Source organism: Calonectris borealis, chromosome 7 (assembly GCF_964195595.1).
Source record: "Calonectris borealis chromosome 7, bCalBor7.hap1.2, whole genome shotgun sequence".
NCBI lineage: Eukaryota > Metazoa > Chordata > Aves > Procellariiformes > Procellariidae > Calonectris > Calonectris borealis.
Window position 1 is genome coordinate 25,360,920 of NC_134318.1, and position 72,089 is coordinate 25,433,008.

General features: G+C 38.7%; 1 protein-coding gene across 1 annotated transcript; it reads left to right on the forward strand.

The window, feature by feature from the left end:
• The first annotated feature begins 10,648 nt into the window (after nucleotides 1-10,648).
• Nucleotides 10,649-52,184, forward strand: HECTD2 (HECT domain E3 ubiquitin protein ligase 2). The gene is made up of 21 exons (XM_075154691.1): nucleotides 10,649-11,005; nucleotides 16,289-16,418; nucleotides 22,676-22,814; nucleotides 25,248-25,350; nucleotides 26,288-26,377; nucleotides 26,977-27,041; nucleotides 28,104-28,149; nucleotides 29,264-29,373; nucleotides 30,765-30,913; nucleotides 32,469-32,592; nucleotides 35,002-35,098; nucleotides 36,010-36,117; nucleotides 37,988-38,120; nucleotides 41,799-41,887; nucleotides 43,014-43,172; nucleotides 43,635-43,709; nucleotides 44,705-44,792; nucleotides 45,050-45,156; nucleotides 46,324-46,439; nucleotides 47,068-47,211; nucleotides 49,603-52,184. Exons 1-21 carry the CDS (start codon nucleotides 10,787-10,789, stop codon nucleotides 49,721-49,723), a joined length of 2,412 nt encoding a protein of 803 aa, XP_075010792.1. The 5' UTR covers nucleotides 10,649-10,786; the 3' UTR covers nucleotides 49,724-52,184.
• Nucleotides 52,185-72,089: the final 19,905 nt, after the last annotated feature.

Consider the following 72,089-nt stretch of genomic DNA (forward strand, 5'->3'; position numbering starts at 1 on the left):
TCGTTATCTATTATTTTGATACAGCTGAACATTATATGGAGTAAATTTTAGAGGAGAAATTACTGATGAAAAACCTCTGAAAAGAGGTATAGCCAACGAATGTTGAAATTCTACTATTCCTCGGAGGAAAAAAAAAGATTGAGTAGTGAATGTATTGTATTATGTATGAGCAAATGCTTCAAGCTTATAATCTTGTGACTGGTCTTTATTCATATTTGGGTCTAGTTGGATTCAGTGGAATGAAAGATCTAAACTTAAAAATATTAGTCTGTAACCATTGTGGCAAATTCTCTTTGTTTTATGAACAGATGGAGCATGCCTCCCCAAGAGGGGTAGAACAAGTAGTCACGCACATTGACTTGTATTGGCATAAGTGCTTCTACCAAGAGTAAATTGCTCACTGGAAAAAATAGAGCTATGAACTTGAAGATCGTGTTAAATGAGTAAGTTCAGTTGAAACCTGATCACAATCTTTGCATCCTGTAAGTATGCTTAAAACTTAGAAAATTAACAAAACCCTACATATCATAATATGAGACACTTTATTTACATTTAAACATGCTTGCAAATGATTATGTGTATTTTGCCTCCATTTGTTACAAATGGAAACTTGTGCTGGAGACAGATCTCTGACTAGGCAGGACCTCCCTAGCTTTGTTATATCTCCCCCATCCTGTCTTTCTGGGTACTTACAAAAGAAAGAGAATGGGGTGTATGTCATGTTTACATTGATCTGCCATCTCCTGCAGCTGTTGGCAGGACATTCTGCATGAAAGGTCCTGTGTTTTATAATCTCTGGGTTTTATTTTGTAGTCTACCAGAACTCAGGTTTATTAACTTCAGGATATGGCAGAGGGCATTTCTTTGCCTGTGCAAAATGGAGCAAATGGATTCACATGTGGATATATATTTGGGTTGGTTTATTCTATGAGGAGCAGTTTTTTATCATTCAAACAGTGTTGTATGTCACTGAACATAAGTGATCTATACTATTATAAGTTTTCTGAATTGTGATGTCTTAGACTTTAATACGCATACTCAGTAGATATCATGGTGGGTTTAGAGCTATCCTCTGCAGTGATCGCTGCAGAGGAGGAGGTCGCTGTAATCACTGGGAGGAGTTTCTTCCTTGTCTAAATGGGAGTGTTAGGGACCCTCCACAGTGCTGAGGATTTTGTCTTCTCTTTCACTGTCATCATTTTGGGTAACGCATTCACTTCAGGTGTCTTCTCAATTTTTTTCTTTATGGTGATTCCATAAGGATAGTTCTGTTTCACCAAAAATGACTGTTACTTACGCCTGTTTCCAGGGCACATCATCCTTGGATTATTTCTCCAGTGCGATTACTTCTCTTCTTATTCCTCACTGTTCAGGACAGTAACACTGGAGAACGGAGGAGGGAGGGAGGCAATTCAGTAAGCTTTTGTATAGTTGAAAGAGCCAGAAAACTAAAGCATCTGCAACCACTGCATAAATAAGCTATTTGACACCTTTAAAAGCTTTAACGTACTCTATTTTTGGAATAAAACTAGCATCTGTGCTGACAGCTTACATGCCAAGTTTCAGCTTGATGCAAATTTGAAAAGTCCTGAATAAAAACTGCTAAAAATCAGGAGTGTATAAACACTACCTGATCCTAACTGACATTCAAAGTAGACAGTAGTTAAGCTGCAGTATTTATATAGTACACGAGTTCATACCCTGGAAAGATAGAAAGTAATCTCCTTCTTTAGAAGTGCTTTACCAAGTATATGATTGGGTCACCTGAAAGGTTATTATAAATAGAACTACTTGGCTGAATACAAATGACGTTATAACTTGGCACCACTGTCTTGAGAAGGAGCCCGTACTCCTGCAGTGCTCTCCAGCAAATTGGACACCTCTATACTCAATAACAGTAAATTCTGCAATATCACCTGAAAATGTGGGAGACTGTTCCCTTGTTTCCCTGCTGCCAGCTCAGCCCTTGGAGGGAGCAGGGCCATCCTTGCCAGGCTTCCCCTCCGCACCCTGCCGCAGCGGGCACCCCTGCTCGCCCCTAGCCAGGCTTTGCGGCACGGGGAGGATCTATACACATCTCCTTATTGCCTCTTCTGCTGGAGAGAGGGTTCACAGGAAGCTCTGCAAGACCTTTCCTCTGCCCTTTTCTTTTTCCAGAGAGATCAGGTGGAGCGGTGCGGGGTGGAAGACCAGGATAAGCCTATTTCGTCACTCAGATTGAAAAGGAAAGTGACGTCCTGCTTACACTACCAGCACCGGCCAACAAAGCCAGGAGCTGAAGCCAGTCTCAAGAAAAATGCTTCCAGATTTATTTTCAGTACACGGAGTTTTCAGTTTAAAGAACTGTAATAATTTATACAGGGATCTGGTACAGCTGTTAGTTTTAATATCTCTTATTTATGTATGAAAATGTTGTGTAACTACAGGATTCTCTACTGCCTTACTATGTGCCTCAGGGACTCCAGAGAGTGTGACCCTAATAGAGATTATGTAAAGGTGAAGATCTTTGTAAAAAATGTTGGAATATTTATTTTTTAAGGAGAATAAGTGCAGGAAAATTACAAAGGGGAAACATTTCTTAAAAGAGAATTATTCAGGAAGAAGTGAGATATAACAACCCTATTACCTAGACCAATGCTTTGCTTTTATAAAGTTTCTACCACTAGAGTCAAACACGGTGATGGGTTTTTTTATACAGGGATTCTGTGTGGGGCAAGGGCAGAAAATGTGATTATTAACCACTTGGTGAATATTTCCTCTGAAGATGACAAAAGCAAAACAGCATTATTTGTTCATTTATTAAGTAAATTCAGTCACCGTTACATTAATTGTGTTCGCATCAGTCCTTCAGTTCCACATACACCGAGGGGAGGTTTTTTGTTGGAAAAGGAGGTTTTACAAGAAGAGACATTGTTTAGGACTGAACCAGTTTCGGGTGAACATGAGTATTTCTGTGAAAGAAATACCCATAAAATACATCTAGATCTTATTTACTTATATTTGTGCATTTTTTTAAGAGGCCCTTGGGAATTATGCTAGTGCAACCTGCACTGGAGTGCCCTGTCTGCAGCCACGTGCCAGCCGTTCAGGGTGTGCACAGCACAGGGATGCCCTTGGCACCCATCCGATCCCATAAGCGCTTCTGGTCCTCTTGGAAAAATAATTGAGAGTCGTGTGTCCTGCTGCCTTTTGCTGGCACGCAGGGAGCTTCTGGTGTCAGAGTCCATGCTGACTGAGGATATCTTCTGAAGGCTGCTGTCTTCCCCCAAAGCTGCTGTAAAACCTCAGGTGTGCTCCTCAGAGGTATGGTGAACATAGCAGTACGTATGCGTGAGGGGTCTATCCTGACACTACAGCACAGTTTGGGGTCTTGTTGGGAGTTTTTCTCTCCCTTCTGTGATTTTGGTCTGTGGCTGCCATAGCACAGCACGGTGTTCCTTACCTCTACTCACTCTCACAGCTACTCTGGGCAGCTGTTGAAAGGCACCCAGTGGGTCTATAGCAGAGTCCAAGGGGAAATTTGCAACTGATAGCAATGTGGGAAATTTAAGAAAATCTTGTGAAAGTGGCAGTGTTGGGTTTGGAACTGAGGGTGTTTATGGGAGGCAGGGGAGAAAGCCCGGGGACACGTTTTGAAATGACTGACTTTCTCAAACAACCGCTACCCTGAGCAGGGAAGAAGGGAAAATAAAGCAGCCCTGGAAGAGGGAAGGCTGAGCCTGGGAAAGCCGGGAACCTGCCTGTTTGACACAGCACCCAACAGCTACCGCTCGGCCAGGTGCGGAGCTGGGGCACATCGGGGCCCATGCTACAGATCTGCAGGTGGATCCATGCCCGGCTCCAGCTGCACCTGAGGAACGGGATTTGGGGAGAACTGTCGTCAGGGCTCGCTCTGCTGCAGGAACTGCCCCGCCAGCACCCAGCAGAAGGAGAGGCTCCTCCTCCACTTTGGGTTCCCATGGGCTTGTAGCAACAGATTAAAAGCAGAGCTGGTTTATTTTACAGACCAGCCTGAAAAGCATGGCAGGAAAGGAGCAGATTCATCAGCAAGAACAGCACCATTCAGTGGGTGGGGGCAGTAATTGCCCCAGCCCTCTGATTTTAGTTACCATTGTATGTCTGCCAGAGGCCTTTCCTCCTTGGGAGGTTCAAGACCTCTGTAAGTTGTTCAGATATCTCTCCTATGTATAAAAGTTAGCCATCATCTTTTCAAGAAATAAGAAACACAATGAGTGTTAGCTAACCAAGGTATCGGAAGGAGCAAGCACTGTACCCGTCCCATTTAGACATTACAAAGGGAATATCACACAGTGCATTAAAGATGTGAAATTCTCAACAGCCTTCAAGCATCCAGCTCTTAAGCCTGCCAAAACTAATGTACGAGATAAAGTTAATCTATGCCATTTGTCCTATCAGTTTCCAGGATACTCATGTGAATTATTATATATGTGACCTGATCCCACATTTATTATTTATAAAGCTCGAAATCTAGGAATTCCTACGATGTCCGTCACGTCTGTGAGCTAATAAATGATTTCCAAACGCTAGGAACCAGGAGCGCAGCCGTGTGCGATGCTGTTTCAGCCGCGGCCGGGTCCCTCCGCGGCGCGACGCCGCGGCTGGAAACGCCGCCGTGCCGGCGCTGGAGGGAGCTGCAGCCCCGGTTACCGCCGCCTTTGCCGGCGCTGCTCCGGAAGGCTCAGTCCTCTTAGGCAAAGAGGATGAGCGTACTAAATTTACTTAAATTGCGTCCCTCGCTGTCACTTCAGTTCAAGAACGTTCTCTTTTTAAAGAAATCAGGCTAGTTAACTCTAAGTAAGCAAAGATTTGCAAAGCCATGCTAAACAGAAATCTTAACTCTAACAGTATTTTACAATTTTATAGGTCATATGATGACAAAGGTACAGAAGCATCTTTCTGAGTCAAACATTATATACTACCTCCTCATTTGAACCTCCTTTAGCATGGCATACTTGTTTCTTATTTCCAGTTTGAATAGAAATTGGATAAAATCCTGTGTCTAATATCTGCCTCGATCTCATTTTAAAATAATGCCCAGATCAGACATGAGAAAGATAGAGGGGTATCTCCTAGCCTTAACTTTTGTCCCTTGCTATACCTTGGGGAAGATCACGCTACTATTATATCTTGTAAGAGTTTAAGTGAAGTTAACTGAAGTTTAAAGATTGAATGACCAACACCAACCTTCTGGAGAGAAGAAATGGAAATCTTAGTAAAAGTTGCATGGTCACTAAGTTCATTCTCTTCATTTGGTGAATTTTTCTTTTGCCGTGTCTCTCTTCTAGTGTTTGCATACACTGGGTTATCACAAATAACCTCACTCTGGACATCACTAAAATAGCCATAGTGTTTCTAAAATAGAGGCTAATGATTTCTTTTAACCCAAAGGTTCTGTTCCATGGCAAGGGGTAATATAATATTCAGCTTATTCAGGCAGACAAAAAAAGAGTTAATCACTAACCTAAAAAATCAGCTGTTGCCTAGGCACCGGTGTCCATGAGCCTTCTACTGTTAGCTGGTACAGATGTTGTATTGCACCAGTCAGTGATGACAAGGAACCCAAAATGCAAATGTAATGATGCAGATAAGACAGAACTGCTGATTACCTCTTCCTTCTCTGTACTAGGAATGCCCAAGCAGGATGCATCCCATCTGATGATGTACCTTCAATCAAAAGTTTACCATTTGCCAAAAAGAAAGATATAACTGAGTACCTGCCAAGACAAAACAACGGCTGGGTAACTGCATCTAAGTGCCTCAGATGAATGAGTTGAGGAGTTCTTTGCACCACTTTTCTAAATGTTTATAAACTCTTTTAAAAATGGGGCTTTCCAAATACTGGAGGACAGCCAAAGGGTAAGTGAGAGCTATAGATGAGTTCATCTAATGTTAGTCATAGGGGAAATAACGTGGACTTAGCTCAGGAGAGTTTGAGTGCACTTTGCACATGTGCTCCTGGAAAAGAGGGAGCTTTTCTCTCTCGCAGATGAAGGCGTATGATCCAGGGACTGAAAGATAGAGTAAGACAAGGTCAAGTTTGACATAATTTCCTATTCCCAGCAAGAATAATAAACATAATTGGACTAGCTTGTCAGCAATGGCAGATGGATTCACAATCATTTGGATTCTTTAGGACAAAATTCCCCAAATTTATACCTTAGTCCAATTTCAGGGGAAACGGATGGCTGCCAATAGGGAAGGTCAGACGAGACTGGGGTCATCCCTTACAAGCCCTGAGGCTGTGCAGTCTCGGAACAGTCATGACTTGTGGGCAGACATGAACGTCCACCTTCCCTAATGGGTGATGTGGGCAGGTGGCACAGGAGGGTAGAGCAGCTCAGGAGGTAGCTGGCCGGGGAGTCCAGAAGCTATGCAGTCTCTGATTTTGATGATTCACGTGGCAAGTGTGGCGAGCTCTCCAACTGAGTTGGCAAAGTAACAGGCGTCTTGCCTGAGTTCTGCTAAAAGGTCACTGAAAAAGATGCTTCGTTGCAAAACATTTCCTTTTCAATGAATCAGGTCTTTCTGTTGAAACCGAAATGTTTTGCCGAAAACCTGTTGTGTTGGAAAACTCCCAACCATTTCTCTCTCCCCTACTCCCATAGAGAGGAAATGGGTTGTCTCCAGCCTTTGCTTCCCCTTTCGATGTTTCAGCCATCCTGTGCTTCCCCTTGTGCCCACTCAGGGTCCATATAACAAAGCACACATCTGTTAAACGGTCCAAATACTGGGAAGTGTACGAGATCTTCAAACAGTATGAAGAGAAAGAAACAGTACTACTCAATAAAAGAGAGAGACAGAGTATAGCCGTGCGATGAGAGTGTATCACCACCTGAACAGGAAATTCAGCCCACCTTTTCTAAAGGACACAGGTCACTTCAATTCCTGAAATGCCAGTTTGCACCAGGGATCTTTGATACTCTGATTGCGAACACTAGTAAAGCATTTGAGGGCCAGGGAAAAAAAACCATAATGGGCCAAAACCACCCCTAATGTTACTGAATTAAACCAGGGCTGATTTTGGCAACGGCTGCATTTTGATTTCTGACTGCAGAGGAACATGTGAGGTACACTCAATTATTTGTCATGAAAATACTAGCCAGGGAATTTAGCCCTTTCTATTTTTTTCATTTGTGCATCACTCCCAAATGCCAGTCTCTGTGAGCATATCTATTACTTGTAAGCATTTACTAATCATTTGTGAACAAATGTTAGCATTTGGTTTGTTTCCATCTGTCATTTCTAGTGGCGGTCTGTGCCTGGCCACGTCATTGCACAGAGATGTGCCGTTGACTTTTTCCCCTTCCTGAAAACTCAAACTCTTTGGATATAAGAAGAAATATATTTGTGAACAATTTTAAAATAAGCTGTCAAGAAGGTCTTCTTCTGGTTGAAAGGATCAACACCCTGCTAAGGCAGGATTGTTCTCCCATGAGTACAAGAAAATATGCTCAGGGTCACGTACTGCCTGTGTCCCCCCGCAGTCATTCAGGCCTGTTACTGCAGTGTACGTTTGCTTATCTGAGCCAGCAGCGTGGCATGCCAACGTGGGGTCCAGCGCAGGCTGCAAACTCATCCAGGAACCAGGGTGGATGTGTAGGCCCAGGCAGCATGTATTTGGCACGAGCAACGGGTTTTGATTGAACTTTACCTTCCCCCCACTCACCAAAAAATACTGTGAAGTAGCTGGCTCCATGTGATTTAAGATTTTTAAGCAGCTCAGAAGAGATTAAAAAAAATCAGGCAAAGGGTCCTTGGACGGATAAAGGAGGGAACATAATAACAGTTGAGGATGGAAAAGCAACCACCGAGGTAAGCAAAAGCATTATCAGCCTCAAAGAAAGGACTGGAAATATTATGAAAGGTGATGCAAACAAAAAGCCTGCAAACACTTTCAAAATAAAGGCGTTGAGTGTGCAGGGCCCTTTGCCAAGGCTCCCAGGCCATCTGGCCAGCAAATTTGTGAAGTCTTGTAAAATGGCAGTTGCATACCTCTGTTTAGTTTTACAAAATTGTGTACGTTGTATATCCCACAAATGTTGTCTGCCAGAAGACAGACTGTCGTTATCCTGTTTTCTGACTGCTCCATTGCTCGCTACGCTGGTTTATCACTTTGGCAACAAATGATTGTAGGGTTTACATGCATTGCCTCATTCCATGCAGCACTGCTACACCCAGCTAGCATCCATCCGTGCTAGCAAATTGAAAGCCAGTTTAGACATGTCTTTCCCAGCTGCAGTTACATCTTTGACTGCCTTGTGGATCTATGAATTACATTGAAATACTTTTAGTTACAAAGCCTAGGAGCAGATGTATGCTACCTTTGTCAGAAGTAAGAAAATGCGTTTGCTTCTTCTTCAGTATGTGGTCCTTTTACGCTCTTATAAAAATAGGAAGGAATTTTTTTAACAGTACTTTTGTGCCTATTTTCATAATTGTCATGGGTCAAAATATTCACCTGAATTAATTTAGTTCAACAGAACACTTCAGCTTCAAATAGCACAGGACAGTATAGAGAGTAAAAATTGATGTTTCTGATGTTGCATTAGCTTTTTGTGAAATAATCTTGGTAGAAGGCTATTTCAGTGCTTTTGAAGCTATCGAAAATCAGGCCTTTATAGCTCAATGGAATTGAAAAAAAAGCATCATGAATTCATTCGTATACTTGCCTTCCTACATTTCTATTTCCCTTTGCTTCATCTCTCTCTGCAGGCTCAAGCGAGCAGATCCTTCCCTGGTTCAAGTTGGCACAGCTCCACAAAACAGCTGTGCCAATTACTTCCAGTTGGGGACTGCCACTGGGTGTATAGCTGCTTGTACTGAAGTTGTTGCAATTACTATCATTATGTTCTGTCTTGGCACGGAAAGAAAAAAGATGAGTGAGTGTTTGGGGGGCTTTGTTTAAGTGCAGCAGGCCACTTATTCATGCAAACTGCTGAGAGCAACTGGGAAGTAAGCACAGTGAGGAGTGAACTTTTTGGAAAACCAGCTCTCATATTTAACTTGGTAAGGAGACAAAGCAATTTCTTAATGAAACCTTATAAACTCCAGGTCTGCCAGTTCCTTCGAAAAGGGAAAGTATTTTTCAATGTGTTAGATTAACGCTGAAGTACCTATTATGCCCTTGCTTTTATGCAGCTTACAGAGATCTTTACCACAGCTCCAACCTGCAGGAGCTACTTGTGTAATGCCAATGCTGAGAAAAACTACCACGTGCTTTACCTCCAACTGAAAAACAATTTTGAAGATTTGTTTCAAGTGGTCTGTAATGCTAGTCACACTCCTTTGATCCTGAAGCTGGGAGGGGAACTCTTCTCCAGCCACAAAATTAGAGTGGTCTGAAAGCAACTTGTTTCGTCTGGCAGCTAATGGTTTGAAGGGCTTAAATTTTATGTGGCTTAGTGTACAGAAACATGGCACCCCTCGCACGCGGAAGGACTCCCATACTTTTGCGTACCAAGCCAAGTGGTAGGTCAGTACCCCACAGACAAATGCTGAATTACATCTAGTCTAGATGTTGTAGTGCAATCAGTTCAACATAGCACGTCTTCTGAAGATGGTTTTTTTTATACATTATTACAGCAAAGCTTCAGCAAGCCCGGGCCACCGCACAGGGGCTCTCACAGCCGATGTTCCCTCAGGCTGTCCATACGAAGGGCCAAGACCTGCCATCGCACAGGCCCTGGCGCCGCTCTGGCCTTGCCAGTGAAAGAGAGACAGGACTAAGCTTTTACACTTCATTTCTGTATTTTCCTCGTTAGAGTGTGACTCGAAGCCGTGATGAAGGTACCGTGAGGTGACAGCGCGGCGTGACAGGAGCCACTACCAGCACAGTCCCTGCCAGCGGTGCAACACCCAACACCAGCCCGCTGCTACGGAGGAGCGGCAGTGCCGTGCCGGTACCCGCGCCGAGGTCCCTTCCCCGCAGTTTTATATTTATTACTCGTGCACTTCCCCGCGGCCATGCCCCCGGCCCGGCCTGCCCCGCGGCCCGGCGGGAGGCCGCGCCCCGCTCGTGGGGGACGCAGGGGCACGACTTCGCTGGGAGGCGGGAGATCCCGGCCGGCGGAAGCGCCGCTTCACGCTCAGGGCGCCCCGCCACCCCCGGGGCCCGGCGGTGCCCCCCACCCCGCCCCGGCGAACGAAGTCCCCGCGGGGGCGCGGCCGCTGCGCAGCGCTCGTCCGTGGCCAGCGCGGCTGCGCAGAGCGCGGGGGACAGCCCCGATTCCCGTACGGCCGGCGCCGCCCGGCCGGCACCGCGGCGGTTCCTGCGCTACGGAGTTTCCGTAGCCGTGTCCTCCGCTGCCCCCGCGCGGCGCCCCTGGTCGCCAAGCGCGTTTCTATGAGCCGCCTATAAACAACATGGCGGCCTCGGGCCCTCTTCCTGCCCGCGGTCTGTAGGTGGCGCGGTGGCCGAGGGGGCGCAAGGGCAGCGGGGTCCGGCGGCGCCGGCCGCCTCCGCTCCGCTGCGTCCCGCGCTCCCCCTCCTCGCCGGGGCCGCGGCGGGGGCGGCAGGGCCGCGCTCCGCCCCGCTGTGCGGGGGTGTCTGAGCGCCCGGGAGCAGCCCGGCTGCTGCATTGTCGCGGCGGCCCCGCGCCGAGCGGAGCGGAGCAGAGCGGCGGCGCTGGGGGTGTCCGCGGGGGCTCCTCGGAGGGGCTCGGGGGCGGCGGGAGGGAGGAGAAGAAGAGGGCGCGGGGGCTTGGTGCCGGCGGGAGCTGAGGGGCTGCCGTGAGGAGAGAGGCGCGGGGCGGCCGGGAGCGGGGCCATGTCGCTGCAGAGCCCGCCGGCGGCCACGGCTGCCGCCGACCTCCCCCCCGGCCCCGGGGGGCTCCTGCCGGGCGCGGAGCTGAACCAGGGGAGCGCGGCGTCCCCGTCAGCCGAGGAGGGCGGCGAGGATGAGGAAGAAGAGGAGGAAGAAGGGGAGAAAGAAAAGGAGCGAGAGAAACTGCCGCCCATCCCGTCGGCATCCAGCGCGGCTGCCGGGGTAGGTCTCCTGCGGTCCCCGCCGGGGCCCAGCGACCCGTCAGCGCCCGGGCTGCCGCCCGCCGGGCCCCGGCCTCGGGGAGCGGGACCGTCTTTGCGGTCCCCGCTGTCATTTGCTCTGTTTGCCGCTTTATTCGGGGGGTGGGGGAGCACCATGCCCATTTTCTTTCATGTTCTTTTCCGTTGAGAGGCTTTCATTCAAGTTTCTTAAAAATAACAAGTGCATCTGTAGCAGTGACATAATGAAGCTATAAATTCTCCATCTACTTATAGTTCTTTAACATTTTACAACGGTCTGCTCTTTTGGGTTAGTCATGACTGAGGGTTTGCAGCATTGTGAATGTTCGTTAAGGGTTTTCGGGGGTGGAGGGTTTCAGCTCTTAATACACCTAATTGCAAGAGAGCTAGCTGGAAAATACGTTTGTATTTTTAACTTTTTCTTAAAAGGTCTTTTGGGGTTTTTACGTTGTGTTGAAGCAAAGATGCCAAAACATTTCGGTAATTGATGAATGGGTTAACACAGGTGAAAAACTGTGAGAAGGATATTTGCCAGAATAATTTTATTTCAGAAATCTCGTTTGAGATTTTTAATTTTACTGGAGTTATGATTTTCTTTCTGCTGACCATACAGTATTATGAAACATAAAATTTTCCTGGCATGAGTTGAATATCTTACATAGCTCAATGCCATAACTTACTTCAGTCCAACAACAGAGCAAAAATTTTACCAATCCTGTAGGTAATGCAGTTACGAGATTTTAATTCAACAGTTCTGATGAGAGTCTGACTTAATAGAAATTATCATTTTACATAATCTGAGTTTAAAAGATTGAGCATCTAATGTTTATGTCTGTCGTGAAATAATTGTAATGTTAAATGAAGTAATCGTAGGCAAACTGCAAACTCCTTAGAGCAATTCTCCCAATTTTGTGTTTTGCCTACAATGTTCCAATCTTCTGAAAGACTTTCAAGCTTTGCAGATCTGTGTCAATGTAGAAGAATGTGTTTGTTCTTGTGATTCAAATACAGATTTGGTGGGAGAAGTCTGTGATGGACAAGTGCCCAGGAGTTATTTGTACCTTCGAAAATCTCCACTTCAGACTTTGAATGGCAAATGCCAGTCCCTTAGAATAAAGATACAAGTGCTGGTCTAAAACGTGTCAGGCTTAGCTCAGCTAAGGAAAAACATGTGCAACTGGGCAGCCATGTAGAATTCCCACTGCCTTAAAGAATCAGGAGAACTTATTTGTAGCTGGACATCCTTCATGTACCTTTGAACGGTTGCCCACAGGCATAAGTTGTCTAAGTTGACCTGCTACAGAGGACCTCAGATCTCGCTAGGTGTGATTGCTTGTCAAATGCGTGTGGGATTCTGAATTTACAAAGAGCAGCGTATGGAGTTTAATAGTATGTTACACAGAGAGAGTTTTGTGGACAGATGTAATAGATATTTCCATAGCCCTGGATTTCCCTGTCTGTAACAGGATGCAGTTTTTGATCCAAATAGGGAATGCAGGTATGCTTTTGCAAGACCTTTATGAGTTGCTGCGAAGAAGGTATTGGACTGTTGGTCTGCTAAGCCCTAGTTGTGACCAACCTACCCATCCAATTCCAGGGCTTTGTAAGTATGTTGTGAGATTCATCATATATAGCATGATTTTAATACAAGTTCTTTTATTAAAAGTTCTAACTGAACATCAAAAAATGTGTGTTACTTAATCAAATCCTCTCAAACACTTTTGAAGGGAGAAATATCTTCTCAGCTTCCTCCTCATTAAACTGGGGAAAAGTTTGTAATATGATGTGATGACAAAAGGCGGAAATTATTGTCTTAAAAAAAAAAATCTTTGCTTATTCATGGGGTTTTTTCCCATTAAAATTCCCTTCCTTTAAAAATACATGCCTGATACAGTGATACTCCAGATGACCTTAATTTTCCTATTCTCTCTGCCTATTATTTCTAAATTTATAGCCATCATATGATAACTATGGTGATACAGATACTATACCTTGTCTCTATATGAAGTGAGCCTCAGATATCCTTGTCCAGAACATCTCCCCAGATTTTGTGTAATTGACATTTTCTTCAATGCACTAAAGACCCACCATAGATTTGTGCAACTGATGTGGCATGACTAGACCTTCCTCGAAGGCAACGTAAAGGTGTGACACATCCTTTAAACAGTTTCCATTCTCCACAATAGCTGTGGAAAAGGTCAGAATTTTAGTAAGACAATAGATAACTGTGGTATCCTATTTCTCCTAAGGCCATGTGCATGAAAGATGTCTCATCTGGAGTTTAAGCTGGCTGCAAGTTGGAATAAAGGGATTATGTGACTATTGCTATTGTCATTCATATCATGGCTTTTCCTAGCCCAGGGCCATGTGGAATTGTGGAAGAATGGTTACTTTTTTGTTTGTTTGTTTTTATTTGTAAAGGAAGTTGTGGAGATTAAATTAGTCCATGAATAAATTAACATGATCCTGCAAGGAGTTCAGGCTTTTCTTATGGGCTAAATGGTGATTAGAAAAAATGCATAAGAGGTGATGGTTTGGAGGTCAGCATTCAGATTCTGAAAAGAAACTTGTGGGAAGCTAAATAACTTGCCCCCTAGTAAGCAGGAACAAGTAGAGGCTTTTGTAAAGCTAAACCAGTCCTATATTATACCTTTCAAGATATGAATGGAAGGGAAAATCTTACTTCTTGAGTTGTTGCATTGACAGCTGCCATTAGGTAATCTGAGTGTCCTCCATGTCTTCTTGCACAGGGAAGAAAGCTTTTACTCCTCACTGGCTGTTGCTTGCCACATACATGTGTGTTTTGATTGAGTTATGTTAGGGCTAAAGAGTAGGATTTTCAAGAAACTCTTCTAGATGGTCTTTTGCCTCTTCCCAGAAAGCACGCTGTATGTGCTCTTTGCAAACAGTTTGACTTATTTTCACCATCTAATTTAACTTCAATAATGAAAAACATAGATTTATAAAGTATAATGCTAGTACCTCTCCAGTCTTATGGAGGGCTTAATACTTTGGAAAACTTCCACCAAGAAGCCAGCAGAGTTGTGAATTATTAATATACTCTTAAAAAAGATGATTAAAGATTACTTTGATCCACTTACTCCCTCTAAGCATACTCATTCTTTATGTGGGTGTTCAGTTTTCTGATGGCAGTATGTGTGTAGAGTCTTAGGCTCTAGAGGCTCACTGACCTCCTACAAAATTTTGTAGGTATGACATGGTGCTGTACACTTGTCCTAGATTACTCTCCCAGGAGATGTCAGAGATGCTCATTAATGAGCATGTAGTTTCCCAGTATTCCTCCAGGGCTTTCCCGTAAAGCCTTTGTCCATATATTTGTTTAATATTGTTGGAATTGCACTTGGAGCAGGATGGTGGAGTTAAATAGCACGTGCAATTTTTGTTCTTTCTGATCACTGCTGAGGGAGGTGGCATTAAGAAGAACCTTTTTAACTCTTCAACTATACTATTTCAGTGGCATTGCTGGAGTAAAACTTAGAAAGCTGAGTCAGTCAAAAAGGCTGTCACAATAGTCTGTGTCATAAAAGCTCCTCTTCTCAATTATCTCTGATATCTATTCTCTATTAATCATAATTAGACTAGTCCAAGCTTCAGAGGTTTTCTACCTAGAGCATACATTTTGTGACACAGCAGATTAACCTCAGGTCTGGATTTGTTTAAAAGTCCTTTTTCAGTCAGTCGTGTCTTGCCATGTTTGTTCAGGGTCTGTTTTTCTCTAGTCATGTGCCAGATGATTTTTAAGAAGCGTCATAATGATATTTCAAAGGTTATAGAATGAAAAAGCTAATGTGAAAATTATAGTGGTAATTACATTTTATTTTTGAATGTTTGTTGCATACAAGGAATTTGGAGCTAGAAATTGAAACTTGGTATTTTTAAAGCCAGAAGTCCTGCTGATTGTTCAAATTTACAATTTGCTGAGTTATAAGCCATGGAAAAATGGCTGTTTGTGCCACAGTTATTTAAAATTCCTGGCAGTGTACCAGCTTGCGTACACTGCGGCATGGCAGGTTTATGGGCTGTGTTATTACCCTCCTGGTGGTATTTCAGGATGTTGTGGTGGAAGTGAAGTGCTTTCCTCAGAACTCTGGCTGCATCTCTTAGTCCAAATTTACTACTCTTAAGGGGAAAGGGAAATGTATGGGTTTAAAAAAATTGATAGGATATTATGTTAATTATTCTAGAATTTTTATTCTTGTTTGGGGAATTACAGTTTTGATTTGCATGAAAACTTTTTTTTTTTTTAACTGAGAGCGCAGATACCAGATATCAAGCAAATGCATCTTTAAGTTAATGCGAGGCTGAAAATCATGATGTGCAGGGAGGGTGTGTATATTTTTTTGAGTTGATCTACCTTTACCTGATACCAACTGATGACTTGGAGCTGAGATGGAAATTAAAATCTCCATCATGCAACTTCTGTCGTCTTGGGCAAACCCTTTAATCCACCCATGCTTTGCAAATCCTCCAGAGTAAATAACTATATCTCATAGCACTCAGCGTTGAACAGACCGATTGGCACAATCCTTTGGAAGTCTGTTGTGTGATTTCACTTCTGTTCACTGTTAAAACACATTAGCGCTCAACATTGCTTAGCAAAGGCTTGTGCAGACTCCTTGGTGGCAGCACATACAGGTACTCAAGCAGGTTTTTTTAACAAGGTGTTAACAAATGTTTGTTGGCTAGCCTTTCTTCAGTGGCAGCTGATGCTGACGATTTTGAATCATTGGGGTTTTTACCCAGGTAGCCAGTATTCAAATTTTATTAACAGGTTAGCTCACATAGAATTTTTGGCCCCACATTTGAAGTCTTGGGAAGTTTGTCTAAAATACTTCAGTATACTAGGGTTATTTGGAAAAAGGAATATGTGACACTTTCATCTGTTTAAACTGAGCTGGATGTAGTGAGGAATACAAAAGTAGTTAGAAATTAGGATACAGAAAGTCAGAATATTGTTGAAAGCATTCTAATCGTATAGTGTTTTCCTTGCAGTAATCCAAGGATATCTTCATATCCTGCAAATTAATATTTGAGTTTTTGAATGTAATGGAAAGGAATTTTATGGTATCTCTCCTGATTCAATTTGAAATACAATTGCAGAATCATTATTTATGTCTTATTTAGGTATTAGCAATCTGATTTCAAGATAAAAGATATTTAAGTATTCTGTGTAATACCTCATGAGTAAGATTACTCTTGCAGTAATGTATTAGCCCTTTATAGCATGCTGTCATCTTAATTACAGGGGTTGGAGAGAGGAGCCAAAAATCAGTTTTCCACTTTCAGCAATTTCATCACAACTATCAACCAAAAGAAAGAAGGCATCGGAAACAGAAATTCACCTACGCAACTTGTTATACCCAACATCAAAAATGGTAAGAGAATAAAAGCCCTGTGTTACTTAGTTACCAATTTAAGAAGGTGCTCAGTGTTCTGCCAATATTTGTATTGTGGTAGTGCCAGAAAATGTAGGAATCTAGATTTCATTAAATTATGCTGTGCTGTACATTGTACAGTCAGTGATATATATGATAGTCCATCCTCTGTAGAGATTATGTCATAAAGACAAGTTGGGTAGGAAAAACAAATAGACCTGGAGGATGAAATAATCATCTGAAGTTTTAAAGAAAGTTACAGATTCAGTAATCCATATGCAGATACTGTTTGTCTAACTGGCAGTTTCTCTAGAAATTGTGTCAGAACTTTGTGGAGAAGATTTTTCTGTCGTCATCTGAAGGATGGCAGGGATGAGGCAAGCATGGGGCTTTTAAGGGAGACAGTTGCTGAGAGTTGCTGTTTTTCAGTGAAGGTGAAGGCCGATGATGACTCAAAATAAAATTCAGAGGTAAAGACTGGTAAGTTCTGAAGAGCTTTAAAGGTGAGAAGGAAGGTTGTTGTGGTATGATGAGGTAACAATTGATGAAAAGATAGAAAGTGTGAGCTGTGTGTTCAGTGTGGTAGGCTAGAATCACGAAGCCTGATGAGATGACATTGTGGTTAGACCTGAAATTTTTATTAGATTTTTGGGCCAGGATATGGAATTTCAGTAATTTGAGACTTTTGATAAAAGGCTGGACAAACATTTGTTTGTACTGATCTTGCCTCTGAGCAGGTCCTTCTCAACCTTATTATTCTGTGGTTCTCTAAGTCTTTATAGCCCTCAATGAATTCGAGGTTAGAAAGAAAGAGACTGCATTAATTAAGAGATCTCAGTAGTGCGAGTTTGAAACAAAACTATGGACAGGTCTTGTCAGTTTCAAAGTTGTGCAGAAAAAGGTGGCTTATACCTTGCAGGATTGGATCCTTACTAAAATAATCTTTGTGTCCTTGCTAGCTATACTGCACAAGTAAAAGTCAATGCAAGACGTTTGTTTTGGGGTTTGGGTTTGGGTTTTTTTTGGGTTTTTTTAAGCAGTTTTTGTTACGGACTAAGGAGGTACTTCCTACTTAAAAGAAAAAAAGGGGCAATCACTGAAATACAAAAGTCACTTATGTGTAAATGACAGCTCAAACAGGATTTTGTACTTCGCTCGAGTCACTTTGAACTGCTCAAAGGAAGCCAAGGTGGCTGGAGATGGCCAGTGAAGAATTCCCCACTGCTACGTAACTTACCGGAGTTAAGGTAGAAGTGGTGTTCTTGAAGGCAATAATTAGGGTAAGGCAAAAAGAAGATGCTGCAAAGCAGGTCAGAGCTCTGTTGATTCTTACAAAGTGCTGTAAGGTCGAGCTAACAAAGCTGGAAGAACAACCTTCAGGTGGCCATTGCTCTCACCTATATATTTTTAAAGAAAAGTCTTCATATGTGAATTACATGTAAACAATTGCAATATTGTTGGAATCTGAAAGTCCTCAGAGAAATAAAATCCTATCCTTTCTCGGATAACATTATTTTCCTCAGAAGCTAAAAGTGACCTCTTGTCAGCATTAACTACTCATCTGCTAGCCTTTTTAACAGAAACATGCATGCAGTTGATTCATAGGCTCCAAGCTACTGTTTTTCATTATCTAAGCCTTAATTGTTTCCTGTCCAGCTTCTGTCTGAATAGTTGCTTAATACAATCTTATGTTATGATATGAAAGCCTGCTGCTTAATAAAATTTAGGACAAAGTAAAATTAAATCTAGTATTGAGCCAAGCAATGTCAAAAATACAGTACCCTTTTGCAGAATTCGTTTCACGAAACAGAAGAAATCTGCCCCCCCCTTTTTGTACCTGACAAGAACGGTAGACTTGAAACACCTCTCTCTCTTGAAGTGCCTTCAGTTACTGTCCCGGTTGTAATTACTGCCTCATAAGTACTTAGTTGCTAATTTTCACCACACTAATGCATGGCAATATTTATTATAGTCAAGGATATATTCTTGAAATTGAGCTCAATGGGTAAAATTGAACAGATATTCTGGTAATTTCAGGATCAGGGTAAGCTTCCTATATAAAAACAGATTATTTTTACTAACAGTCCAAGGTGCACTCAAATTTTTTTGAGGAGGTATGTGTATTCTATGGAAAAAAGAATCATTGAAACAAACTTCTCAGTTAAAAATGCTTCTTTTGCTATTCTGGAATTCAGGAATGATGCTTGATTGGTGGGGGTTTTTTTTTCAGTTTATCTATACATGTGCTATCTCTCTGAATATGTGTTTATATATGTTTATATACTGGTAATATTTTAGGCTTCAAAGATCAAAGAATGTTAATTTTGTTGAAAAATAGAAGTGTGGAAAAGATAATTCTGGTAAATACAGCATGAAAGCTAGGGTGATGTTTGTTTGCTATATAACTGCCACAGAGAATGAATTTATATAACAAATCTTCTAATGCAACAATGATCTGGTATGAAATCTATATAGGAACTAGATTGCTCTAGTGCGTTTATAATGTTACAAATACAAGTAAGATTTGTTTGCTTTACTGACTTTGAAAATTTTCATCTGCCAGTAGCTGTGTTGGTCACCGTGAAAATAACTGCTGTTTTAAATTCATTCACCCTAAACTTCCTTGTAGTAGTCAATCTTGCTTTGTATCAATGAGATTTTCTTCCTCAAAGTTTTTGATCATTCCTTAAGCAGTCATGCATTGCTGAGTCTTTTTACGTGATGTAACTGGGCAAACAGCCAGAAATGATTGCTTTTTCTTGTCTTGTACTATTGTGTTATTGCTGCTTATCAACTCAGTACATAAAGTTTCAAGTTTCTGCTCAATGGAACTCCAGTGACAGATCTTATTTAATACTTTTGAATGTCAGATGAGCAAATAAATCTATTTACAAATAAACACAAATTATGGCAAAACATACTGAAGTTGACAGTATTTATTAAACATATTATTAAAACTCAGGTTTAGTATATCTAATTTAAGATGCATGTATTTCAAAGAAAATTGCATCACTGACAGGGTGCAAGTTACTAGCTTAGCACCTGCAGCCTTAATTTACTGAAATGAGAAACAGCTTCTGTCAGCAGCTGTCTCTTCTGCAGATGTGGAGAGGGTATTCTCCTCATTTCAGTGTATTCAGCTGGTTATAATTCAATGTTTAATCCATTTAAAATTGAGAAGACAGAATGAGAGCTAAATTAAAATGACTTGTCTTTCTCAGAGTATAAAAATAAGACATAGTCTTAGTTTCTTTTAAGTCAGTCCATCCTGTTTTCAGAGAATGATGTGCAATAGCAGAGCACTTGCATGGTGGGATTGTTTGGCACCTTGGCTTGAATTAATTTAGTATCTATGTGTCCACTTTGTTTTTTGAAATTACTACTCTTCTTTTTAAATAGCTTTAAGTTCCACCTGTGAGAGTGGGCAAGGTTCTGTATCAATGCCATACTCAGGCGATTGAGGGCAGCTCCGATGTATTATCTGATGAATGGTGACTGAGCTAAGTCACAATGACAGTGTCGCTGTCATTAGCATGGATGAAAAGAATCTGCCTTTGGGTTTTGGGGATTTTGTTAGCAGCTATTTCCCTGCTGTGATAAATGGAGTAGGCAGTGGAGTAGTGATACTCCTTTGATGTTTAATTAATTTTAAAAAACAACAACTCTTGGAATTGTAGCGAAAAGGCTTAGAGGGTTCTTAGACAATTCGTATAGGATTTTGGTTTAATATGTTTGACTTTTGAGGACATTTTTATTTTATACAGTGTCTTTTATCCCAAACATATGTTATAATTCATACAAATGCTTTTAAAAATGTGCAGTATAAATCAGATTATAAAAGCATTTTAAGGATATTTGAGAAGACACTGTCAGTAAAAAGGATGTTTGTGTATACTGCATTGGAATATTTTTTTCATATTTTTTGGTGGGTTTACCCTGGCTAGCTGCCAGATGCCCACCAAATTACTCTATCATTCCCCCTCCTCAACAGGACATGGGGAGAAAATAAGATGAAACAGCTCATGGGTTGAGATAAAGACAGGGAGTCCACTTTCCAATTACCGTTACAGGCAAAACAGACTTGACTTGAGGATATTAACTTATTGCCAGTTAAACGAAACAAAAGCAAAACTCAAAACACCTTCTCCCTGCCCCCTCTTCTTCCCAGGCTCAACTTCACTCCTTCATTCCCCACTCCTCTACCTCCTTTCCCCCAGCTGGCTCAGGGAGGTGAGGAATGGGGGGTTGCCGTCAGCTCATAAAACTTCATCTCTGCTACTCCTTCCTCTTCACACTGTTCCCCTGCTCCAGCATGAGGTCTTATCCATGGGATACAGTTTTTCACAAACTTTTCCAACATGAGTCCTTCCCATGAATTGCAGTTCTTCAAGAACTGCTCCAATGTGGGCCCTTTCCCCAGGGTACAGTCCTTTAGGAATGGACTGCTTCAGTGTGGGTCCCCCACAGGCCACAGTTCCTGCAGCAGCCTGCTCAGGCATGGGCTCCCCGTGAGCTGCAGGGTGGATGTCTGTCCCACTGTGGTCCTCCATGGGCTGCAAGGGATCAACCTGCTTCACCATGGTCTTCTCCATGGGCTGCAGGGGAATCTCTGCTCCAGTGGCTGGAGCACCTCTTCCCCCTTCTTCTGTACTGACCTGGGTGTCTGCAGGGTGGTTCTCTCTTTTCTTTTTAATCCCTCCTCTCTCAGCTGCTGTGCAGTGTTTTTTACCTGTTCTTAAATATTTTATCACAGAGGCGCTACCAGCGTCACCTATGGGTTCAGGTTTGGCCAGTGGTGGGTCTGTTTTGGAGCTGGCTGTGTCTGACATAGAGGCAGCCCCGTCTCTCCTTTCATAGACGCCACCCCTGCAGCCCCCCTGCTGCCAAAACCTTGCCACATAAACCCAATACAATGTTCTCGGGTCAAATATAAAGTAAGGAGTAGAATAGAAAGACCTTGTTAAAGCACTGCTATATGTACTTAGAATAGGCAGCCAGATTAATTGAGAAGAAACGTTTAAAGATGCTACCGTTTCAACGGTAATTCTCTGCAAGACAGAAAACTTGCATTTCCCATTTAATGTATTGGAGAGATTCTTTTAGGAGGCTGTAGACGATCCACAGTCAGCTCAAGCTAAAATTATATACTATAGTGTAGAAAAACTGACTGAAGACTTGTCCTTGTACGTCAGAAAATAGTTGGACTTTGGTGTGGTTGTGCTTGAGATTTTTCTTAGCTGTAGGAACACCAGTGCTATAGTTTGTATATTGCAATATTTACAGTATATATTTTGTAAATACAATAATGGACAACACTATTACTCGTGACTAATAGCTACCAGTAATGGACTGCTCAGTTTGCCTTTTAAACAGCAAATATAAAAGGATCACCCTGTGTAACTGTAATTCCATGACGTCCTTTGACTTTTTTTTTTTAAAATTATGTTCCAACTTGCTTAGCTTGAGTTCCTTATAGGTTCACATAGATGTGATGTTCAGAATAGGCACTTTCTTTATACATCTGACTTCAGAACGCACTTGGCTTAATGTTCAGAAGCTTGAGCATCTACAGCTGCAAATAGATTTAATGAAAATTCTGCAGCACTCATTTCTAAAAATGAAATTATATATGAACTTGAGGTTTTTTTGTGTGATGTGAATGCTGCTGTATGTATACCAGTGTGTTATTGCTGATGTGATACCAGTGCATCTTATGTAAGTACAGTATTTTGCGATTTTCCCTAATAATGAATTGGAGTACAGATCACCAGCATTTATTTTTTTTTGTCAGCAGTATGCCAGCAATTCAATTGTGAAAATCTGTCTTGGTTTTCTTTGTTTTTGTAATAGACAAATAATCTGTTTTCAACTTTGTCCAGCACTTCATTTATAAAAGGTAGAGACTCACGTCTTTCAGATAAGCCTTAGATAGGAGACAGACTGGCCAATTTTCTCCCTCCATTGGCAGAAGGAAGCACTTTGTTCACAAAGACTTGGTTACGAACTCGGGACGCAGCTTTTGTTTATAGGGTTTTATTTCCCTTCAATTAGTGGAAGTTTCCATCCTGTCTGGGATGAGCATATGGTAAGAAAAGTACTTGGATGAGTAGGGGTTTAAAGATGTAGAATCAGACAGTGTGAGTTTTCTTTTTTTTTTACTTCCTAGTTCCTATATATCTGTATTTTACTAGCTAACGGTTTGTTATTTATATGATTGCATTGTATTTATTGTTTGTTTGTTTGGGTTTTTTAATAAGTGAGAGACCTACCACCTATTTGCCTCGATGTACGACAAAAGCAGCGCATCTCTATAGATACACTACCCCAAGAACTGAAAGCACCAGTTCCTCCTGAACCTTCCCTTCCCATCCGAACCAAAACTGTGAAAGATTTTCAGTAAGTTATACTGGTGTTTCTAGAAGTGTACTTTTTTTCTTTGGACTTTCTTCATTTTGTCCTAATTCATTTGATTTTGTTAATCTTAACAAAAGAGGGAACAGTTCAGCAAGACTGACTAGTAGTAGTCGTTAGTCTGGTTGTGATGGTGGGATTGATAACTCTGTTACTATGAAATTATCGAAATACTGTCTCTAGCTTGAAGTGTTGTTCTGCTCAAGAAATGGCAAAGCTTGTACTTCAGAGAGAGAAATTCAGTTCCTGACGTTCAGTGAATGGTTAGTTTTGGAAAGAAATATGTATGGCTTATTGTAGGCTGGAAAATTCCTTTCAATCTTAGGTAATTTTTTTGTACTGCCAATTACGGTGTGTCCTGTCCGTTGAGGTACTGGGCATTCTTGGTCTTGTGTGAAACACTGCACACAAGATACTTAAATGTATAACATCATATTTGAGGACCTGTAATGGTGATTATGTGGACTACACTATTTCTAACTTTGGCTAAAAGTACAGATGACCTTTCTTCATGCATTATGTTAGAAAGCGTTAATTTTCAATATTAGTTTTATAGCAAAAACTTACTTCTTTTTTCATGTATACTTGCTGCTTACACAGTTTTAAGCAGTGTAAGCGTAAGCTATTCTAGCACTTCTTTATGAGAGGCACTATGCTTTAAGTTTGTCTAAGTAAAAAGAGTTTTAAGATTAAAGAGTCTGTGCAGACAATATTTATGCTGCTGCCCCGTAACAGTGATTTAGCTAGAAGGAAAGTAGAATTGATGTGAAATAGTGTCTTGTGTTCCACTTCTGTTTTTCCAGATCAGTACAGACCCTTAATCAAAACTGTATCTGCATTAGATTTCTTCCAGCACTGTTATGATACTCGGTACACAATGCTTGATCAGCTCAGCTAGGCTAGCAGAAGTCCCCAGGGAAACCACCTGAATTGTTTTTAATTGTGTTTCCCTCATGTCAGGTCTACACCACAAAGTTTTGCTAGCTTTGCTTGGTTCTCTGTGGGCACAAGGCAATAGAGAACGTTTTTTCTCTACTTAACATAGCTATGTTCCCAAAAACTGTGATGTTGACACTGTCATTTGAGAAAATGGCATAACTTTGTTGAAAAACTAATGGCATAAGGTGTGTCTACACTAGGGGATTCTGCCTGCAATACATGAACATATATTAGCAGAGTGTTTATTTAGAGTGGGTGTGTTCTTAAAGGGGTGTTTACTAATTCATTGAAAGTGCGACGCTTTTTTCTTTTTTTTTTTTTTTTTCTTTAGCCTTAGCACCCACAGAGCAGCATTATGCTGCTGTAATACCCTCGAGTGTTTTACAGTAGGATAATCTTGGTCAGGAAATGGGGAGAAGTATTCCTAGGAAGAAGCCTGATTCTTCTATTTTTCAAACAGATGGGGAAAAAAAAAAAATCACAGTTGCTCCAAGAGGCGTATGAGCATATACTCTTCATTGCTCTTTTCCATGTTTGAAATTTTGTGCATTCACTGAGGAAAATGAATGCTTTTTGTTTAGTCAGTGTGTGTGTTTGGTGGAAAAGGAAGCAAGTATAAAAAAGAATTTGACAAGAGGTGATTCTTTGTTGGTATTCAGGTGATCTGAAGAGCTGAAGCTTTTTCCATATTCAGATTTTTGTATCTATTGACTGCTGCCTAATTATGTAATTATCAAGAATTTTATTCTTTCAAGTAAAGTATTAAAAAGTCATTAGCATTTTTGGTATGTTCCACTGATAACTTCTTTTTGAATATCTATTACAAAGAAATTACCTGGGGGGAGCAAACTGGGATTTGTATCACCAGCATTGTAGATAGCTAAAATAAAGTTCTGCTTCAAAGGTCGGTTGGGGTTTTTTTTAAGTGTATGATGTTATACAAAATTTCATATACAGATACTTGCTTTAAGGTCCAATACTTAAAAGGAATTTAAGAGTAAATCCATAGATTTTGTTGTCCCCTTAAGGAATATGTACAGTCGCATACAAAGATTAAGTTTTATTTTAAAAATTTGGAGAGAAATAAAATTTTGTACAAATGATCATGAATTTGACTAGTTTAGGAGCCTGCATCCTTAAATAAATTAGTCTCAGAAATTTTATCATGTTGGTGTATCTTCAGCGTAATTCTATTCTGCTAATTATTTGTCTTAACATACTGAACTATGACGCCATGAATTAACATTTTGAATAAGAGACATTACTCACGTGTATCAAACACAAACTATGTTTTTGTTGTCTTGTAATACCATGATCTTAAAAAGACAAGGAAGGTGTTAGAAAGATACTGATATTATACTCGTCTGTTTTCTAAGTGTGCTTAGTGAGGAAAGCTTAGAGTTACAGTGCAGTCTGAAGTCTAAGTGGTTGGGAAGATTGAATCCCTATATTACTAATATTTTAATATATTCTTTCTAGGGATGATGTGGAAAAGGCTAAGTCATCAGGAGATTGGAAAGCTGTACATGATTTTTATTCTACAACATTTGATTCCTTCCTGGAGATAAATGCTGCATTTAAGGTAGAAAATAATTCATAATACTATTTAGTAATTACAGTGCTTTGTATCTTCGAAGTGTTTACAAAAGCATCGGTTAAAGGCTTGCAGCTAGTTACTCAAAGTCACTAAGATCATTTTGTCACGTTCTCGCCTGCCTTTGGTAGACAATCTGTTATTGCATTGATTTATTGATTCCAGTTTAAGCAACTATAGTTCAAGTGTATGTGGAGCTTTAAAACTCCAATATATAGTTAATTTTATGGCACTATGACTGTGTAGGTACTTTCTACACAAACTACAGTTTAAAAACATGCAAGCTAATACAGAGGCCCAGGCAAATCTGGAAACAGAAATTCCCTGTCCATGTTAAAAAATCATGGTAAAAAAACATGTGATATGGGCTCAAGTAGCATAGCTGTTTGTGTGTTGTGATGGTATACTCAGTTTTCCTTGGGAAAGATCATATTCGTGTGTGAAAACTTTCTGAATTCATGCTAAATTAATATTTCCTGCCTATTACAGAGCAAAATGTGCTTATTATATTAAATATGGACAGTAGGCCTGAGCCTAGACAAAATAACCTGTGACTTTTAGTTACTTAACAAATATTGAATGCTTATAATTTTGTTGCTCTTGTCTGATCATGAATCAACAACAAAGATGAAAGATGGAAATTCGATGTAACTCATTATTTGAAACCCTCTTACATTTTAAAAATAGAATGACAAGATAATGGAGTTACATGAATATTGCCATTGTGTAAGATTAATATTGTTTAGCTTCATCTTTCACATATTAACAAAAGCAACTTAGATTCTTATGTTTTGATAAGGAAAATAAATAGTCGTATCTGTGTCTGTTTTGTTTAAACTTGCTGTTAAACTTTTGTTTTCAAAGACAGCTAAAATATTCAAAACATTTCAAAACCAAAATGCTTCATGTATTATCTAACTTACAGAAAGATACCAATTCTCCATTTAATACCATTGAGGACTCTGGAATCAATGCAAAATTTGTGAATGTTGTCTATGATGCCTTATTAAATACTGTAAGTAGAAGAAAAGAATTCATGTTTTAAAACATTGTAACAATTATTTCAGCAAAGAAATACGCTAAGAAGCAATTTATACCAAAAGTTTTTCTCAGATAGGCACGATTTCTGAAGAATCTCTCAAAACATACTTAAAATGGTCCCATGAGAATTGCCATAGAATCATGAAAACTGCTCTAGTAAAAAGAGGAGGAAATTGTTGCTACTAGTAATGCACGGTTTATACTGTGGTAGATCTCAAAGACCACTTGCAAAATATGATGTGATGGGACACTGCATGGTGGGCAACAAGGAAAACGTGAGGATGGGGGTTGCAGAAAGTAGGTACTGTGCCTAGTAAACAAAGGACAGGAGTAATTTAGAAATTATATTTACAGTTTTTAAGTTGTTTAAAGCGTTGAAAGCCACCGTTGGCACAACTCCAGGCCTCAGCTAATCGTCTGCGAGGAAAGATACTTAGGAGCTCAGCATCATAACACAAAGATTTCTTAGCTGGCTTGAGTCACAAGCGAAACAAACTTGCTTGTTCGTACAATATCCCGTATAGAATATGTATAATTACATCAGATATGATTTTTTCTCTCCTTTTTCCATAGCCTCAAGATGTTCAGAAGTCAGTCCTAAAAGGAATAATTAACGGTCTGCTACAAGAATGGAAAGGGTAATTGTAACAAATACTTGCACTAGTGCTGTGCCAGCACTTACAACTGATACACTTTTTGACTTTATTGTTTTAGCCAAAGAAGGAAAACGTTCTGATAGAACTTATTTGACTCATAAGAACTTGTCTCCGTTTGGCAGGCAAATCTGCTGAAATGTATCTTCAACTCTGTAAGCTGACACTGAACCTCTGAGAGGCAGACCCAGCCCCAGCCATACGTTCCCCTGCCAAAAATCTCAGCTGCTTGTTGCCAGGGCAATCTTTTGGGCATCTGAACTGTGAGATGAATTAAGGAATTTTTCTAGAGTAAAACATATTGTCCCCGCACACCCCCCAACAGCAACTAACATATTTTAACCTAGATAATTCCTTGATCCAAAGTTTACTTCACAATACCGTTCATGCGTGGCAATGGCATAGAAAGGGCAGTGCAGGATGCAGAAAGGGATAGCCCAAAGGCAGGAGGTTTGGAGATGACAACATTTTAGCAAGAAGTAATAGGAGTGAGAATGCATAGTTTGATTCACAAAAAGATATAGCAAGAGACAGCACCCTGTTGTGACTCACCTGTGACCCAGCCCTTGGCTATTCCTTTCTCCACCTTATACTATCTTTTCTGAGCTGTTGCTGCATGTGGTTATGTAAAAGCCTTGAAGCAGATGAACAGCAAGAAGTACAGAGGCTGCAGTAGTAGAAGTGTCTGGAGAATTCTGCCAGGAAATATCTAAGATGGGGCAAATAAACTCATCTGTGGTGTCACCTGAGGTAGGCAACAGCATGGATTTCCCTCTTTGGAACACCTCTTACTCTTCAATTATGACTTTTTTTTTTTGCCTTCTCTCTTGTGTTACACCACAAAAGACGGATGCTGCTGCCTTTAGAGAGTAGTAAGAATCTTTAAGTGTCCTTTTCAATTTCTGAGAGCAGTGAAGATCCTTAAATATGGTATTCAACACGTGTTGGCAAAGCAAAGTTAAATTGTAGGGTGTGTGATTTCATGGCTCTTAATGTGTGTATATGATGCATACATATGGTTCTGCTTATTATTTCATTCATTCATAGGCCACGAACAAAAGATGATCTTAGAGCATACTGTATACTTTTACAGGTAAGACAAATACAGTATTTTTATTTAAGTATATGTCTGCTTAATTTATAATCTATAAACCAGTATACTATGCAAACAAGATACTTTGTATAGCTGAATACTTCACATTTAATTTTCTGTTATAAGAATGTATTAAAATATGGAAGAACTGTAGGGTATGCATGATGGGAATGGGAGCTTAATGGAAGATAGTTGATGGGGAAAGGTAGCATAGATTAAAACTATGAACTAAGAGTTAGACATGTAATTGTTTCCTATCATTTTGTGGGTTGAAAGAACAAATGTTTTAGCAGGTTATTCATTCTTATTTCTTCCTTATTCCCAGATTTGCTTTATTGGTATGCTGTAACTTTGATCTTTCCAGAAAGTTTCAGTATATGCACTTTTTGATATTGCTATAATTTTCTCCAGTGTTGCATTTTATCCAGCAGACTCTCTCCAGTCTATCTGACAGGCTGCGTTGTCTGATTTCTGTCTATGTTAACCTATTACCTTTGCTACTGTAGTTGATTTGCATTTTTAGCAAATTTCCCCTTTAAATTTTGCCAGTGTAGATAACACCTCTCCACACAAGGAGAGGTTTCTGCTGTTATTTGAGATGATCAGATGGTAATTTAATTTTTTGAGACAATAGTTTTCTTCTCTGGGGTGGTATACTAGCTGTGAATTATAAGGAATATATCCTGCTAAAAAGTGGGAATGTATGAACTCATATGTAAGAGGGAAAATAAGTTTGGATTGATGTACGGGAAGACAGGAGCAATGAGAATCCTTATTACCGAGATGGAAAGCACATCACTCAGAGGAGTGTAGTTTATGTGCTACACAGTAAATGATAGTCCAGAAAAAGATATTGAGTACTGCCTTTATTACCTGTGGGCTTTCTTTTGAAACAAAAAAAAATCATAGTTTTACAATATAGAAGTTACATACTTTTTATTTGACTAGAAGTTGCAAATAATTTTTTTTCATAGTTTTACCACTGTCACAGCAATTTTGTGAATTCCTTTCCTGTGTAATTGTATTGGCAACAACAAACATAAAAAAAAATCCTAATGACTTTTTTCCCTTTATGCAGTTTATTAACCTAACACATTTTTTTAATCTTTTTCAGAATCCTCAATTTAGTAACACTTCTACTTATGTCATCTATGCTCACTTGCTAAGACAGATAGCAGCCTTAACAGAAGCTGACCATCATTTCCTAGTGCACTGGTCTAAAAAGTAAAAAAAAATTAAAAAATAAAATTAAAAATTCCATTTTTAGGATTTCAGTTGTTACTGTATTTCCATTGATGTTGACTGTTTTATAAATTAGAATGAAAATTAATTTAATTGACTAAAGATATTGTTTTTGTTGTTTTCAAAGTACATTTGGATATAGTCCACTAAGTGATACTGATTTATAGATGCAAACTGTATATAATGTATAAAAATTAATAACTTTATGCAAGAAAGTCTTACTTGCAAAATAACTTATGTAAGTTATTTTTCCATAACACTTGCAAAATAACTTATGTATGTAAGATAAATGTTTAAACCGTATTATTAATACAAACATCTTTGTGATCTTTGTTTAAATAAAGGTTTATCTTGCATAATTTGCAAAAGATACTGTAACTTTACTGTATTGTATGAAAACCACAAATGAAATTGAGTCCCTGTTTCGCAGTGTAATAGAGGTGGTGAGAGAGTGTAGTTAGGGCATTAGATTTTTAATGAATTGAAATAACTCTTAATAGCACCTCACTATTGAAGTCATATGGTGGTAACTGCCCAAAGAGCAGCTTTTAGGTTGGTATGCAGGTTGCCTTCCTTATAAGGACTGTGCAAAAAGTTCAGTATGGCGTAAAGAAAAGTTTGAATGGCCATATTCACAATTCCTTTATCTCCCAGGGAATCTGTTAAAGGATTTTCTTCTCTGCAAGAGTGGAAATTATATTTCCCCCACTACCACCCTATAATATGTCTAGAGTTGCTTAAAATTGTGGTAATATATTATTTCATTTGAATCAGTGTTTACGAATAAGGTTTACCCTCTTCGTTAAGGATGCAATAGGCGTATTGATGTTTTCATTCTTAAAACATGTATTAGAAATCTAACCCGTTAAAATAGGAGAGCTCTTATTTTAGAAAAGGATGCTTTAATATATCTACACATATATGTGTGTTGTTGTGATATTATGGAAGTGGTGCAGCACATAATTTAAAATGTGCGCTTGTCACAAGCATATGAAGTACTTTCTACTCTTTATTCAATAGGACAAAGTATCTGAAAATAAAAAATTGAGAATTCCTCAGTATTCAGATTGCGGAGTGAAATAGCTAAGGATTTTTGTTTTCTTTTTGTTTACTAAAAGTCAAGAACAAGTAATGATTCTATTACTTTTTTTTTTTTAAATCATCGACATTAAAAAGCATAGTTAGGGGTGCACTGAAGAGCATTGCTGTGTGCCAGTATTTAAAAGCGTGCTTCTTCAAACTTTACATTTGGAATTTTGTTTTTATGTAGAGGACAAAAGCATGTTTATTAAAAAGTAACATTGAAATCTGATAATATAAACTCTAGTATGGACAGTGATCACATGAGAGTAACTGCAGCATGTTTGGTTTAGGATTTCACAGAGGAGATTCAAGCAGCTGGTGGACAGGTTACTGCAATTTATTTCTTTACGCCTGTTTCCTGCAAAACCTGAAGAGTTTCCACCTATGGTGAAATGTACCTGGTGGATTCCGTCAGCAGCCAAAGTCCTGGCTTTATTTAGTAGGTATTCTTCTTGAACTGTGTATGCATATGCACGTGTATGTAGATATATGTATGTTTGTGTGTATATGTATATATATACACATATGAGGGGGGATAGTTTATACCTCTCCTCTTCTGGGGGAGACTGACAATGATGGTGATACAGTACGAACTACAATAAAATACCAAAAAGTAGTAAGCAACAAAAAACATCTTCTATTGGCAAGTCTTTGTACTTGCTTTCCAGTAGAGTATAATTGCTGTGCATCATTTTCCTGTAACAGCAACTGAAGATCATTCAAACAAAAATCCACAGAAGTAACCAATGGTTAAGGTTTCCCTTGGGTTTATAAAAGAAGCTGTTTTAAATGTGTAATTGCCACATTTCTTCTGTAGCTGGTTACGCCCACAGAAGTATTTAGCATCTAAGAGAAGTTAGGCAATGCATATGCCTCTTAAGTCCAAAACTACAGCTTAAGAAAAGTAAATCCTTGTCCAGCTCAACATAGAGCACAGCAAATTTGACCAGTGCAAATACAAACCCTCTCCTCCACTCATCCCCAATAGCTTAGTGATTACAGCATTTACTATGGAAATGGGAGGCTTAAGGTCAGTCCCCTTTTCTTGAGGGGTAAAAACCTTTTCTCCTTTCTAGGAGAAAATGAAACCACTAAGTGAAAATTAAGATTAAAATGAGGATGTTTTCATTTTGCTGTCAACTTAGAACTTTTACTTAAAAGCATTCTGCACAGTCCTGCCTGTCCAGAGCAACAGTTCAGACACATAAGCTCAACTATATCTAAAACCAAGATGTGTGTTGTCTAGTCATATATGAACGAGATGCTAATTCCTTAATTCTGGGAAAAGGGATATTCAGTAATTCAAAATACACTACTTTCTGTCTGACTGATCAAAATTAAATTGTGTTTAAGTGCAAAGAAAAAACTTATTAGCTGTTTGACATTGTATGAATGTTACATAACGAGATAGGCAGCTTAAATGTGAATTGGTTTTCTTCATTTGGTCAAGTACTTAGTTTTTGTACTGGTGAGTCTAGATGGTATAGTAGTTACCTGAGGAAATAGGCGTATCTCTGCATACCATGTTTTGTGCCCCTCCCTTTCCATCCCTTTTGCAACAGGCATCAAACTCAAACAGGTAATTGTTAACTGGAGAGCATGTAGATGTTATATCCATAGCTATGTTTGAAATTAAATGAAGGTGTTTAAGAAACCCATCTATCAAACTGCTTTTTCATTGATTTCAGCAGAACATAGCATTCTTTATCGATGAAACCTTAACTTAGTGTATGTTATTAAGTGGGATAGAGTCAAATGGAGGTTCTCTTACCATAAATGGGCTGAACTAGGGATTTACTATTTTCTACAGCAATTAATATGATACGATGTCATATGGTGTTATGTTATAATTGTAATTCTGTAGCTAAGACTGAGACAAAGTTATTAGTAGCTGATTTGGCTTAAAGTTTCTGAGGTCACTGGTGCTCAGGATGCCTAGAAAACAGATGGCCTAATCTGGGCGGTATTTTAAGACTTCTGTGTTTTCTTTGTAGATGCTGCAAATAGTCTGATCAGTCCTCCTATTGTTTCATATACGGATTTCTATAATTCTACACTAGATCATATTGATCTTATGGAAGAATATCATAACTGGCAATGTTATGGAAATTCTCACAGGTAAGAGGAATAACTGGTCGTTTCTTGTTAAGTATTTCAAAGCACCGTATCTACAGTATGTATACCTATCTAATATATAATGTATATAGTGTGTGTTTATGTATGGTATACATACCCTTCGTGTGTATATACAGCCACATTAAGTACTGTATTTTACTGGAAAAACATAGGATAGCTACTACTTGCTATACTTGTTACTGTGAGATTGACTGTAATAAATCTAATTCTGAGTTTGCAAACTGGAGAAAAGATGTAAAATATAGATGACAATAATGTGAGTTTATTATTTATTGACATAGACTTCTAATTGTGTCTTAGTACGAACATATTTTAACCTCCAATACATTCGTAGAAAGTGGTTGTGTGCATACTTACCACTTAATGATGAAAATGTATCTAATTACCTGTATATATGTGGCTCTGATTGTATTTGTTCCACTGAAATCAATTGTACTATTTCTGTTACATGAAAATAAACACACAAGTTAAATCTTTACAGACTCAAAGCTTGCAAAGGTATTTCTCTTCTTGTGAGAGGCAGCCAGCAGTATGATTTAGAAACAATAGGCATTTCATCTTTCTCTTTCTGCTAAAGTTTAAAATCTTATTAATGTTTTCTTAATAAAAATGTTATTTTGTATAGCTGTATTTTTCAGCAGTCTGAAAAGTAACATCACAAGATTATCACTTGGCATTTACAGCTTGAATCACAAGATCAATTAAAATTTCCCCATATTTCAAGACTTTTCAGTAAGCTAATTTAAGACATCAACCATCCAAATGTAACTTTTTGTTTATTGCATGTGCAATTTTCCTTGCCTTTAGCAGCACTTGAGGAAAACTTGGAGATCATAATTTGCTCCACCAAAGCAGGTATTTTAGGGTAGGCTTCTGTCTGATACCTGATATTCTGCTTGGGAAGGAAGGAAAAGGAAAGAAAACAAACAAACAAACCCCAAAACAAAAAACAAACAAACAAACAAAAACCAAAAACAAAACAAAACAAACAAAAAAAACCGCCCCAAAAAACCCCTACAAACCCAAACCCCATGACACATGATAGCAATGAATGTACAGTAGGCTTTGCATAGTCTCAGTCAAAGCATTGGAACCTGAATACTGCTGACCTTCAAATTTTTTTTTTTTTTTTTTCCTTATTGGCACCATCTGGCTGTTTTGGCACCCACATCCAAACTTATAAAAGGGCTGTGAGATTTCCACCTGCTCCAGTTCTTTTCAGTTAGCTGGGACACTGGGAATTCAATATATATCAAAACAAAGTTTGCTTGATACATAATTTCTGGAGTAGCTGAAGTGCAGACGAGCTGTATTATTCTTAAAGTAAATTTAATTCTTTTATTCTGTTACAGCCACACTTTTTCCCAATTTTACATCTTTTAACTCTGTGTTGTTCCACTTAAAACAAACGACAAAAAACCAACAAAGTATCGCAATCAAGACTATATGCTTAGAACTAAGAAGGCCAAGCAGGAGTAAGAGGGCCAAGCATATGTCATTTCTTGCATATGAAATATTTTGAAATACATAATTCTTCTAACTAAGTCGACACTTCTTGGTAAAACATTTTGGATTAGGATTTCCAGGAGACAAGTGAGAATATTTTTTCCTCCTTTTCCTTTCTTTCCTAAAGACGTTAGAATCCAGAGCTTCTCACAGGCAGGATTCATGGTGCACATGCAGCCTGGATTGAAGATGCACTCACAGAGTCTAAAGCTCTGGGTATTTCAATGTGAACTTCTGCTAGGTGATACATGAGCTAAATCAACAGAATAACCAGTAACAAAAAAATCTTTTACCTTGATGATTTCTGAGTTTTTCAAAATTATTTGTATTATTTGATTGCAGTGGAATGTGGCTGTGATCTGACATTTTAGAAGTCCTAAACACTTGGGTTAAATCTGAAGGACCTGTGGAAAATCAGTTCGTTTGAAAATCAATTCTGCAGCCAATAAGCCAATCCAGAAATATTTCTACCACATACCTAAGAATGCTGCATTGAGATAGCTGTTTTCTTGTATTTAATAAGAAGATGTTATCATTTTCTTTAATTCAGTGTAGCAATTAAAATTGAGTATTTAAAGTAGAAGATGACGGGGTTTTCATTAGGTCTATTGATAATGATAAACAATAAAAGAGAGCTTTATTGAGGATAAGTATTATTACTAATTACAATTGCTATCAGTATTTGCAAATAACAGTTTGTTCTACTGAATTAAGTATCTATGTATACAACACAAAAAACCCAGCAGCTATTTGCAAATTACTATCAGTGAAGGGTAGGTAGTTACTGAATGATAATGCAAAGATTCACTCCTGTATTCTTAAAAAGAAAATAATATGCTAGATGCTAAAAAGGAAATATTTTATCTTCTTTTCTTTTGTTGTTAGGTTTTCTTTCTGTCAATACCCATTTATTATTTCTATAGCAGCAAAAAAAGTTATTATTCAAAGGGACTCAGAACAACAGATGATAAGTATTGCACGGGTAAGTCATTTAGTGATAAATGTTTGTGTCTCATCCATTGGTATTTTGTAAGTTTTTGTTAGATTGATATTACATACAGCCTTTAATCACAACTTCTAGTATTTCAGACTACCCTGAAAAAGAACTTGAGCCATTTTACTATTACTAGTCTACAAATGTCCATGCTGGATTCTCTCAATTTATTTTTTATTTTAATGTGCTTAGTTTCAGGATGCTTATAAATACCAGTGTTGTGGAGAAAGAGTTACAGTAATTTCTTCTTTTTTTTTTTTTTCTTTTTTGAGAAACCAGCATAATGTGCTAGCATGTTAAATTAACAAGATAATTAAGGAAGAAAAATTCCATGAGAATTTTGGACTGTTTCCTATTTTATTCTGTGAAGATACGTTGTCATGGAAGACCAAGATGCAACTGTATGTTTACAAGTCACAGAAGAGGTACTGCTTCTGGGCGGCCTCTTTTGTTTTGAAAGAGGCGTTGTCTGCCTCCTTCCATGGTAATTTTCTTCAGGTGCTAGGTGACACTGGTTTCCTTGGTGCTCAAAGTGGCAGCACCACCACCTATCCATTCCTGTCTTGCTGGATGTGTCTTGTGACTAGCTAACTAAAGCACAAGCCAGTCTCCAGAATCTTATGGGTATGTTTTTAACTATTTGGGGAGTTTAAAAGGATGCTGCACAATTGCTGCATTCTTGTTAAACTTCCTGATAAGTTAGTTCGAATATGGTGTAAATGCTATCAGCAGTAGAAAAGAAATTGCTCTCCATCTCTTAGAAGATATTGAAGCAGCTATCATATTAGAGTAATGTCTTTAATGCAAGATAATAAGGACTTTTTACATTTAAGAAGTGTGGCACTTTGTTTTTTAAATGAAGATGTTGCATGTATGATGTTTCTCTTTCATTTAAACAGCAAAGCCTTGTGGATAAAGTCTCTCGCAGACAGAAACCTGACATGAATATGTTGTTCCTAAATGTGAAAGTGAGGAGGACACACCTTGTTAGTGATTCACTTGATGAGGTAAACAAAAATGTAATTAAATGGTGTGTGCTGCAGAACAGCTTTTGCACTTAGATTTCAGTTTGATAAGTCATATTTAAATCTTTCTGTGCTAAGAGATAGGGAATATAATACTAAATAAAAAGAACTGAATTACTATGTCACAATAGCAGTGCTGCAGAATAGATTAGACATTCTGAACTTTACTTTCTGTCCTCATACTCCTCCATAGCTAAGCCCATAATGAACATACATGCTTGCATGCCATGCACTATGTACATGTGTTTGCAATTTTGTTTTAAGAATACAGTGCATATGTAGAACTTGGTTCCATGATAGGAGCACGAATAGTAAGTGACACTCACTTACTAATCACTAATGAGTTTGTTCTGTTCTACTTCTTGGAATATTTTTATTCTTTTTCTTCACTAACTTCTGTATCCTATAGCAATTATTTTAGGCTTTCTTTTCTTCTTATCTTGATTTTAACTGATTTCTCATATTCTTGAATATAATTTTTCGTTATTTAGAAATGAAACAGATGTGTCCATTAAAGTAGGCAATTCTTCAGTATCCACTGAACTTTGCTAATTAACATTATTTAATGAACTATAGTTCCCTACTCTTTCTCAACACTAAAAACAGCCTGATGGTATTGAATAATTACTATCATTGAATAATAAGTCCAAGTGGTAAAAACAAAGCAAGACCAAAGAAGTTCTGATTGCTTATGTTCGGAAAACATTAAGTTTAAACTTTTTTCCCTAGATTAAAGCCTATTTTGGCCTTCTCTTCTAAGATAGAAGGAATATGAGTGGTAATACTGCTTTCTCTCAGGCATTGTAGAGTTTTTTTACCACACTGAAATAACCAAAAGCAACTTCAAGAGTTCTGATAGCCAAAATATTCTCCTATTTATTTCTGATATTTTCTTCTGCCCATCTCGGGGATGAGTAAGGATGTATTATGTTATCCATATTCTCAAAAGTGTGGGGAATGGAAGATGAGGGAAAGTTGTCTTATCTGTGTTTCAAATCTAAAAAAAAAATTTGCAAAGGAAAATCACTTCAGCTAATAGTTTGTGTCAAATAATAAAAATACCTGTAGTTATAAAATTTGTGCAACAGGAATTTACTTGAGCAGCTAACAATATAGAAATTATTTTAGCACATGCATCTTCCTGACTGGTTTAAACACTTTCTGTGGAGCTGACCAGTAATTAATGATTTAAAGAAAAATTGGATAGGGACTTGATCTGAAAGATCACTGCTCATTGTGAAAGGCTTCTAATAAGTAATGTAATTCTTTGCAGGTCTTTTGCATACCTAGATGAAATGCTGTCTCGTGGGACAAAGGAATGAAAAAAGCCTGTAACCATTGTCTAAAAAAATTTTAGAAAATAGCTGATACTTGCTGGCAGGTATCTTATGCTGAACAGAACGATGTCCAAATGTTGACAATTTTAGCTACCTCCATATTTCTAAATATCTCCAAAGGATGTCTAAATTTTTTTTTAATCTATTCTTTCTTCCTGGCAGAATGTCTTCTGTGTAGGTAAAAGATTTTATAGGTCCAAAGTGTTCCAGACAGACTCAATTCATTGTATCTAGTAGCTTATTAAAAGTCCGTTTGCATACCACCTAACTTCTTTTCAAGCCTAGAGGGTGGCACCATGTGCAAGGTAGTTGATGATGTCAAGTAGTCATGATTGTCTTGCTTCTGCAATTCAATCATTGTTTTATTATAGTTTTGAGCTATTATTAGGAGATGGTGCAAATTACTAGTTTCAACAAAGAAAGAGCGGTAAAGATAAAGATGCATTCTTTATTGCCAGAGGTACTGATAATATATTAAATCTCCTTTTTCTTCTTTCCTACCTATTTTGCAATAGCTAGCAAGGAAGAGGGCAGATCTGAAAAAGAAGTTGAAAGTCACATTTGTAGGGGAAGCTGGTCTTGATATGGGTGGCCTGACAAAAGAATGGTTTCTTCTTCTGATTCGCCAGATTTTTCACCCAGATTATGGTGAGTCCTCATAAATGTTCTTAAGTACAACGTGAAAATTTGTTCATTTTAAATTATTAAAACGGTGATGGATAAGAATTCTTCATTAATCCAGTATTAGGCAGACGAGTTACTAATTGATGTAAAAACAAAAGCAGGCAAGTTAGAATTGTATATAGATGAGAAGAAGTTTTGGCATAGAGGAAGGTGGAAGAGAGTGGGAAGTACCTGAAGAGCTTTGAGGATCTTGGCTTTTGACAAGGAGGTTCAAGCATTGCTGAAAAACAGAGATTTTGCGTCAGTGGTATGGCAAAATTAGAGGGTGAAACCTCTGATCAATGGAAAGGTTTAGAATTAAAATTAGGATTCAGCTTTTTAAGACTTTAGTCATGCTAAATCTTGTTTCAGAAACCGGAGGCTCAGTGTTTATGGTTTGTTAGTATCCCTAGGCTAGTGAGCATATTGGATATGAAGCAGGGGGATTCAAGACTAGCAGTAGATATTCCTTGAAGTTCTTCCTCTGATATATCTGTGGTGTTCCATCTCTATCCAGAGACAGGATCTTCATTTACCTCTGGGCAGATGGGAGAAGGCCATCAACTATTTTATGGAGTAGGACAAGGATAATTTAAATCTGTTATAACTCAAATGGAATCGGGCCTTTGAAAGGGTTGTTTCCATTTGTCTTCTGAGTAGAAAACTCTCAGGAGTGTTAGTGAATTGCTAGACCTACTAACAAGCTAAGAAGAATAAGCAAAAGCTATGCGAGCCATTGAAACACTGACACTTGTCAGCCCTTGGAAATTTTGTAGAATTCACAGAAGTATATGTGTGAATTTGTATATTTGGATTTAAGAATAAGTTTCTTCCATTTAGCTTAATATGTTGTTTGGTTTGGAATACGATAGTCCCCTTCCAAAATAGGAAGAAATGTGTAACAGCCTCTGAAGTAGATGGTTTAGCAAATATTCAAGTGGAGATAAGGCCACATGTATTTGTTTGTCACCTGCCATCCTTGCCTCTTTCTTCTCATGCTGCATTTTCTGTTTTTACACTGCCCTCAGCTGTCTTCATTTTGCTAGTTTAGGGAGTTTTCCTGGTTTTCCTAAGTAGCTCCAGTTGGATGCTGTTACTGTGCTCAATTCTGGCAAACTGCTGACTCTGGCCTCCTGTGTATCAATGGTTTCCATTTGCACTGATGGTTGCACTGATAGCATCTGCAAATTCTAGCACTATTTCTGCAATTAGTATAGGTAGAGGTTAGTTCTCACTTGAATCTTTTTCATCATATATTCTGTTTGGGGTATCTGTGTGGCCAGTATTCTTAAAGTGGTCTGAGATGCTTTCAGGAGAGAAAGGTACTTCAGGCAGGTGCAGAGACAATATAGGCAGGTGTGAGACTGAATGAAATGGCCTGCCTCTGCTGTTACCAGGACCTGTGAACCCATAATGATATTTGCAGGTCCAAGGGGAAAAAAAGGAAGATTTTTTTGAGTAAATAGGAGATTGGAAGACATGAATGACCATTCATAAACCAGCAGTTCAATCTACTTGTTTTATATTGCTGTAGATGGATCTGGGTGGGTTTTTTCCCCCACTCTAGTATTTCTCAAATGAGTTAGCTTTTCTCAGCTATGCATGGATACATTACTGATGTTATAACGGGTTAAAGTGTTCCCAGGCTGACTCTTAAATTAGAAATATTGATTTCCAGGGACTTCAGCATAACACAATAGTCATTGATAGAATGCAAGAGCTTGTCTGTCTTTGCCTGAAGTGTTCATGTCCCTTAAATGCATTGTCCTGTGTTGTTTATAGGACTCCTTCTAAAGGTCCAGAGTTTTAAGTCATAAATATGTCCTCAAATCTGCTCAGAGCATTATTTGCCCATAGCCCCTTTCTAGTAAAAAGGGATTTGTGTGGAGAGATGACATTTGGTGACAACAACCTTAATAGGAAACAATTTATCCTGGAGAAAGTGTTCTGTAAGTTTGACAGTTCTGTTAGTAAAAATGTGTTGTCAGCAGAGCTTGGTAACTGATGAGTTTGGAAACATTTGAGAGTAATTTTTTTCACCAGCTCTGGCAGGCTTCCTCGCTTTAAACTGTAAATTCTTTCATTGATACGACTATCAGCCAAGTGTGGGAGGAGTTCAGAAGTGTTTTCGTCCCTTGGAAAGGGACTGTATACTCTGCTGTCTTTAATGTTTAAGTTGCGAATAATGGATGTCAGAAGCTTGGGAGGAAAAACATAGGAAAACATCACAGTTATTACCCATTCCAGGTTAGCTGATCCTGCAGATTTAACCTCTGAAATTAAAGAACTCAGAATTAACTCAGTTGTATGCCCTCCTATGTGCATTACGATGCTTTCTTCATCTCGGTGCGGACAATTAATAAATGGGATTTGAGACCTATTTTGTTCCAGCATCTTTCAGTATGTGAACCTTGCTCTGCCTTACGTGCAACTGTTCTGTTGCTTCTGGTAAAGGCACTGTCTAAACCTTTTGTGACGAGCACCTTTTTGTGTGCTAAAGTTCAAAAGATAAAGTTAGATTGTTCAGGACAGTAGCGGGGGGGAAATATGAAGGCAGAGTTTTACCTATACTTTTTCGTAAGAACTAGATGTCCCTGAGACATCAATTGGGTTTTTATTCTTTTTTTTAATCCAAAGGAGTTTGATTTTTCATTTAAATCTTATTTTTCTCCAACTTCATCTTCAAACACAAATGCGGTGAGCTACTGCATACAAGATGTCCTTAGAACTATTCAGTGCTTTGGTTTGTACGCTGACTATGGAAACAATATTAAACTGTCAGCCCATTCAATCCCAACAAATTAAAACCAGTCATCACGTTTTATCCAATTTACTTCTGCACTGTGGAAGTTAATTTCACTGTTAGTGCACACTTAACTATAGTGTAAGTGTCTTCCTTCTTTGAGTAATACTTCCTAGGCATCTTAAAGCTGTTATGTGGTTTCGTTACGTAGGTTTTTACTTTCTATTACTCTTTAAAACAGAATGATCCGTATCTGATCCAAATAGCAGTCAAACTAGACTATAGTCATGATTTCAGTAGGATCTAGCTTGTCATTTAGACCAGTGGGTAGCTTTTTTAGGATATTTGTGGTTTGCGAGTTTTTTAATTTCTCTGATATATTTTTTTGATACCCCTTTGCTGCTAGTGTGCATATAAGATAAACCTTTTACAGCTTTCTATTCTAAGAAGCTAAAGCTTATGGTATTTGTATCATGGGATTCATGCCAGCATTTTTAAAGATTGTCATCTGCTATTGACCCAGGAAGGGAGGAAGAAATGGCTTTATGTTGGAGCAAGAAAATTTTTGGTTAGACAATTAACTTTTCTGGCTGTAGAGATGATGAAGAACAGTAAAGAAACAGATTGTGCAGAGACGGTGCAGGATATCCACAACTGGAGGCACTGAAGAATGTGTTGCAACAGCACCAAACAGGGCTGGTGGGCTTGGGCCTGCTTTAGGCTTGGCGCTGCCCGTGGTGGTCGTTGCTCAAGCACCTGCAAGCTCCTGCTGTGGGTGGGAAGACGGGGCTGGGAACAAGCGTGGAGATACGGGCACTCCTAGGAGCACTTTTAAGGGTGCATATGTGAGAAAGATGAGGTTTTGTACGACTTTTTATTGAAGCTCAGGCTTTGTAAAGGCCACCGTTCCTGTTCTGCAGGCATGTTCACCTACCACAAGGACTCGCACTGCCATTGGTTCAGCAGTTTTAAGTGCGATAACTATTCTGAATTCCGATTGGTTGGAGCTGTATCCTTTTATGTCCACTAGACGGTGCTAAACAAACAGCTAAACTCCATTCAGTGAGTTGGTATGGGGATGAAATAAGGCATTGATTAAAGCTCATTCAGATGTTGTATATACAAGTGTGTTCCATGTTAAATGTATAAAAAGAATGTCATTCAAGCAAGTAAACTAAAAATAGGGAGAAAATGGTGGTATGTTTTACCACCATGTTTTACCATTTTATAGTCAGAAAATACTAGAATTAAGATTAAACATGCAACTTTTTTGTGTGTAAGTTGTAATTTTTTTATGTACTTATACCTCTTGAGTTTCATTCAGTAAACAAATGAGCCTGTATGCATTAATATTTTAAGTCCCCGTTGATCAGTATGTGGGGGTTTTTTTGTTGTTTGGTTTGTTTTGGTTTTTTTTTTTACTGAATGGAAGCCACATACTATTTTTAGCATAAGTTTATTTCCTAGGTTTTCTGTTGTGCTCATTTATGAAGTCTTCAGACAAATTATTAATGATAATATACGCTTATAACTCCACTAAGATGAGATGATGATGTCCCCATTTTACCGATTGCAGTTGGACCAGATGATCGTTGTAGGTCTCTTCCAACTGAATTATTCTGTTCTAGTGAGAAGCTGAATCGTGAACTAGATTCTCCTGATTTTTAGTATAATTTCAAATTTATTTCACGAGATACACTTAAATGTGCTAGCTGATGAGCTGTAGTGCCAGTGCAGGTTTGTCTTCATGCTTTTAGATTTATTTGAAAGAAAAATTGCTGTAATTGAGCAATCTCTAGGATTTTTGGATTAAAAATATATATCTACAGTTCTCTTTAAAAGCTTTTTTCATAACAATTTATTCTAGAAATGCTTGTATAGAATATTATGATGAAGATTCTCAAGTGTTCTGTCAATGTGCATCATTTGACCATTTTAACTACTACTTAATTGTTATACAAAACTGCATTTAAAATTGTCAGTCCAAAAAAATTAAATAATTTCCATTCCTTCTGTTTGTTTAGCATGTATTAGAGTGTGCTGAGTAAAATCTTAAAATATTTTTTTCAAGTTACTTAAAATATTAACTATAATAAGGATGTGTGGAGTTTACCCTTAACGTTTGACATGTATAGCTTATGGGACTTGCTGTATATAATAGCATCACCTTGGATATTCGTTTTCCACCTTGCTGTTACAAGAAATTATTGAGTCCTCCCATTGTTCCCTGCGATCATAACACATTTGTAGGCATCTGTGATGTCACATTAGATGACCTGTTTCAGATTATGCCTGTAAGTATTACATTTTTTAAGAGGCTAAATTATGGATTTAAAACCTGTTTTATTTATATTTAATGCTTGAATTATAAACTGTACGAAAACAGCCTTTTTTTCCGCACAGGCTGATAAAGTGTCCTTTTCTTCTGTTGAAAACAGAAATTCTCCATGTTTTCTAGCATAGCAGATTTTCTGTTGATCTACTTGAAGTTAGAATACCAAAATCTGATATGAGCATTCTAGACACATTTTCCGTAGTAAAAAGAAAAATGTAACAGTTTATACTGAAATAAAAATAAATAAATATGTATACACACACATATTAATTAAGCAGTGAGGTTTTTCTTTGTGTACGCATTTTAAATATACAGCTTTTTCCAAGATACTTTCTGTATAAAGTAATGATTCTGACACATCCTTGCAAAGTACATCACTTAGTTTTGTAGATTTACTGAAGAGTTTTTACTCATATTGTAGGAACTGGCCCATGGATTAAGTGAACTTCTATCCTATGAAGGCAATGTCGAAGAGGATTTTTATTCAACCTTTCAGGTCATTAAATACACAATTATAAGTGATTCTCAAACTTGTTCAGTAATTTTTACCAATGTTTCTGCAATGGAGTGGCCTGCTACTGTATGATTCCTGATTGTTTGGAATATAACTGCATGGGCATTAAAGCTTGCTTCAAGAACCAGTCTAGTCTTGGGGCCTCGGGGCATACAGAGGTTATGCTCCGTTTAAGCTGTTGTACCCCTGGCAGTGTAGGTGGATCTGAGTACTGACTGCCAGGGTCGCAGGGCCAGCTGCTGGTGCATTTCCAGCTCTCTGCTTGCTCTGACACCATCACCTTGCAGTCGATGACCTGGTTTATGGAATCCATCTGGCTGCAAAACAATCCCTTTTCTGTCTAACCCAGATGGTAGTCAAAGCTTACTCTGGTTATTTTATACGCTTTGTCCAGGAAATCTCAAAAAATGATATTTTTGCCTAACCTGTATATCTAACTGCTACTTCAATCAAGAAAGCCTTTTTCATTCATTCATTCATTGTTTTAGAACATATACTAGTTAGTAAAATTTCATGCCAGTTTATGGATGTATTGGACTACTACTGACCTTTTTTTCCCTCAGCTGTGAATGACATTATTGTCAGACCATATGAGAATTTTTGTAAAGCAGGTACTTTTGAGTTCCTAGGTGAGCTACAATGGAACAAATACCTTCTTAATTGTATCTGATGCTCCTAAATTGTTCTTTTTTTATGAGAAAAACTGTGGCTCCAGAGCCTGCAGGTCAGTTTGATATGCCACAGTGTAACAGGGTCAATTTTTCTACTTTGAATACCAATTTCTTGAGCAATTTGTTGAAAATGGTAATATTTGGCTTTTAAAATGTTAAATGTTAAAATGTTAAAACCCTCAGAATTACAGCATGTGCTAAAGAGAGAGACAGGGGAAATACATAAAATAATAAATACAAGCTTTGTAATTTGTGAATATATGAATGTATTTTCCAGTACTGACCTTGACTCCTCTTTTTCTCCAGGTTTTTCAGGAAGAATTTGGTGTTATAAAATCTTACAACTTAAAGCCAAATGGAGATAAAATTCCAGTCACAAATCAGAATAGGAAAGGTACTTCAATACATACTAACTACACATATTTGGCAGATTTAAGTTTGTCCTTTTTTTTTCCTTCTTATAAGCCCAGGTTTTCTTTAACTAAGTGTGAAAATGAAATTACAGTAGTCCTTTCTGGTATGCCTACCAATTTAATAGTATCTAAAATGAAACGCATTCATTTTTCTTAATTCAGTACAATGTGAGAGAGCACAACAAATGATTATTTAAAATTATTATGATGCAACAAAATAAAATTATTTTCTTTTTAGAATATGTGCAGCTCTATGTTGATTTTCTTCTCAACAAATCAATCTACAAACAATTTGCAGCTTTCTATTATGGATTTCATAGTGTCTGTGCTTCATATGCATTACTGGTAAGACTAAAATGAAACATAACTCTTCTGGTTCAAATATGTGACAATGACTTATATAAATTAAACAAATTATGCTGGATGATTAATCTTGATTAATCAATGTAGTTCATTAATCCAACATAAGCAGAAGAAATTAAGCAGGTAATCAACTGTTGTCTGTAGCGTTCCATTGAAAACAGATAAATAAAGCTCCACAAGTTAGGTTTATCAATATGCATTCACAGACACTTCACGGGCTCTAGCGTGAATGTTTACAAGGATTCTCTGTATTGCCTACAGTTATGAGCAGCAGAGCAACTATGTCTGTGTGCTCTTGAGTGACTCCTCTGAAAACACCTATTACTTTTTGCAGGAAGAACACTCAGTGAGGTTGAGATTAAACATTCTTCCATATTCAGTCCTGTTTGGAATGCCTTTTATAATTACACCATCCCTTGTGCAGTAAGAAGAGAAAGAAGAGGCAATTACAATTTGCATGAGATTTTCTTTATTCCTGTGAAATTAGCCAAGTATGACACACTTGCAGTGAAGTGAGATGTGACTTAACTGCGGAGAAGGTTCCGGAAGGAGAATGAAAATCATACTGTCATACAATTTAAAGAGTTGTAGTAAATGAATAAGTAGGTTCTGCAGGTGTAAGTTTAGCAGTTGTTAAACATGGTTTATTGTTATGTGTATTTGCATTGCACAGCAGTGTGTACAACTAAGAGTCAAGTTCTGTCAGCCACTGCTAGTCATCAACCTACATCGGGACTTTTCAGTGTAAATGAAATGGAATTTGAAACCAAAATTGAGATCAAGACCCTCCCTCTGAATTCCATGCATACAAACTTAATTTTCTTCCTGACCCATTTGTAATCTAATCAGATGACAAGCAAGTTAGTGTAATAAACATAAGAATGAAAAAGAAGTGAGGAATAGAAGAAATACGCTAAAATATGATGTTATCCAGTAATTTGCTTTTTACTATATACAGTAGTAAGAGATTCTTCAAAGTACTGAAGAATTTGTTTTTCTGTAAAACAGTATGTATGTAAGTTATAGATTTATACTGAATGATATTCTGTTAATTTCTCTATAATGCCAAAAGAAAAATTTAATCTGAATCTAGTAGCATCATTTCTCATCTTTAAAAAAATTAAATATTTTATCCTTAATTTCTGGCAGCTACTTCGTCCAGAAGAGGTTGAAATTCTTGTCTGTGGCAGTCCTGAACTGGATATGTCCGCTTTACAGCGAAGTACCCAATACGAGGGATACCAAAAAACTGATCTTACTATACGGTAGGCTTAATTTTTTTCATTCTGATTACTGAGTTTAAAAACATCATAGAATGGTAGACTGTTGGGAGTAATCTCTTCAAGGATAATCTGAGAATGAGTGAAGTTTTAAAAACCTATTTTCAAATAAGACAAAGACACTATTAAATTATCTATAAGTAGGAAGAGTTAGATCCTTAATGGCATAACGTGTTGCTGAATACCTTTAAAAGGTTATGATCACATTGAAATGGAGATAATTTTTAAAAGTAGCTTCAAATCCTGCATAGTGAAATCTAAGTCTTTATTTTTATTACCCAGTCTTCTAAAAATGCTTTTTCTCTTCCAATTCTATTTGATACTAAGGTCATTTATATTAGTGATTAGAAGGCATTTGTATTTTTATAGAAAAGTGGGTTTGGGCATCATTTGAAAGACATCATTCCAAAATTCATAAAACATTGTACTTGCCCTTAGGAATTTCTTTAACCTCGCATATTAGGATACTACTGATGTCCTATATATTACATTAATTAAATTCTCAGTAAGTGACAGTCATCAGGTAGTACTTGCGATTGTATTATTATCCTCATACTGTTTTGTCATTATATTGCATCTTATACCATTTTTTCTCCCTCTGCCCTGAACATAGATACTTTTGGGATGTAGTACTTGGATTTTCTCTTGACCTTCAAAAGAAGCTGTTACATTTTGCTACAGGAAGTGATAGAGTACCTGTAGGAGGAATGGCTGATTTGAATTTCAAGATTTCAAAGAGTGAAACATCCACTAATTGGTAAGTAGTTTTCTGGATTTTAAATTTTTTTTTGTTAAATTATTTCCCGAGAGCCCTTATCACTCTTGAGTGTCTTTTTTAAGAACAAACTAATGTATAAGGAAGAAACTGCGTGGACTCCTTTTAGTTTGACTTCAAAATGTTGTAATTTATTGATTGCATAAATTTTGCAGGTGACCATCTAATACAAAAGTGATTCTCTAGTCAATGTTTACATTTGAGGCCAAGAATTCTTTATTTATGGAGATTCCTTACATGTTTTCAATTCAAATACATTATTTGTTTAATTGTTCCTAATGTGAAGCTGAGCTAATGAAAATATATGTGAATCGCCATGATTTTTTTCCTAAATTCGTTGAGTCTGTTTGTCATTATGTATAGCAGCCCCTGCAGTTGCAGAAAATGCTTGCATTCTTTCTTGATGGTCTAAATAAGAATTTTAATGTGTATGGCTGAGAAGATGTAGCATTCCTTAAGGGTCTCTGGTGACTAAGTGTATGGCTGATACAGAGGTTGCTCAGAAGAAATAGGAACAAAGCAGCCTTGTAATTTCATTGTGAAGGTTAAATTGTTCATGCCAAGTTCTTATGTTTCTGGTAGTGTTTTATTTTGTACTGAATTGACTTGAGAAATTCCACATACTTTCCAGCTAGTATTTTCCTTCTCAAGATTGGAGAAAGTCAGTTTAAATAATTTGGAAAGCTGTATAGAAAAGCTTACTGCTCTGAAGTTCACTGCTAAGCAGTAATTGCTGCTAAGCAGTAATTACTGGCTTTACCTAGATTTCTCAAACGTTTAGGGTAATCAAAATACTTAAATGGAACTATATTTTTAAAGTCAAAATTTTGTTAGGTTTTCTGTGGAGAGCTGAATTAAATGCATAAACAAAATAAATCTTGCTTTTGTTTTTAAATTTGGTTTATCTCATTACTGTGGTATTTCTAATGCTTTATTCAATGAGCTAATAACTGGTTCCAGTAACATGTTAAAAGAACATAAGGATCTGATGAAAAATGAAGAAAAATCAGTCAATGTTGAATCTCTGTTTAAGTTCATTCTCCTGTAAATTGTTCTTTTTCTTCAAAATGGGAAAATGTGTTTTGAAATAGTGATCTGTGTTTTGCAAGATAATTTTTGCAGTCAGACTGCCTGCACAGGGACGAACATAGACATGTTGGCATTGCATTGCTCACACAATAGGATCAAAGAATATAATAGCAATAAAAATTGCCAAATTCCAAATTCTGAAGCACATGACTCCAGTCTGATTAACAGATCTTTGCTTGCTTGTTTAAAGAGCAGGGAGGGGGAAGTAGCTTGGGTTTCTAGATCTGGGGGGATTCCATCCCCTTTCAAGAACATTTGCTAATGACCAAAGGCCAAGCTGCTGCCATTCAGAAGACTAAGGGCTCCAATGAAAACAGAACTAGAGAGCTTTTGAGTCATATACTAAAATTTAACTTTTAAATGTCCAAGTTTTAGAATTTTTTCAGTGTGTTGGGTTAATTCCAAATATCAAGTTGAGCTCGTTGTCTTTCTCCTCTCTCCCCTCAACTAATCAGTTGTAGGACAAGTCTATATTCTCAGTGCTGTCCTACATGTCACTTGAGAATATAAAGGGCAAGAAGATCCCGTAGCTTCTTATTGCCTGTGGCTATGAGGATGTTAGTGGCATCTCATACTGATGGCAAAACAAATGCTTCTGCTATGGAGAACAGTTCTCATTGAACTAATCTGTTCTAGTGAGGAGCAGAGTTCCCAGTGTTTCAGTAAGGCGATCCTAAGAAGTATCTGCTATATATATTCAAACTCAGCTCTCAGAAGAAACTCACAACTGAAAGTATTGGTATGGCTAAGACCAAAATTTGTGAACTGTTGTTTTTCCAGGGCTTCAGTCAGTTCCTCAGTGCTCTGTACTGAGGCATATGTCTGTAAGGATGTATTTTACCAGGCTGAACTTCGAGTTCTGTATCCTTACAGTAACTGTGGCTCATCTAGGTGTCTCTATACCTACTGCAGGACTCACCTTCCTTCTTCATGTTGTGGATTCTGTTTATACCCAGATTTTCTATTTAGAGAAAAACTGATTTTGAAATCATGTGGTACCTGGAGTTTCCAAAACCTGGAAGGAGATGTTTCCAACTTAACAAAAAAAAGAAAGGCGGGGAGGGAGCTGAAGGCAAACAAATTCACCTGAGGTGCATATGACCAACAGTGGTGTTATATGTGTTCAACACAACTTGAACCAACAACATTAGGATAAATGTTCCTTTTACAGGGTTTCTTATTTAAGTAATGTTTAACTGAAAATGTGTATGCACTTCACAGTGTTCTGCTTCTATTGTATTATTATTAAATGTGGTTTGTTGGGGTTTTTTTTAATTATTTTAGGTTACCTGTGGCCCATACCTGCTTCAACCAGCTTTGTCTCCCTCCTTACAAGAACAAGAAGGAACTGAAGCAAAAATTGATCATTGGAATTTCAAATGCAGAGGGTTTTGGTCTAGAATAAAATGAAATACTTCAAGAACAGCATTTTTATGTAGCATTCACTCTCTTCTAATTGTGCCTTTAAGCTTTTTGTTGTTATGTCTCTTGATACTGTGCCAGTCTTACCCAAATTAGATTTTTTTTTTTTAAATTAAATATGAAGTGTATGTTTTTTCCTGAATGGCAATACATTTACTGCTTGCTTTGTCACAGAAAGTAGCTTTCTTCGTACAAAAAGCTAGTCTATTTGATAAACGAAACCCAACTAAGATAATTTCTAAGTTATAGTTTGTTTCTGTTTTTTCCTAATAGCACTTTATCGTTAATCATAATTCCTTTCCATCGCAGGTATCCCACTGGGAGATAATATACAGAATATTTCTTTATTAGCTAATCCCAGTGGTAGAATGTTTTCAATTAACGTGAATAATAGAAAAAAATATAACATACAGCATGTAGCCATATTTTCACAAAGGCAAATAGGAATTTTAGTCTTTATAAAATGTATGCAGTTTTAATATTCTGGTTTTCCTTCTCAATGAAACAGGCTGTCTAAGAAGCATGTAAATAACTGCCTGTGAACAAATAGGATTTTGATAGTGCCATTTACTGCTAAAAATTTATTTTTTATGAATAAGAGGTTTTAGATGTTCTATATTCAGCTTTTACACTTGACTGTACAAGAGTGTTAAAAGGTACTTTTTTCAGCTTGAAGGGGATTCAAGTTGAAACTACAGGTATTAAGCAACTTGTATGTTCATTCTTTGACAGCAAACTAACCAGATCTACTGTAGCATTATAGTAAACAAAACTAGATATTTAAAATAAATTCCACATATGGTGAAATATTTCAGGAAAAGAATTAAATCCACAACACATGGAAAACTGCTATCATTTTTTTCAGCAACTTTGTTGAAAGTTTTAAGTAAACTGTGATAAAAGTGAATACAATAACATTTCAGAATAATGTTGAAGCTTTGATTAACTTGAAGGCCAGCATTTAAAGACAATGTTTTGTGGTTTTCACTGCACAAACGACATGGAAAGAATTCTTGGTATGCCTGCTCTGAGTTAGTAAATTAGGAGCTGGGAAAGAAACTGGTTCTAAAATGCAGATGTAATTATAAGTCTAGGTTTTATTCATTAAATGGAAAGAATTTATCAGCATGCAATATAGTATTTTCTTAATATGAATAGATACTGTGTGTTCCATAGATTTTTCTTTCAGCTGAATAAGGCCCAGGTCATTCAAGACACTTTGGCATCTAATTTGTCAGCTTTCCCCATTGACTTCTGCTGGGGCATGGATGCTTAAATACCTTGTAGTGTCTGTACTCAATTACTTATTTGCAATAAGAGTAAAATATTATATTATTCTTGTTTTCCCTCTCTATTATTTACATACAACCAACAGATTTACACATGATGAACAAATTAATCTGCCTCATCTGTAGTTTCAAAGCTGTTGTGGATTTTCTTCAATAGCTAAGTGTAAATTTTATTTTACTCTGTTTCCTAGAGAAGGTATGGTGATTTTACTGTTTTGTTAAAGCAGAGATACCTAGTAGGAGATTTTAAAATATTTGGCACTGTATTCATTTTGCTCTTCTTGAAACCAGTAATAAAATTTCCATTGACTTCCTAGCCTGGAACAAAACTAGGTTAGCGCGTAGAGTGTTAAAAGCAGTACTTCAAACTTGTGCATTTTAATTGTTTCTCCCAAATGGAGATTTTTTTAAAATAAATTTTAGTTTACAGGATTTCAGATGTTAAGAAATAAATGAAACTTTCACCATTGCGCTGAATGAACTAGATAGCTTCAAGCAATGTTAAATTTCTAACTGTTGAATGTGGATGTAGGTAAAAAATCTGGGAACAAACACCTCCCCCCTTTCCCCTCTCTGTAGAATTGGATTCATGGAAGGTTGGCTTATGAATAAATAGCTATACAGTTTATCTGAAAACATGGCAAATTAGCCAAAAGTATTTTTTTATGGCCTAAGTCCACTTTTAATAACTATTTATCTATTATTGTTAAAATAAAAGCTTTACCTTCTTATTTTCACTGAATTGCACTTTGCCTTGGGTTTAATTTTATTTATTGAAGCTTTTTTGATTTACTGTGTAATATTACCTCAGAATTCTAAAAAGGCTATTGTATTTGCATCAGTTTTTAAATAAGATTGTCATTCAATGACATTTTATATATTTCCTGATGTTGATAAATTAAGTAGTAAATTTTGTATTTGTTAAATGAAAGCATTGCACTGTATTTATGAAATAAGCCTCTGATCATTTTAAAACTTTTCCTCAATGATGTTTTGTTGTTCTTTTGTCTTGCCCTGTAATCCAGCAAATCTTTTTTTTTTATCTCCATCGTTTTGTACCGTACAAAAGAAATCTGGTTTGTATAAACTTGTTCATTAGTAAGTATCTATTTTTATGTATTAAAATTGTGCCGTCATTAAATCAAATATTTCAATTTCTGGCCTTACTTGTTTAATTTCAGATTTCCAAAATTGGTCATAATGGGTTTTAAAATATGGTCAACCTATCTGCTTTTGTCTTATTTTTCTTTTGAAAAGTTTTCTTTACAGTAACAGTTTTGCTAAAACATTGCATGGCTTACTGAAAAAGAAACTGAGTTTCAACTACCAGACATACACCCAGAAGTATATTCCATATTTATAGCCAAAATTACAGGTGTTCCAGTGCATACCATCTTGTAACAATGCTGTAAAACAGCATGGATCCTCAAATTAATTTTCCTTATTTTTTTTATTTCCTCAGTTGCAAGATTACTTTGAGGTACAAGGAGACAAAGGGGCAAAGACAAGCTGTTGTACGTTCTATCTTTTTCTGACTAATTTTAACATTAAAATTGGGAGGAGCAGGTAACAAGAACATCATGCTTTTTCATGGACACAGGTCCTGATCACAGGACTAATATCTGACCAGATTCAAACTTGCTTCTTGTCTCCTTTGTACCACTCAAGTTACCTACAGATGGCAGCAAAGATGAGGATTGAAACCACTTAATTAGATGTCAGACTTTCCTCTTAACTAACAGTAGATATTGTAAGTACAAATAATGAAGAAAAAAGTTGTATCTTATAAATGTATATCACAAATAATTTCAGATTTGCAAAATCAGCAAATATAAATTGCCTTCTAGCAAATGGATACGGAGGAGGGAGAGGCAGTTGCTTCCGTCTAGCATTGGGTTTTGAAAACGTCTTCTCTTTCCATGAAGAGTTCCCTAATGTGTTATTGGGATCAATGAGAGACTCTGCCAAAGCCTCAAAGAGAGGAGATTGATTGTTACTGGTCTCTGAACAGTCAACAGCCTCAAGACTGATGTTTAGAAAGAGGTTAGAAAACCTAGCTTGCCTTGTCCTGTTCCAACTAGGGATCAGATGGCTGGTGCTGGGGCTTAAAATTGAAATGCAGTATTTCCTTTTGATTTTTTGGCCAAAAGTGGTGAGATTCCTTCTCCGTAGTTGTCGTGGTACTGGTGACTTGCTCCAAAAGCAAATGCTATATCTGTTGTTATTTTTCATAGATATGGTATTTAATATTCTTTCAGAATCCTTTCCTGAAAAAACTGAAATATCTTAAAGGTCCCTCAAAGCCTCTGTTTTCATGTCCTGACTGGCAGACTGTAAGAGCATGTGTTTTTCCTTCTAGAGCACCTAGTTCTCTTCCAAGAAATTGTTTGTTTGTTTGTTTGGGTCAAGTAATTTTCCATTCTATCTGGATATTTCTTTTTCTTCGGGATCTGTGCTGTTGTATGTGGTGTTGAAGTTCCTTGCACTTTTTAAAGCTTCATAGTGTCTAGGAAAATAATAACAGGACAGCTTGGACTGCCACAGCTGTTTCATTTCTGTTAGAAATGTTCTAATTCATAGTCAGGTGGGTTTTGTTGTTAAATTAATGAGCAAAAATGGGCCCCCAGAGATCTGCACCTTTCAAATTGTTAATGAAATTAATTAAATTCTTATTAAAGTCTTTAAACACCAATGGCTTTATGTAAAATATAACAGGGGAACAGGTATGGCAAGGGTTATTATAGTTTGATATAGTTAGTGCGTTCATAACTGTAGAATGGATATTTGATTCAAAAATAACTTGTTCTACAAACTACATTTAGGAAAGAACTCTGAGGTCAAGGAAGATGGATGGAGAGATTTTGTTTGAGGATCTGATAGAGTAGTTGCTCATTAAACTCTGGAAGACTGGGAGAAGTTCATGTAAGTTGGGCAGCACCTAACGTAAGTTCAGTGCTGGACTCTTCTGCAGTACTAATGTTAAATAATACCTGTACGCGTAAGAATAGGATATATACGTTAATGGTTTTGTTACGTGTTTCAGGAGTTTTATGTTCTACCACAGCAAGGCTTTATTTACCATTTTTCTTTTTGGCATCTATTTTTATGATTTGATATTTGTAGTGAGTGATGAGTGACTTTTAATTTCTGATGCAATATTTTCTTCCCATGAGAGTTGTTCTAGATTGTAGATGGAGATATATGATGGTCAGGTTTAATTTATGGGTTTCTTGTTTATATGGTGCTTTAGCTCTATAGCATGCTTTCATATTAACCAGAAGAAATGCATCTGTTCCCACAGAGTCCTCAGTATCTTTACACTAGCATCTCTGGCTGCTACCACACTATGGATAATAACAATCCAGCCTCTGCCGATCTCTGTAGGCATTATCAGAACAGAACTATTTGTAACTATGTGTAAGTTATTCAAACCACCTTATCAATGAGTGAATTTACTCGACGTACATTCAATCCCTTTGCTCTAGCGGAGTTCATTATGCTATTCATTTCGTGTCAGTAGCAATACTGTGGAGGGCAGGAACTGTGTTTTGTCCCCTGGGAAATCAATCCAGCTGGATATAAAGTAGCCAAAGCACAGTCATTTTGAAAACAGTGTGGTTTAAACACAAACACATGGGTCTTGGGTTTGGTTGTCTTCTACTGATTTTATGTAACCTCACACACCTTATTTTCAAGGACTGTGGTGGCAGCATGTATACTACTTGGGGGTTTTAATAGTTGGCCTTGATTAGTAGGAAGGAATGGGTAGATGGGCCAGTAACGTACGCCACAGTGAGTAGAGAAAGCCCTTAATTTTGTCATCTCACTCATCTACTTTACAGAGGGATCTTTTCCCAAATCTTTCTGGATTCCAAGATGGAGGAGTATCCTGCTTAGAATTTTAAAATTCCCTGACAAGACATATTCTGTGATGCTAAATGCATCATATTCATTCTTAAACATTTCACTTCATCAATAGAAAAATTAATTAATCATGGCAGATAAATGTGACCTATTTAAAATAGAGATAAGCACAGGAAAAATTTAGTTAGTAGTGGAAGAGAAAAATCTACTTTCTTATACAGTAGTTCTGTAGAATTCCTTTTGAGTTGCAGAAATCTAATTTCATTCCCTTAACTGATGAGGCTTAATTTTTCCAGTGATTAATATCTTAGAGAGTTTAAGAACTGAAATTATTTTTCTTTAATTCAATCACCATGTTAGATAAAGCTAAAACTTAAATAAACTGTAATGTTTTCCCATGTGCACCGCTGTATAATGCTTACTGCATTGTCTAGTTGTACTGAAATCAATGTTCTGCATCACTTTTCTTTCAGAATTCTAACTTCTGTGGCAATTTTTACAGTGAAAGAAAAGCTTTCCCAAGCATTCAAAGTACTTGGTATTTATTCAAACTGAAGCTTTTAAAGTAATAACATACATTTGTTCCTGTTGCATTTAAACAACCTCGTTGTATTTTGATTTGGGTGGTTTTGGTTTAGAATTCGGAATCTATTCAATATCATATTTCTGCGTATTGATTGAAATGCATTAAGCTATTATCTCAAATGGCACATTCTGGAAGGTAAAAACTCTTTTTCCAGTAGCCTGTGCTACTGGAGGTTACTGTAAATCTGTGAAAAGGATTCTGAGTTAATAATTTCTTACTTTGCCCTGTTAGTGGCTAGACAAGGGCTGAAATCTCCTGGGGTATTACAACCAAGCTGTATCTGAATTACCTAGGGGAAGTTTGGTTTTGTCCTGTTGATCATCTCCTAGCCCATGCTTGCCCAGTTTCTACTGGTGATGGGTTTCACATGCTTACAGATTTTTTTAAAATGTGTTTCTTACACTGAAATATTCAATACCCATTAATTCTTCCTTTCAAAAAGTGAACTCAATTTCTGCAATAGTCTATGATGTTGGCCAAGAACCTCACAGGTACAGAACTAAAATCTCAATTAAATTAGTTTAGAAGACCCAGTTTTATATTCCTATACTTGATTTTAAGAGTTAAACACCATCCTATAATCAAAGCTGTTCAGGCAGCATCAACTCAGCTATGCTGAGAGCTGTGTCTTCTGTTCCTCATTCTCTGTTTTTTTTTGTGGAAACTACTGTAGGCATGTAACCAAACTGTGAGAGGTGCAATAAGAGTAAGTTTTTATATAAAAGTGATAGTGTTGGAATTTTTTGAGTTCTTTGTTTGATTTCCCGTCCCCATGTGCTAGCTGTAGTTGTGTGTATTTTTCATTTGTAACTGTTTGCAATGGGTACACTGCAATTGTGAATCTGAAGGTGTAATTGCTTGCATCATTTTTCATATCATTAGTTGTTCAAAAGAAAAAATGAACTTCCTGAGTTTCCCTTCCTTGTCTCCAGGGCACCAACTGATGCATCAAGGCTTTTATATTTTGTAGTGCAAAGGCATTCTCAGTTTATCTTTTGCCCTTGAATTTCTTCTCAATTTATTTGTTGCTGACTCTATTAGTAAAGCTTATTAATTATATATGATATAAGCACAGATGCTATGTTTAATCATGCATTCAGGTAGCATTTTCATACTTGTAGGTGTACCATGAAGAAGAAATTACTACTTTCATGCAACACAACCAATCCCTAGCTAATTTCTCCTGTCATTACCTATAGGAACAATCTGCATTCTTTGCATAGTGATGCTGCCTTTCCCTGTGTTCAAGATCTACTGTCATTCATAATAAAACAGATATGTAATTGTAGAATGATAAATGGAAGCTTTCACTTTGCATTTCCCTAGATTAGGAAATCATCCCTTAGGCTATTTGTGACAAAATTTTTTCTCCTTTTTGTTTGACTAGTCCTTAGGTTTTATTTTGTATTTTCTCAAGGCATAGGGTAACTTAGGGGAATTTAACAGACATTTGAGAACTGAGTTGTCATTTAGATTAATTATTTGGCTAGCTCTCTTGTCAGTCCTTACCCTAGCTACATGCAATGTCAATCCTCTATTTGCAGCACATTTTCGTAAATCAAAGTGATTCTAATATTACCAAAGAACACATAGATAAAACTGCCGAGAAAGGATAATGAGTTGTTGTGTGTCTAGGGTGCAACTTGTAAATGTGTCTTTGCCTCTTCAAAAAAAAAAAAAAAAAAAAAAGAATGGTTCAAGGTGGTGGCAGGGGGAAGCGTAGTGTAGAGAGTAGCTATGCTTCATCCCTCATTTCTGAGGAGCTACACAGAGGCTACATATTGAAGACAACCTGTCTGGGAGAAAAATCCCTGTGGGTTAACACTACGAGTTTCAGATCAGCCATTGTCATTTGATCTCCTCTTCCTTTTTCTTGCAATTAGCTTATTACTTGAATTACCTTGGGAATGTTTGCTTTCTTTCCTATCGATCTTGTTATAACCCATGCTTACCTAATTTCTACTAGTGATGGGTTTCACATGCTTTCAGATTGTCAGAATTCAGATTTAAATTGAGCAATTGAGCTCCGTTTACGAGATGAGAAAAGCCAAGACTTGTCTTGGACCATATGAAATCCCGCCCTATTTGACAGTATTTAGAAAGCTAAAAGTTAACAATGTCTATCTCAAGGCTGTCTAGATGGACCCATTTTTAACAAGCCTGATTCCAGTGCTACTGGGAGATCTTGGTGTTTGCTCAGCTAGTGCACAGGCTGCTGCTGCAGCAGAGCCAGGGCGGAGGCTGCCGGCTGGGGCTTGGCAGCGCGCCGCCTTTAGCAGCGCTGCGCCAGGGGCGTAGCAAGCTGGCTGCCTGCTTGCCGAGGCTGCAGCCCTTTGCTTCAGCTCTCTAATGTTTCTCAGTTTTTCACTTTGGAGTCCTTACCACTTGTTAATGTCAGCCCGTCAATGAAGGCTAGATCCCAGCTGAAGCTCGCTGAGTATCTTGCCTCTGTATTCTGTGGTTGACTTCCCAACCTTGTTCAAACAGGATTTGCTAGAAATTGGTAAGTGGAGGTGAGCAAATAATTTTGAAATGTAGGTTTATTACCAAATTGATAGGATTAGTACCTCAAATAACAATGATTTCTTTTGAAAAAAATAATTATGGAAAAAAGAAATCTATCTGCCTTTTTTAGGCTTCAGTTGTTCATGCTTTTTAATATGTGGACATACAGCTGTCCTGAGAATGTCGTAAATGCAAAATCCTGATGTACTAAGTTTCTGCAATTAGCATTCTTCTTTAATTAGGTGAAGTAGGTATCTCTGTGATGACTTCACTCAATTTGCACCCCAGTGTCTTTTCACCTCAGGGGTCAAAGGAGAAAACCAAGAAGCAGGAGATTCTTGTGTTTTGGACGGCTCAGATACTACTACCAAGTTGTCAGCCAGGTGGTTGGTGACTTTTTTGAAGCTTTTTAAATCAAGGCAGTTTTGAAAATGTGCAATGTTGATATCATAGCCTCATTTGTCTTAATTATAGCAGATTAAAAGACAACATGTAGCAAATGCTATCTTAGAGCTTTTTGTTTGTCAGTAATAGCAAGGAATTTTTCATAGTTTATCAAACCTAAAAGTGGTGATATAAAAAGAATGTAGAAATGTATTGCTTAGATCAGAGCTTCGTCACAATTATTGAATATTACTAGTCCAAAGCAGCTAAACAAAGATGTCTCATATTATCTCAACATATGGTAAATGCTGGGTATTATATGTCCGTAATATCTTGTAAAACTGAATACCAGCCTTTCCAGTCTCCCTCAACTACTTTTTTAGCACAGATTATGAAGTCAGAACCACAGAAAATACTGAACCACACATTGGCAACTTGCATATAACGAAAAAAGGTTTCTTTATTTTTGCGTATTGAAGGGTGGGGTTTTTTGGATTTTTTTTTTGGTGGTGGTGGTTTTGGTGGTTTTATTGGTGGGGTTCCCAGACCGCCCACAAGCAGAGCACAAGATGGCTTTGGCTGAAGGGAATTAAAAAACAAGAGGTAACTCTAGGGCAATGTTCTAGTTTGTAACTACTCCCTACCTTCAGTTATTTCACTAATGACTTAGTTTTATACCAAACGTGTCTCATTTTTGCAGCAAGATAAACTAATATACATCAGAAATTACATTTGATAGAGCATCCATAAAATATAGCTACAGGGTTTTGCGTGCTTAGAGCTATTCAAACCTATAGCAATGTTCCCTTGTGCTTTCAGAACCTACCTGAGGTTTTGTTTGATCCAAAATTGCTGATAAAATTTAATGGCTAATTTCAGCTCATGAGCTTTGTGGGGAAAAATACTCGATTTACAAAGTGAGGGAGGTGTCATGCCTTTCCATCCTTTCCATTCAACACTCAGGTGGTCAGAGCATTTACTGGCCATGGGGGGAATTCACACGCAAGTCTTCTGAGGGCAGGAGTTGAATTTGTGTTGCTGGGCTGGTTTTGTCTGGATAGAGTTAATTTTCTTCCCAGTAGCTGGTATGGGGCTCTGTTTTGGATTTGTGCTGGAAACAGTGTTGATAACCCAGGGATGTTTCAGTTCCTGCTGAGCAGCGCTTGCACAGAGCCAAGGCCCTTTCTGCTCCTCACCCCACCCCACCAGCGAGGAGGCTGGGGGTGCACAAGAAGCTGGGAGGGGACACGGCTGGGACAGCTGACCCCAACTGACCAAAGGGATATCCCATACCATATGACATCATGCTCAGCATATAAAGCTGGGGAAGAAGAAGGAAGGGTGGGGACATTTGGAGTGATGGCGTCTGTCTTCCCCAGTAACCGCTACGCATGATGGAGCCCTGCTTTCCTGGCGATGGCTGAACACCTGCCTGCCGAGGGGAAGGAGTGAATGAATTCCTTGTTTTGCTTTGTTTGCGTGCGCGGCTTTTGCTTTACCTGTTAAACTGTCTTTATCTCAACCCACGAGTTTTCTCACTTTTACTCTTCCGATTCTCTCCCCCATCCCACCGGGGGGGAGTGAGCGAGTGGCTGTGGGGGGCTCAGTTGCCGACAGAGCTCCTAAATCTGTGGTTTGCACCAGGGGGAGGGAGGCTGGCCCTCTCGTACTGGAGGTGAGCACACTGAGTCAGTCAGAGAGCACTGTGTTCTCCCACCATCATAAACGCTGTATGAGCTTTAGCTTTTAACTTCTGTGGTTGTTTTTGTTAAACATGTCCAAGTTGGAATAAAAGCTTCATTTCTGATTCAGTGTGAACCAGGGCCTTCTGCTTCCTCACCTCAGGAAAATCAAATAGCCCCCACTGCACTTCTATCTTGATTTGGTCTTAATCTCTGTTTTCTGAAAATGTTTTGGTTTGGTGGCTAAACCAAAATATTAATCATGCTCAGGAGTCGTGTCTGAAACCCTCCCTCCTGCTCGCAAGGCAGGCGTGCGCCGAGAGGAGGACAGAAGGGGCTGAGAATGGGAAAGCATTCTGCAAAGTGTGGTAAGTCTAATAACTAAAGTACCATCATTCTTCATGTCTCAGTATGAAATTTTCCTGAGCAATGTGCAAAATTAACAAGCCAGAAAGACCTTACTGGCTGAAAATACAGAGAATACTGTGAAAGCCATCACGGTAAATTGTTCAGTTATTACATAGCACTAACTTCTTTTTTCTTATCGAACTCAGAAAATGACATGTTTTATTGTAATATCAACACTATATTGTCTGGGCTGTATTTAGCTGTTTATATAACATCGTAAACCTTCGAACAAGGCCTTGCCTGGCCTCTGAACCATCAAAGGGATTATTTTCTCTGAGGAAACTGCCTTCTCTCTGGGGAGGACTGCTGTAGCATCGGGCTTTGGGCTGGATAGCCACTAAGTGAGCAGGCAGGGAACCTCTGGGTCCCGGACTCAATTGCCCTTCACATCAGGTGTGGGGTTTATTTCCTGGTGCCAGTTTATCTGCAAACATTTTCTTGTGTGAGAGCAAGAGACCTTATCACCAATTCTTACTGCTACTTTTCAATATTCCAGTCCGCATCCCGCACTGTGTATAGTAATTCTGTGTGAACAAGTGCAATTTAAGGCATCCTAAAATTTCCGCTTCTATAGCATATGGAGAGATTTGTAAATGTAATTTTTTAGTGGGTGTTTGCAGAAGCCATACCAGCCCCTGGATGCTTATGAATGCTTTCTAGGCCATTTCTTCTGCAAAACTCTGTTCTGGACTGCAGATAATTAAAGAAATTTAATTGTTCAGTTTGATAGGGTTTTTTTGCCAATTTTGTTAGTAGAAAAACCTTTGCACTTCAAGTGCTGGAGGAGGGCATGCCTATGACATTTTGAAATTATTTTCATCACAGAAGAACAGAGCATTTTGCACAAAATCACATACAGGATTGAACCCAACCTGGATTTTCTGACTTCTGGTTCTCTGTTCTACTTATTAGCTGTTTTTTTTCATGTAGATAAATGAAATATAGACAGTTTTGAGAATACAGTGTTGAAAAATGTGCATTTGGAGTCTCCATGAAACTTTGAATTTCTAACGTGCTTTCTAGGCTGAAAATAATCCACTTTGATTATGAAGCTTCTAGCAGTTTTGCAGAGAGAGGTGTTGAGAACACTGTGTCATTTGCATTATGAAGCATATCGTGTTAAAGTCCTTAATTCAATCCGATGAAAACACTCACTGCTTTCAGCAGGCTTTGGATGAATCCCATATTTGCCAACTTGTAAAAATGCTGTCAATATAGAACTCAAGTTTTGACTGTAGAAATTTCAGATTGACAACCTGATTGGCAAAGACTTTTATACAACTATTTATACGCTCACTAGTTTACAAAATACGTTCCCCAAACTTTACAACTTGATCATTCATTCTTTCCTTATTTATGAAAATCATAACTTTGTGTATAGAATTGCAATCTGCACAATGAAAAGGCGTTTTTGAAGCTTTAATTTCTAATATTTTTCCCCTTTATCACGCTTGAATGTTTTGTGTTTATACCCAAAGCATAGAGCATGCCAGAAACACATAAAGTCATTATCCCCTCTGAATATTCCTAAATTGCCTTATTATTAAGTTACTACTTAGAATACCCTTGAAACACAAATACCCTCAGTTTTAATTGAGGAGGTGTTTGTTTTCAGGCATTAGAAGGTAAATAGTGTTCCTGTAAGTTTTCCTCCCTGCCTTGAAGTACTACTACACGGAATATTATGCATCTTTTTCAAGGGATCTCTCATTCTTTAATGAACTGATTTTTGTCAAGGCAAGTAAAATAGATTGAAATCTTCTTATAACTCTCCAGTCTGAGGGGAGGGATCATAATCAGCTTCAGGAACACTGTGATTCTGAATATACTAAGGAGAAAAATCATCAAAACAGAAAAAAGAAAAACAGCATGAGCAATTGTGTGCCTGTTTCCCATGGGTATTTATGCAGCATATATTTAAACTTCTTTACATACATCCTATTCAGTAAGAATTAATAGTACCATAAATTAGCTGCTCCGGTTCTATCGTTGGGCTCAATTGTGCCTAATCACTTTCTGATACAATTCCCCTAGCTCCAGATGAAATTCTGCCCGAGGTGAGTTTGACCATTTCTTAACACGAACTCTGCATCACTGCCTTCTGCGCAATTACCCTGAGGATGCAGCTGCTGCAGAGCGTACAGGCCCAGTCACTGATCTGCAGGCAATAACTTCCATATGAACGCTATCTTCCAAAACTGTCGACTACCTTTGAATGTTTAAAGTTTTGAATGATCAGGCTGAATTAAAGTAAATCAATGTCCAGAATGTGTAAGCTTTGCAGTTTCTGCAGGTATGTGTTTGTATTAGTATCTCAACATGGGCTTGTATAACTCATCACCTTTAACTTCATCACAATCATATTTTGTAAATAATTCTAATACAAAAAAAGACTTCTCCAGTCTAATTTGCTTTTATTTATTCTAAAATAGGGGGTTTTTTGTCCACTAATCACATAGTCTGTTTCTCTTTTTCCCTCTTTTATAATAGATTAGGTGTTTGCCAGTTGTCCTCTAAACTCATTGAAGAACTTTGACTCTGTCCAAGGCAAGAAATCTTGTTGATGGGTTGACATGGAGTTCATGTGGGGAGCTTGCTCAGGTCATGTATATTGTCAGCACCAAAAGCCATGATGCACAGTGTTAGCGGAAAGACAGCTATTTAAATAAGCAGAGCCATCTTCCATGCTAAAGGTGCAAGTTCACACTGGGCAAGAATCCATCCCAAGCTTTTATCTCCACATTAAATCCTCATTCTAATGTGAAGGAGTGTTTGCTCAGAAGAGTGTTGACAGTTAAGATGGAAAAAAAATCTGTGCTTAAAAACTCCTGAAAGGATTTCATCTACAGACACATACCCAGTCTTGCATTATAAATTTTTAAATCACCATTAAATGTTTTCTTCTCCATTACCTAAGACCAATTCACCACCTAATTACCTCACCTTTTAAGTATAACTAATGCATTCTTGAAACAGTAGAGATTCCACTTAAGGTTGGGATTTGTGCATTATGGATATCAGGTTGCTTATAGTACCGAGCACCCTGGTATCTCTGACACCCACTATATAACGATGGGTTCTTTATAAAGCTGGGCTCTGCCTCCCCTGTCCCCTCTGGCCCCGTGGGTGGTCTTGGTCCACCAGAAGGAGCCTTCTCCTGGCGGAGGACTGCACCTTCGGTCCCGTCCCACGGGTCGCTCCCTCGGCAGCGCTGCTGCGCTCCTCCGTCTCTTCTGGCAACAACCTGCAGGGGAAGGGGCTGAGGTGACCCACCATCGCTGCTCCAGGACGGAGCCAAAGCCGTTTGTGAGCGGGATTGGATTTGCAGCTGAAGGAACAACCTCTTGTGCCAAGGCTATCAGCCTGCCCTCCCGGTAACGAGGCTCTGCGAGTAGTGTGTTGGTGTGACCCGGCACTCACTGGGCACGCTTCAGGCAAATTAAAATGCTATTTCAGACTTTTCTTGAAGCACCTTTCCAATATTCTCACTGTCACGGCTTATTGCAGATGCTTCTCTTAAAGGCCAGCACTACAGCTTACAAAGAGACGGGGAATGAAGTGAAACAAACCAGATCTTATGTACTTTTTACGTAAAATTTCTTACTCTGTGAATTTAGATTCGCATTAGGCCTCGGCTCCGACAGCAGCTACTCCTGAGCCTCCCATGAGCGCAGCGTATTTGGCTGAGCCCACTCACCAGGGCTCACACGCTTTTTCTTCTTGCAGCAGCAGGACTTCCTGAGCAAGCGTAGACAAACGAGGAGGGAAATGGCAGACAAGGTAAATATGTAAATTTTCTTTCCCTGTATTGTTACCAGTTCAGTAAGACCCTGAGTGATCACAGGATTCAGAGGAATTCAAAAGCCAACGCGTCTATCAGGTGCCAGGAAAAAAACCAACCCACCAAATGGCAATGGCTAATCTGCCACGCCAGCCACAGCACGTCGCAGGAGCCTGCTCATCCCTCTGTTGCCAATTTACCGCTGAAGAGCAAAGCGTCAGCATCTTAAGCAGCCTATGGCAAGAGGCAGCATTTCATGCAAACCGTGAGGTCTTGGATACAGCAATAACTACAGAAGGATTTCATTAGCAAGGCCTGTCCTGTTTCCCTAAGGCCAGTCATCATAGCAGACTTGCTAATAAACCTGATCTGAAAGCTATGTATCTGATGCTAAATTATCCTTTCCTAAGCCCTTTTCCAACCTCCACAAACTTTCTGCAAAACCCAGATGGGGATCTAACTGCTGTTCTGCTTTTTTGAGCTTGCCTTATGATTAGTATTATAAAAATCAAATTGGAAGGTAATGAAAATACATCTTCCTGGCAGGGTACTTGCTCTGGGGGAAAGTCAGTTAATGCAGAGATTAAATTCAAAACTGATACATGCATGATAATTCTGGCTAACACGATTTGCAAAATGATACCATACTTCAGACTCAGGTTCTGATACTTTTTGTGTGTCTGCCTTCTCTGGGAGAGAGTCTCTTGTGGCCCACTGAGATGCCAAAGTCCTCCTTTCCAGCAATCACATGCTGTACGTGGCTATGTCAACCAAAGCTGGTAAAGCGTCTATTTATTTAAAACCCACCTAGTAGGCTATTAAATTCACTGGTATTTTGGGACTGACAATTGGTTGATAATGTCTCTAATACTTCCACTGCAGCTGGCATTTAAATGAATAAAGATACAAATCTAGCTCTGAATTTAACTCATTTCATGCTATGAGCAAAAAATATATTTGTGGGAACTTAGTATGACAATGTGCATTTGCATTACATGATATATCAGTTATGCGGGTATCCTGAAAAAAAAATGTTTTAAGGTGTCTTTAATGGGCAAACATCTAAAGATACAAAGGTAATAATCTCTGCCATCTTGCAGTACTTCACTGAAGTGCATTTGTAAGGTAGCAAAAGAATATGTTTCATAGAACTGTTCAATTATAACGATAATAGTGAACTTTGTTAAAGGTCAACTCTCTCTCATTCAAGTATGAAATTGCTGATTTGCAGAAGGAAATCACTTCCCTGGCAATCTTTATGTAAGGTCCAAATGATAATTTAATGCTTTGTAACCGGACTTTTTAGGCTTGCTCAGAACTCTCTAGCAGAAATATAGGTCTGGATGAAAAGAACAAGTAATAATTCTTGATAAAATTCTGCAAACTTCTTATTATCATTTCAGTGGGACTCTATTTCTATAAAATTCTGCCTTCTTTTTTGTATTCTGTGAGATTTTTCCATAAAGTAATTACAGTTTCTAAGTTTCTTTTGATGTTTTTCCTGTTCTTTTTTTCCTGTTCACAGACATACATACACCTCGGAGAGTAAGTGCAAGTGATCTGACGGGAAATGAAGGGGTTTTGTGATGAAGCTCCGGAGATCTGGACTCAGCACCTGGCTCTGGACCAGGGCTTTTGTGTGACCTAGAGCAGGCGGAAGCTGGCACGCAGGCGCAGCCCTGCAGGGCATGGGGAGCAGGCAGGACATGTTGGACATGGAGCGTGGCTCTGGGCAGGGCTCGGAGGCTCCCTGCTAGCCAGGAGACGCAGCAGCAGCCCACCTGAGCCCGGGGGCACTGGGCTGCACCCGGCAGGACCACAGCTGATGCTAACCCAGGTTTAGCCTCACCAGCATCCCAGTGACCTGTCCCAGCTCCTGTTTAGCTGGTGAGCAGCTCCTCGTGCAGGTGTCACCCCCAACACCTGCAGACCCCACACAGCAGCACCCACCTGCCCTTGGCAGAGCGTGGGGGCACATTTAGCTCTGTCCCTTTCCCAGGAATTCATCCCAACTGCAGCGATATTCCAGTCACTCTCCCGTAGCCTTTCCCAAAGCTCCAGCAATGCTCTTCTCATCTCAATGCCCATCTCACTGCAGCTCCCAGGTAACTCCTCCAGATAACGCCTGCGTAAATAGAGGCGGCCACAGATCTCTCTCTCTAATAAGATAAACATGATTATTTTGCTTTTGGGTTTAGTATGGCCAACTCCTTCCCTGAGCTACATAGTTTGTGTGTGACATTACTTTTGTAAACATCAGTATGCTTTGTTATTACTCTGTTTTGAAAGCCAATAGCCTTTACCTGGCAATTATGGTATGTTGTCAATTTTCTCAAATGAGGCTGCAACAAGATTGGAAATTATTGACCCTACAGTAAATCAGATAATCTCCCTAGGCTTCAGTTTCCCCATATGAAAAAGTGGGAGCAATGCAGGGTTTTAGTAAAAGCTCCAGATACTGAAGGACCCCAGACAGTGGAGAACAGCAGAAGGTTCCCTGTTGCTTGCTGAGTAGTCCGGTAACCTCACTAGAATTAACTTTCCTCAAAAACATTACCTCTGGATGCAAATTATTATTTGTTTTAAGAATGTATATGTATCTGAAAGGAATGATAATACACTGAGTAGAATGAAGATAATTCTGGATTTAGAACAAACATAGCTGAGCTTTCAGCTGGGCTGAGAGTGTCCTGATGCCAGAATAAACACACTCTAGTTTTTCTTTGGCCTTCCTTTGGAAAAACTAGCTCTGCACACATAGCTGCCAGCGTCTGTTGGCTGAGTTGACACGCTTCTTACAAAAACAGAATTAATTCAGCCAGTGATTACAATAGACTTTCTTTGCCTTTATATGGTTGTTTCATATTTCTCTGCATCTAGCTCAGCCTACTCCCAGTTATGTCTTCACAGATTAAGAAACAAGCTTTGTGTTTCTGGGCATCCTTTGTGATTTCTTAAAATAGTGTGGCACTGACGCTTTTGTGCTTAAGGGTGCTAAATCCACGACTTCTATTCAGTTGTTGAAACCTGATAGCATCAATAAAGAACAATACTGAGTAAGTATTAAAGCAGCCCCTTGTCACCCCCAGAAATATGTTGTTCTTGTTCTCCCCTAAGATTGATCCATATTCAGCTTTTTAAAAAGTGTTCTTAAATAAGCAGCAGACTTTGTTTACACATGAATAATTCTTTGTCCACATCTTCACCATATTTAAGCAGAAGGGTGTTCATATTCCCCAAAGAAAGAGTTTTCTCCAGGACATGGTCTCTTAGCATTGCATTAGCAGAACAAGTCTGGAAGCTGGAACGCACATCTCTGTGCTACCGACTTCTCTCTTTACCCAGGACGAATAGATGTGCAAAATGGTATAGAATCATTAAGGTTGGAAAAGACCTCTAAGATCATCGAGTCCAACCCATCAACCCAACACCACCATGCCCACTAAACCATGTCCCTAAGCGCCTCATCTACACGTCTTTTAAATACTTCCAGGGATGGTGACTCAACCACTTCCCTGGGCAGCCTGTTCCAAGGCCTGACCACTCTTTCAGTAAAGAAATTTCTCCTAATGTCCAGTCTAAACCTCCCTTGGCGCAACTTGAGGCCATTTCCTCTCGTCCTATCGCTTGTTACTTGGGAGAAGAGACCAACCCCCACCTCGCTACAACCTCCTTTCAGGTAGTTGTAGAGCGCGATGAGGTCTCCCCTCAGCCTCCTCTTCTCCAGGCTAAACAGTCCCAGTTCCCTCAGCCGCTCCTCATAAGACTTGTGCTCCAGGCCCTTCACCAGCTTCGCTGCCCTTCTCTGGACACGCTCCAGCACCTCCATGTCCTTCTTGTAGTGAGGGGCCCAAAACTGAACACAGGATTCGAGGTGCGGCCTCACCAGTGCCGAGTACAGGGGCACGATCACCTCCCTGCTCCTGCTGGCCACGCTATTTCTGATACAGGCCAGGATGCCATTGGCCTTCTTGGCCACCTGGGCACGCTGCCGGCTCCTGTTCAGCCGGCTGTCACCAGCACCCCCAGGTCCTTTTCCTCCGAGAAGCTTTGAGCCACTCTTCCTCAAGCCTGTAGCGTTGCCTGGGGTTGTTGTGGCCGACTTGTTGTATGCGACTATTAAGCCATATGCAACAACTCCCGATGACCCTTGATTTCCACTCTCTACAATGACAAGTACATGAAACATTGCTTTTTTTTCTCCAGGGTTAGGACTCTCAGAAGTTCAGTGCTTACCCCCTCTTTGGCAAAGGCAATAGATGGAAGGGGAGGTACAGTCAAGCAGAAGAGGCAACAAAAACAGGTGAGAAAAAGTATTGGTAAATGTTAATATTATGTAAGCAGTACCAGTATTTGTCACTAGTGTATTCTGCTTGCAATAATAGATGATTGTTACTTTTTCCATCCTGATAATATCAGTGTGGTTCCAGCCCAGTGCCCACGAAAAGACTCTTTTCAGTGCATTTAGAATTAATCCAAACCAGAGTAACACAAGGAAGAGATGTATCATTACATGCTATGCATATTTGTCTGGCGTGTGTTAGATTTTCTTTTTTATCAGTTCTAAAGACTGCAGTGTTTCCAAAAATTTCTTTTTGTAGTATTTTCCTATTTCAGGTATATTTTACACAATTTTATCTAAGCTGAAGTCCATTAAAAACCTGGATGCGTTCTTGTAAATCACAATCACCTTTAAAATCCAAGACAAATTAGTCAGGAAGTAAGAGCAAAATAATATATTGGCCAAAGTAAAGAATTAAAATCCTCTGGATTAGAAACACTTCCTTCCATGGCAAGCACTACCTTGCCCTCTTATTTTAGAGGTCAGTACAGGCAAGTACATAGTTTGTATAGTAAGAAAGTGCAGCCAATCTCTCTATATTTGATGGTGGTTTTCTGCTATAAACCAGCATTATCTCAGGAGACTGTGTTGTTTCTCCATGGGAAGCTTTGCAGAGGGCAAATAAGATAACGTCCTGAGTCTGCAAGAATCAGCATAATACCACAAATTTCCAGCCAGCCTCAACCTTCGTTATTCCTGGGTCAAAGCAAGGTGCTGGGGTGCCAGGAGTGTTGCTCTCGTTCCTTTTTACCAAGTTGCCTTTTGTCTGCCACCACTTCCTGACCACAACAGCCCTTCTTTCTCTTCAACAACAACTGGTAAGGTGCAGTCAAGTTTGCACTGCCTGGCATCCCACTTGCTGCAGCCCTGGCACTGCTGCTAGGATCATCAACTCCACTGAAATTCCCTCTTTGTAGTCACAAAATTCCCTGAAGAGGGTTTAACAGAACCAGAAAACAACTCTGGCAAAGGGTAGGCAGGGCTGGGGATGTTGGGGGAAGAAAATCCTGAACCTGCTTCAAAAGGGGAAAGCTGCAGCCGGGGAAGAGTCCAGCTCCTGGGGGCAGCCCCTGCTTAGCAGGAGCCCACCTGGACTTTCTATATTGACAATTTGCACCAGATTTTTATGCTTTCCATACCCTGGGTGACTAGGGGAAAGGAAAGAGAGACACCATGAACCAGAAGTGGTGTGTGAGCAGGTTGGCTCAGCCCAGAATCAGGCTTACCCGCCTGCTGAAAGTGAGGACATTTTGGTACCAAAGGTATGGCATAGGTACTCCCAGCTGGCTTTTCTTTGCCTGAAATGGCTGAACATTTGCCCTAGCTCTGCCTTTTCCTTTCTTTCAGCCATATCCATTTACCTCACTTTAAAGTATACAAAACAGCTCGTTTAGATAACATAAGCCTTATCAACATGTTATATTTTCAACACAGTCAATTAATCCCAGAGCTACATTAATCCACTACTGGAATAAGACACAGTAATTTCTAGCCATACAAATTATGCAGAATGAGGATTTTGGCCTCTGAAACAAAAACATCTCATGCAGTTTTCTTATTCCTAACACTTCAGGAAGAATCGGGTAAGGCATTTGCTCTTGGATGGCAAACAGCTGCCTCTGTTCACTTAACCGGGAGGACTAACAGCTCTCATCAAACCTGGAGTCAACAGAGAGATTCTGACTGGCATCCTTCAAAATTCAGGTGTGCACTGGCGGGATGCATTTGGAAGGGCCGTATCACTCTTAGCTTCTGTGTGTGCGGTGGTGTGGATCCTCTCTGCGTCTGAGTTCATATCACGGCTGTGTACCTCTGGGGTATAAATATTCATTGGTAAAACGTAAGTGAAAATTTACTATGTAGCGTAACTACCCAGGGTTGGCTTCAGTTCCAGTGTTGGTGGATGAGACCTGGGTGGTTGCATCAGGCAAACAGGGTTGTATGCAACACCAGGCGGCACTTCGGCTGTTTGCAGGTGAGTCTGTGTTTTCTGTGCCCAGAAAGTGCATCTATTTGTTCACGTACCAGCTTTCTGGAAAACTCTGGCCACCTGACCTCATGGTTCCTAGCAAAATAATTTTAATATATCAGCTGTGAGGATTATATATTTTCCTACATTTGCTATGAATGTTTTAAACAACATACACACGTTTTTGCTAAACAAAATCATTCTTTTTTTTTTTTACTGTTATTTGAGATTGGAAAAACTAAACAGATTCTTGTGGGACTAAAATGACAATAGGACTGCCTGTCAGTTAATGAATGCCAGGATATTTCCATATTTAATAGCTAGTAGGTATGAAGATAGAATGAAAGCCACTTTGATTTCATTTTTGGCAATATTGCCTTTAAAGAAGTTTGAATACTTGCTTAGAGGCCAACTGAAATACTTACTTGGGGAGGCAGGAGAGGAAGGGAAGACCTCTGGTTCATGACATGGTTTTAGTTCATTAAACTGCAGAGTGTTTACATTTTTGTTTGCTAAATGTAGAAACAGCCCATCTCTTTCAGCTGAGAGTGGCATCTGGGAAAGTGTGGTGAAATACAAAAAGCACAGAGCAAAGGAATGGCTTATTAAGCTGCAGCAGGCTTGTCCTCTATGTTTCTGGAAGGCATCAGTGGGAGAATGTGTTCTAAAATATATTAAGAAAAAGAAGAATCTCACATTTCATAAGCATTTTGTGGTTTTCATATATGGTACACGATTTTGTCAAGAGTTGTATTTCTCCCATAACCAGAAAAGTCATCTCTGCTTTCTGCTGCAGTAACATTAATGCTGCAGAGGCCACAACAAAGGCTGATGGCTTTATTGCTACTTCCTCGCATGCCTACGTTAGTCGTTTAAGTGTCATATCAGAAAATCCAAGTTTACACGTGCTACTGAACAGGGCAGATGGAATTGAAGCACTGTGCATGTGCTGACACTCTTTGGCAGTTAGGGACCATTTTACTGAAAGCTGCGGTTCTTCAGTCTGCTGGAAGTTTGCTTCGTGGCATCTCTGACACAGAGCAGAGGCTGAAATTCACTGCAGGGCTTCAGAGGTCCCTGTAACATTTTGGTGATGCCTAGGGACCCTGTACCTGAGCCGGAGGGGAGGGTTCCTCCTGTCAGTCCTGGGAATGAAGTCAGCATTTATTTATCATAAAAAGAAACACAGAGTTGAACTTGTGATACTTATACTCCAGCCTCTAAAAACAAAGAAAAGCTATCCACTGCTGGCTGTCTTTTGAATTAATGATAATTGGATTTAAACGTGATAAGACTTCACTAATAGGATAGCAGTAGAAATCTGTGTCATACGCAAGGTACATAGATGGGGTGAATACTGATATTAACACTGGCAACAAGTAACCTTAAAATATTGGCATTAAAAAGAAACTGTCAGAGGTTTCCATTTTTTGAAAGGACAATCTGAGGTGGTGTTTTTGAAAAAACAAAGCACAGACCAGCGGTGACATGCCTCAGGGTTATCCAAGGTGGGCCAGGGATGGGGAGGAAGCATGCAGG

Bases quoted from the DNA above. Each gene is read 5' to 3' on its own strand.
- HECTD2 (XM_075154691.1), top strand. From the start codon at position 10,787: ATGTCGCTGCAGAGCCCGCCGGCGGCCACGGCTGCCGCCGACCTCCCC. The intron at 30,914-32,468 runs GTAGGTATTCTT...TTTTCTTTGTAG, and splicing joins CAAAGTCCTGGCTTTATTTA to ATGCTGCAAATAGTCTGATC. The intron at 47,212-49,602 runs GTAAGTAGTTTT...TAATTATTTTAG, and splicing joins AGTGAAACATCCACTAATTG to GTTACCTGTGGCCCATACCT.